Genomic DNA, 72089 nt, shown 5'->3' on the forward strand with positions numbered 1-72089 from the left:
ATTTGAATGCTTGTCTGTCATTAACCAACGTGAGACGACAGTTATGGGCCTCGGTTTCCTTTTCTGTAAATGAAAGAGTGGGTAAAACCAAACACTCTCTAAGGACTGTTTCATGATTCTGTAAAAGTAGATTATGTATTTCCCATGTGACCATTTCAGAAATTGAACATGGCAGGAGAGGGAGAATAATGCCTTGGACAGGGTTCTTAGGAAAGCCTGGGGTGGAGGGGGGCCATGTAGGGTCAGGCTTTCCCAGGGGATCTTTGTTTCATCTTTTTCTTCCCGTTTTTTTCTCCTCACCCCTTTGCCTTTCTGTTGGGAGACAGTGTGCCATAGTGGTTATTTGCCTGGACTTGGGAGTCATAGAGAAGAAGTACATTTGAATCCCAGCTCTGCCACTTACTGCGTGTGACCTGGGACAAATTTCGTACCCGCCCACTGCCTCAGTTTCCTCATCTACAAACAGAGTTTATCTTCCTAAGGTTATCATTAGGGTTGAATGACTTGATGTAAAGAAAGAATACAGAATGCTTGCTTCTGTATTCACAAACATATTAATACTGATGCTATTTATGTTCCTATCCTAGAACTCAGATTTTGACATGGAATTCTATGATCTTTGACCTGTTTGCAGTTGTCCTACCTATTTGCCATTGATTTTACATGGAAAAAACTAGGTATCATGTCACGTACTTTTACTTCTTCAGATATTTAATTGTCTCAGCCCCCAGTTCTGCTTGTGCCATAAACCTATTGAACTAGTTGGTACAAGGTAGAAGAACTAGTGGACAGACAGAATTTTCCACTGAGTTAAAATTATAAATATTGTGATAGACAATAACATTTTTTAAATGGTGCATACAAAGCATTCAGGAGTAAAGGTAACTACCTCACTGAGGGTATATATTTTCTTCTATATTCTTAAGGGTTAGAGGAATAAAGATGGGGCAAGGAAAGCCTTAGATTCCTTGTAATTCTTAAGCACTTTTAGTTTTAACAGCATTGTAGCAGGTATCTGTCATGCCTATGCACTAACAGCTCTTAACAGTAAATTTATTGAAGTTCAGGATGACAACGTTTCATAAAGTATCCATAAATTGTACCTTGATTCTGGAATCAATATGAAATAGCTTCTGTAGGTGAAAAGGTAAATGGTGAGATTATTCAGGTTTCTTCTAAATGCAATTTTGCATGACATTTACACGTTACTTCTGTATACCTTTCATCTCAGTTGTTGGAGTGGTGATGTTTAGGATCTGCACTAGGGCTGTCCATGTGATGGCTTTGGGGAGCTACCTTGCCTGGTACCCTCAGTTCTGAGATCCTTTGGCTGAGTCCCTACCAGCCTTCGACAAGGAAATGGGCAAACACAGCAGCAGGTGGTAACCTCCTTGAGGGCAGGATCTGTCTTATTCATTGTCATATGAGTATATCCAGACCTTGGGAGGTGACGGCACTTTGCAGACACTAAATACTCAATAAGTTTCAAGGTCTGAAAGTATTGGGTCTCTGTTAAGCAGGAGATGGAGATGCCTGGGTAGGAAAACCTTACAGTGTTATGAAAAGCTCATTGAAGGCGTGTTCTGAACCACACGGGTCAACACTGATGCTACAGTGGGAATTGTTCCGTTTTCAGTTAACATCCGCATCTTGAATTACTCTGGAGTTGCGACTCTGAGAGTTAGGGGATGGAATCAAGGGCTTTCTCAGCTAGAGCTAAAATACAGGGGTAGCAAAGTTTGAAATGAAGCCCAGGTCCCAATGTGGGACAATTATCTCCTTCAGGGTGAGGCATCATGGAATGTAGCCAATCAGATTCTATGGAGAGGCAGAAGCACCGGCCTTGCCATTATATTTCAGGACACAGTGAATGAAAGGAATGACCAAAAGGGAGTGGGTCCACAAAAGTGCAAGGTTAGCTTGACAGTTGATTAGAGGTTTGAAGGAAGAGAGATGGGCCGTTCTGTAAGATGGTTTACTGGCTGAGATTTCAAGGACCCCTGGCAAGTTGAGAATTATGAGATCTGTTCGTTTTTCCTTCACTGTAATGAATCATGCCTCCGATGACAATTTTGTGTGTGTGTAGAGTCATGTTTTATCGGCATCTTTCTGAATTATTGCTTATCATTCAGGGTACCCCCAACCACTTGAAGATTGCCAGGATAAAGTCAGAGTTTAGCTGGGGAGGTAGAACATTCTGTTTTGGAGGAAGCAGTTGGTTACCCCAGCCACTCAGGGACATCTTGGTTCCAGGAATCTTCTTCCTACCACATGCCAGAGGACCCGGCAGTCTTTCTAAGCAAGTCCTGGACAGTGGCCCAGTGGCCTGGCAGATAAAGGTGGGCACAGGGAGTGTTCTCTTCTCTCCTTCAGCAAGACAGTATCTTGAGGAAGGCTTTGCGGAACTCAACATTGAAGGTGGTATAGATCACGGGGTTGAGGGCACTGTTCACATAGCCCAGCCACGTGGTCGCTCTGTAGAGCTCTGGGGACACGTGGCATGCTGGGCAGTGGGTATTGAGAACGTGGGTCAAAAAGAAGGGCAGCCAGCAGACAATGAAGGTCCCTACGTTGCAAAGGAAGAGAAAAACTGGGTGAGGGCTTTGCTCACTCGTTTTGTTATAACATGAAAATGACTCACGCTTGTTTCCTTTATGCCAGCTACTATGCTGGACATTTTACATACCCATTTAATTTTTAAACCAACCCTATGAAGTAGGTGTGATTAGCCACTTTTTTTTTGATGAGAAAACATCAAAATGCTAACGTCTTTAATTCATCGTAGGTCTTTGTTCCTAAATGAATTTTCTAGTTTGATCTTTAGAGAGTTCTTTACTAGTCTTTTCTACTTCTCAATTTAAATAAAATATTTACTTAACGTCTAGCTATCAAGACATGATCCTCGGTGCTAACAGGGAAGAAGACCCTAAGACACAATTGGCATAGTTCCTGCTGCCTTCACTAACTCTATATGGTACCTGCGACTTAATATTTTTCTTTATTTAAATACATGTTATATTTTTCTACTAAAAATCTAGCTCTGAGTTTTATACATTATGAAAACTTGGTAAATACAAAAAAGTAGAAAGAAGAAAAATAACCACCCACCACTCAAAGATAATCACTTTTGACAGCTTGGTGAATTAATTTTCAGGGTTTTTTTCTCTGTATTTAAAATAATCTAGATGTTACCATATCACATGACAATAGTTTTTTTGCATTGCTGTTTTTTCACTTAATATTTTAGACTAGTAAGCATTTATTAAATATCCAAGATGTGCCAGACACTTTTATTTAATCATTGTCTTATTTATTATTTGATTTATTCATTATAACTCCACATTTTAGACAACAAACATGACAGATAAACATGGCTCATTTAGGTAACTTTTTAACTTTCTTATTTCATACTTTTTTCAGTCTAGGTCTTGTGATTTCCACCAGTTTATTCACAAACCCTTTTCAATTGTATTATAAACATTTATAAATGTTGCAGTCATTGGATTTCCAATTTCTGTCAAATGTGGTTACCTTAACCCTCTGCCAGCTGCATCAAACTCAACCTAACCCAATTTAATCCAACCCATCCCAACCCAACCCAACCCAACCCAACCCAACCCAACCCAACCCAAACTCACCGAGCACGATGGCCAGCATCTGGGTTGCCTTCTTCTCCCGAAGTAGCACTCCCCGAGGTTGGAAGGGCCCCAGCTTCAGGGATGTCGACAATCTGCCATTACTGAGTTTTCGAACCTCTAAGCTGAGCCTCGGTGCCATGGTGGGGCTGAGGGAGTTCTGAGTCCTCCCCTCCTTTTTCAACTCTCCTTCCCCTTCTTGGAAGCCTGGTGGCCCAAAGGCAGTATCTTGGCAGATGCTATAGTAACGCCTCAGCTCCAGGTGTGCCTGGCCAGGAGAGAGGGGCTGCAGGTGTGACAAGAGCGGGTCCTGACATTTCTGGGGATATTGTTTATCGTCTGAATGTTCCTGAAAGGGAAAGAGAATGCAAAGAAGGAAGAGGAAAACATCATTGTGTGAAACCCGCAGAGGGTGCATCGGACAGTGGGGGAACCATGGAAAGTTAAGGTAAATGACATCTACTTCCGACTTTACACTAAAAAGCACCTTTCACATATCCAACATTTGAGAATCACATAATCCCTTGAGGAGGGTAGCATAGGATTATAGCCTGGCCTTTCTGAGTTAGAATGGCTTGGATATACAGAGGACTATGTTAAATGACACCACTGGGATACAAGTGGCAAAATCTGGAATGTGGAAAACTCTTTAAGACAATTTAACAAACAAATTTATTTGTTAACAAATAAATTGCTATGACAACAACAACAACAACAACACTTACCAGTTGCAAAATATGGGCCTTGATTTGAATTTTGATTCAAATAAACTAACTGTAAAAAACTTATAACATAATTGAGAAAATTTGCACATTGGATATTTAATGATATTAGGAAATATAGGGAAATTAATAATTTATTTAGTTTGATGTGGTACTGTGCTTATATGCTTTATAAAAGAGTTCATATCCTTTAGAGAGTCTTACAGAAATAATTTTGGTTGAAATACTACGATGTTTGGGATTTGCTTCATAACAATCCATTGGGATCTTGTATGATCTTGAATGTAGGTGGGAATGTAGATGAAACAAAATTGGCCATGCGTGGATAATTAGTGAAGGTGACTGATGGCTACTGAAGGGTTTGTTATATTTGTCTTTCTACTTTTTTATTTTTGAAATTTTCCACAATAAAAAGTTAAAAAAAAAAAAAGGAAAACCCAGGATTTTCATCTCAGCTTTTCTGCTTAGTAGACGTATCCTTGGGCAAGTTAAGTAAATGTCCTACGCCTCATTTATAAAACAGAAAAGAAATTGGGAAAAATGAGTTTGGGATGAGTAGACTCAGAGTAGAAAACTGAAGATATGTGGATATTTCTGGTATTTGGGGGGATATGTGTGTGTGCTCAACATCTTAACTTCTTTCCATGTTTGAAGAATCAGACACTGTGTGAATCTGGAGTAGCAGGCAGATGGTCACTCTCCCCCATGTCCCCACTGGGCTTCTAGAACTCTGGCACATGGCCCAGCCCAGGCAAGGGGAGATTCTCACCTAAGACCTTGAATTGGAGTTCATGAAGTAGGGAGACCAGAATTCATCTAGCAATGAAGGCGGTCACTGTCCAGTGTTTGGTCTTCTAAACAGATTCTTCCTCAGGCTGAACCGCATCTCCTAAAGCTGTTCTTCAGCATTCTCACTGAATCTGAGCTACTCAATATCCTTCCAGTAAATTCCTTTTTCTATATAAGTTAGTCAGTGTCAGCAACCAAGAACCCTCACTACTCTCTCCTTGGTTCAAGGAATCACAATTTTTCAGATATATGATACGAGTACATTGTACACACTCAAAAGTATTGTTGAATGAATTAGTGCAAGGGGCCTTCAAGATGATATAGCATTTTTAAACTGCTCCACAGAGGTATCCATATGGATTCTAACATAATATATTAAAAAAATTTTTGACTTTTACTCTGATGGGCTTTTCTACTTATTAATGTAAACAATTGTATTTTATCTGAATGAGCATGATTATGTTTATGATTATGCTGGCATCTAGTGATCTTCTAGAAGTGTCAATACTTAACTTCTAATGCATTATTTCTGAAACTAGAGGACTGGGGACAAATTCTTGAGAGTACTTATGAAATCTCAGACATGAGAACTGATCTAGTGCACCTTGTCTCCATTTTACAGGTGTGAAAATTCAGTCCTATAGAAAGAAAGTGATTCTTCCAAGGTTACACATTGGTGTGTATAATTTTCAGATCTGCACATCCTCATCCTACCTCCATGACTAACATGAAAAAACACTGGATTCTTTTGCGTCTGTCCGGCAGAACTCTGTACTCCCACATGGCAGGACAGAACCTATTTCTCCACCCTCCTGGCAATGCCAGGCTCTTGGTTCTCTAGTAACTCCTTAGTAGTCACCACTTTTTCTCCTTTTGGTGTTGGAGCTTCCTCAGACCTTGGATCTGCTATAGGCAACTTTAAACCACACACACACACACACACACACACACACACACAATCACACACACGTATTTTTTTTTTATCACTTACAAGCATCTCTAACTGCTACACCAGACTTGTATAAAAAATGGTAAATTAACTGTACAGAGATTGGACAAGGCTCAGAACTTTATCAGTATGGGGTTCTGAAGCTTTGTTCCTAATATTTACTTGGCTAGGGGGTTCAGAGAGAGGAATACTGGTCTTATATTTAACACCTGCAGGCTCCAGTATATACTCGGCTTGCTTGGGGAGGCAGGGCTGGCTTGAATTGGAAGGAGAGGATCAGGGTGACCATGAAATTGTCTTGCTTTTCCTCATATTCAATGGCAGATAGGGCACTTGAAAGTTTCACATTAGCCTCCCTTCTCTGCTTTTCTTGGCTCTGCCATGTATGTTTCATTAATGCCCTTTTTCCTCTAATGCAGGTGGCCCTGGATGGCATCCTCACACCACATCCAAGAGTCTTTGGCTGCAGTCATTGCGATCTCGCCCAATAGTCATATGCTTTCTGAATACCATTTGATGACTCCTATTTTGAAACGTCAATCAGGCAGGATCTCAGATCTGTTCTATATTATAGATACAAGTGTGGGGTTGAGGTTAGATTCCATTTTGGGGTGGAGGGGAATCAAGTCAAGCCAGCATCTTGAGGAAAGTTCTCTTATTCTTTTCTACATGAGAGACACGGCTTACTTACCATTTTCCCTGTGGCATCTGATGGAAATCTGGCCCTTATTGAAAACTGACGAATGGGGTGCAGCCGAAGGCAGGAAGACTAGAGTGGGTTGAAGGAGAAATAATTGTGGGTTAAGCTCTACGGAGGTGAGCCATAGATGACGATGCTTTAAATACAATATGTTCATATCCTCAGCCTCTGATCCTACTTTTTATTTCATGAGAACCAATATTCTTGTTTTACCCAAGCCTCGGGACTTCCACTTTGACTCTGACCCTCACTCAGGCTGATTTACACATGGGACCTGCTTTTAAGATCAGTTCAGTTCTTACTTTGTCTATGAAGCCCTATCTTGAGCATATTGATCTCTTTCTTCTCATAACCTCAAAGGCCTTTAATATTTGGATGTTCAAGTGTCTTCACCTCACATTTGGCAAACACCCCATTCAGTTTGGGGCTGTTCATTAGCTTTGGGTGGAGGTGTGCTTTATTTGCTTGTCCAGATTCTAAACTCCATGAAGGCGGAGGCTGTATAATATTTCTGCTGTCCCCTCCCTAGAAGATTGCAAGTAGTTGGTAGTCATCCGTTCACGCTTCAAGTACATTATGGGGAAACTCCTATGATCCTGAGCAATGGAATAAGCAGAATTTAAAGCCCAAGAAATTGGAAGATCAGTCCTGAGGCAACAACCTTCCTCTACAGAGCCTAAATAGACACAAAACTAATATAATATTGAACGTAAACTGTAATTTAAAAAAAAAAAGACCCAATAAAATGTATCATCAGCATCCCATTCCACCAACTCCTAAATGCCTTGATATAAGCACAGATCTAGTAAGGAAAAGAGATTTTGATGAACCCCAGGGATTCTTGGAATAAGTGATCTGGCCAAAAATTCAGTCTTGGGAACCTCCTGGCAGTACATGGTACAACTGCCACACTAAAACTTTACAACCTGTGTGGCATCTGAACTGCCGGCCACTGGGGGGCAATGAAAGACTTTGAAGGGTGTGATCTAAGGAAGACTATCCAATGCAAAAGACTACTGCTTTTTGGCTAGGATTTCCTACCTCTAAAGCAGAGCCAATACCAGCAGATTAGAAGGTGGGTGTCACATGGGTGTCTCCAATGTGGCAGTACAGGCGAAAGCATGCACTGCTGGACACCAGGCTGGGGGGCCGTGGGGTCGGGTGTTGTCTCCCCTTTGCCCCCCCAGAGTGCTTACTTGTTGTGGGAAGCCGGGCCGCACACTGATGCACTGACTATTCTGTCGAGTGAGGATTCGTTTCCGCCTCCTCTGTCTCAGCACCACGTAGATCCTGGCATAGACGAGGACAGTCACTCCAAAGGGCAGATAGAAGGACACCACTGAAGAGTAGATGACAAAATCAGGGTTGGAGATGGAGCAGACGCTGGGGTCTCCTTGTGAGGGAAAAGGAGAAAGCACAGCCGTTTGCCAAGTATGAGACCTCAGTGGGGAGCACAAAATAGGGCCCCAAATCATGGGTGGCGTCTCCACTGTCTCCTACACACGGAGCTTTGGGAAGCGAGGGTGCCCAGTCCCGCCGACCCCTTCATCACGTCCCAGTTCACATGTTCCTCATCCATGGAGGCTTGCTTGAGTTTCTCAGTCAGAAACAACGCATTTCCTTTGTGCCTCACAGCCCTTTACTTTTGCCTGTTTTGTGTGCTTAGCACACGCGTCCTAATTGTGAAGGTGTGAGGGTGGGGAGGGATGCAGGCTCAGACAACTGCGCGGTCAGCTCGCTGAGGGTGGGAGGCGTAACTCATTTTTTGTGTTGCTCACAGTTCACTTAAAAAGAAAATTTACCAATGATTACCCGGCAGACACTGGGGCTGCAAAGAGGCACGACAGCATATGCACCCTTGCCGGCGCTCACCATCCAGACACACGGATGATCCTTTCCATATGCTGTGCTAAGAGTCACAGAGGAATGCAGCCTGCGAGGCTGGGGCGTGTCACCGAGCAACAGGGCAGGCGCTCTCAGGAGGGATGCAGCCCCCAGGATAGGGCCTGCTGCAGTGGAGGCCTATAGGGATGGTTGAGTGCTGTGAACAGAGGAAGCCTCTCTGCCGAGAATGCCATGTCTCCAATTCTGAATCTGTGGTATGGGGCAGGTGGTGACTGAATATGAGACAGGTGTTTGATTTGTCAGGGAATTCCAGCCTGGTCAGGGTTGAGATGGGAAGAGGGCCAGTAAGGATATTGTCAGCCTGGACACTGTGAATTGCTTTATGTCCTGAAATGCTCCTGCCATTCCTCCTTGGGAGGGCCTTGTCGTTTTGTCATCTTCCCTAGCAGATGTTGAGATTCCTCCAATGGCCAGGAGAGGGCCTAGAAATTATTTGTCCCTCTTGGAAGAGAAAAGGGAAGCAAACTGGTATCTTCCGGGTGATAAGCCAAGGGCTTTATACCCTTTATCTTACGTATTCATGGCAACATTATGTGACACAGGTGCCATTACTGACTCTATTCTCAGATGAGCAGATGAAGGGAGGCTTTGAGAGGTTCAGTACATGGCCCAGTATCACACAGCTTGAAAGGGGCAGGGCCTGGATACATCTCCTCCAGCCACTCTGACACCCGCAAACCAATGTGCTTTCTGTGATTTTGACTCTCTACCTCCCTCTACCATTGGGACATGGCACATTCGCACTTTCTCCAGCACTGTCAACAATCGCTGTTGAGTAGATGACACCCAGTAGAACTGGGCACCAAGTTGGCCAATCTTCATACCGGTTAGGGATTCTCCAATCCAAAATCTGGCCTCAGAACATATAGCCTCAGGTGTGAGCTGGTGGGGAGAGGGCAGTGACCACATGGGTGCCTGATTCTGCTTCCTGTTTCTTCTGAGGTAGCAGAGGCCAGGCAGCCCACACTGTGAGACCCAGGCCTGCCATTTATTAACTGTGTGACCTTGGGCACATGAATTGCTTAACTATGCCAAGCCTCAGTTTCATTATCTATAAAAGAAAGGTAAAACTATTGTTTCAGGTAGTGGTTATTAGAATTCATGAGACTAAATGGCAGCTATTATTATTTATTCTTTACTGTTGTTATTTGATTTTTACCTCCTCTGAGCTTTTTGAACTTAAAAGGAAGGTATCCTTCGGAATGGAAATTTGGAGAGAGACTTATAGGGAACAATATTTGTGGGGGAGGGAAGGGAGAAACAGCCAAGGACTAAAACAAAACAAAACAAAAACAGAAGAGTGTGCTCAGTGAGGTGTTTTAATGATGACACTGCCATCAGAATATTCATGAGCTACTCCCAAATTCTCGGATTCTCTTGAGGAGGAAGTAAAATTCAGGTGAAATTAATGTCATCTCACCAAAGCCTGTCAGTAGTATTCTTTAGGAAATGGCTCATAAAACTTAGAGAACTGGGCACCAAATTGGCATCTTCTGCTGAGGGTGATGCAGTTGGAGGTGAGGACAGGGTGGCAGCGGTGGCCTCGGAGTCTTTAAGAAGCCATGTGGGCAGTGATCAACCCCTCGCCTGCAATCAGCTTCCCCGTCATCAGTGTCTGACCCTGATTGAAATGCCTCCTATAAACAGAGGCGCCGCAGCATGTCTTGCTAGTGAGAAGTGGGCCAGGGCTACCTCCCCACTACTCATCTTGTTGCCATCCTTGGTGTGCCACATATTCCCCATGTGTCCCTCCAGATATGCCTTCTACCCTTCTCGACCCGCCTCTGGGCTCTGGAAGGCTGACCTCTAAATTTTATGTATTAACTAGTACTTTTAAAAAGCCAGGTGCAAAAGTGGGTTGTGTAAAAATGGATACACACACACACACACACACACACACAAACACCCACGCATGTGCATATGTATATGCATGTGTGTGTGTATATACTTGTTTCAAGCATTAGCTTTGAAGAATATTAGTGCTTGCTTCTAGGGAGGGGATGTAGGAATTAGCAATATAGGGTAAAAGGGAAACCTACGTATAAGTATGTATATGTATCCCGTGGAGCCTTATGTTTTATTATGTGCAAATATTTATTTTTCCGGTAAAAATATTGAAAGCATATGTATGAGAAACAGAGAGTAAAGAGAGAGCCCAGAGCTATTTTAGGATTGCTGTCAATGAAGGCCCTCATATATAATCAATAAACCTGTATTGTCATCCTGCTCCTCCCTAGCTGAGAAACTGCTGCCTGTGCTCAGGTGGAGTTTGGTAGCCTCTCCCAGAAGTTGCAGGCAGAGTGATATAGGAGGCAAGTGGCCGGTGAGTGGGGCCTGCTCCAGCCCCCGGCAGTTCTGACCTTGTGTGCAGGACAGAGCGAAGCACCACACACCAGCAATTCTGGAAGCTTCTCTCTGCTGTGTCTCGAGGAGGTGAGGGCCGTGAGGCCCCCTAGGGACTGAGGTTTCCCACTTTATCTCGATTATTTAACTGAAACAGTGCTGTGCTGTCAGCACAATAGTTATTGAATGGATACATGAATGATGAATGACTGAGCAAAGTGGACAAATGAGCGTTTTCCATAAACATATTAACAGTCACTGGCTGGAGGATACTGGGGAGGGCCAAGGCGTCACTCCTCGTTGTCTGAGAGTAAGATGTTTATCCCAACTAATCTCTACATTTAAGGAGGAAAGGGGGATGAGGAGAATTCATCCATTGATTCAACACCATTTTATGGAGCACCTACTATAGCCGAGGCTCTGTGCTGGGTGATAAAAACACTCAGTAGCTCCACTAAGGCACCTAAGAGACTTCTGTGGGCCAGCCTCGGAGCTCGAGTCCCACAGTGACAGAAACAGCAAGGCCAGAAGTAGGTTGGCTTCAGAGATTCATGGACTTCAAGCTCATGGAAGGATTTGTCTTCAAATTGTTTGCAAAGACAGGAGATCCTGATGAATCTGATTTGTTTTTAAATTTGTGCCTCTCAACCAAGCTTCCCTGGCCTCCTCTCCCCTCCAGTGTTCTGAAAGCCAGGTGAGGTGTTCTATTGCTAACATCAAGTAAATAGCACTCCTCCATTTCCTTGTTTCAAAGGAAAATTAAGCCAGCTGACAGGATTTTCTTAGCTTTGAGTTTTTTCTCCCTTGAAGATTTCCTAAACCCTTGTTACCAGCTATGGCTAATTCACTCTAGAATTTTTTATAGCCCAATAGCTGTCTGATCCAGCAGAAATTTAACTACTAGTTATTTTTATTATCCGTGAAATGAAAAGACTGCTCATCCAGGGATCTTTAGGGTTTCCTCTAGCACCAACGCGCTGGGCTCCACCGCTGGTAGGGGCTGGTGACGGTGTGATATTTGGCTAGATTGCTGGGCCTCTGCTGAGAGCCAGGACAGCCCGGGTCAGCCAGGCCCCACGGCCTTGGAACTCGCTGTGACCCAAGATCCCGCCTTATGTGTGCATCCAGAAATGCATGTTGACCTTTCCTCAGACAATAAGAGCAACTCCCAAGTTGAAAGAAAGTGAAGTCCAATTTTTCACACCTTGTGTTCTCTTGACAGTTCACAATCCTGTGTGGCAGCCCATTTCATTAAAAGAAGAACCCTGCCAGAAAGTTCTTCTGTGTTGTACTTCTTAGTGAAAGTTCATTTCCTTCCAATATCACGTGCTATTGGCAGTATCTTGCCCTTCTCTCCTCTGCTTTTTCACAGCGGGAGTAGAAAAAAAATGGCTGAGAGAAGTCATTTATACTGGGCTTTTGAATGAACTTGGGAACTTCCTTATAGATGGAAGAGGTGCTGGAGGAACCTGTATCTATCAAGATAATGACGCTGTACTGTGAAGGTCAGACTGAGGCAGAGAGGGACGCTGGGTTTCCCTGCCTGGAGTTCCGCTCACTAATGCCCAGAACTGAGTTCTCGGATGAGACAACTGATGTCCTCTATGACCACTAGCAGAACTACCACTGTTTAGATTTTCCTTGGAGCAGGTGCATAGTTATATTTTGAGACATACCAACCTTTCCTAATACATAATAATAATAATAATAACAATAGCAACAATTAGCTACTTATCTATTGGGATCTTACGATGGACCTGACACTTTGACATAATATATGAATAAGTGGAGGGCTTATGATAGTCTTGTTAGTAAACTTAAAGATAAGAGAGAGAAGAGAGATTGAGAGAGGAGACTAGGCACGCGTTAAATCGTGGGCCTGCTTTGCCTTCCTAATTCTATATTTCAAACTCCTTTTGGAAAGATTTTTCTGAGTTTTGTTTCTGGTACAGCAATGATCTCACTGCTGGTAAAAACACTGCAATGAGCTCATCATTCTTCATTTTAGATGTTGTCATTAAAATGGGAACTCTGTCTAATGTCAGATTTTGAGACTGTTTTAACGCTTACGAGGGCGTGTGTCTCTGTGAGAGAATGACTGCCTTCGCCAGCCTCCAAGAATGAGTAAGAAGAACCACTCAGTCCAGCAGACACTGGTGGGGATTTGCTGCTGGCCCAGGGGTTAAGCAATACTTTTGTCTAGCAGTGGTAGTGAGTGTCCCAGACGATAATTTCCGACTTAGAATGCACTTTCACATAGAAACAAGGCTATAGGAGGTGACGTCATTGTCAGACTAACCCAAAAAGCATACTTAACGTATCAAAACTGGTATTTTAGTGTCAAAATCAGTTTTTATAGTTGTGTTGGGAGATGTTGCTTTGGTGTGTGTGTGTGTGTGTGTGTGTGTGTGTGTGTGTGTGTGCACGCGCGTGCAGCTGCATATTTGTGTGTATAAAGTGTCATTCAGTGAAAATAACAAAGTAATTCACGGTAAAGAGTAATGCAGAGATGATAATAACATCATATAATATTTTAGGAATTCCCTGAGTTAACCAGGCAAATACTTGGCTACTTAAACTTTAATGTGACAGAGAAACAAGCTGGACCTTGAGCAGGTGGCATGTACTTGGCACATCTATATATGTTATCCCAATTTAATCTTCACTTAATTATAAAAAAGTCTATGAAGGAGGTAGAGTGGAATTATATCAGATGTAGGGTTAGATTCTAAAGTCAATGAGTAAAGTGAAAATTTATATAGAGTTGAAAAATCCCCTGAATTACATGTAAGGATATATGTGATTTGATTACAGCCTGGAACAGTAATAAGTAAAGATGTATGATACAGTAATATGTCATATATTATAAAGAGTTCAAACGCAACATGTAATTTTAGTTGCTGGGCTTATTTGTAGGCAGTCATATATAAAAATAAATACTGAAAACTTCTTAACTAAATATATAGACTGAGTCTATATATTTGCATTTGCTCAAGTTTATGCTCCACTGTATTATTAGCTCAAATTTATCAATAAGGAAACTTAACTCATAAAAGTTAAATATCTTGTTCAAGGAGACAGAGCTGGTAAGTCATAAAATTAGAATTTGAATCTAGGTTGCTCTTACCTCAGAGCCTCTGTCTCTCTTCCTAAATGTGTTTTGATTTCTAAATCGTTGTCCAGTAAATGACTCTTTAAAGATTATTTATAAGTCAGAATTTGCCTGTATTTATATGTAATGTGTTACATGTAATATCTGCATACACATAAACACTCAGCACTGTGTCTTGTACATATATGCTAGAAATTCATAAACCTGGAACATAGCAGGAATTGAATGAGCCAATCATAATGGACAAAATAAGAAATCCAAATGAACACCAGAATGAGAGTTAGTCAGTTCTCTCTTAGCAAACACTCAGTATTTATTGTCAATACCCATAAGCCTACTATATGTAACAATACTTTTCATTCAACACATGAAATTCCTGAGACTAAAAGATGGTCATGAACAGACACAGAAGACACTGATCCATATGAGGTGTAAAGTTGGTTTGGTGTCTTATGTTTAAAACCCCAAACATCTCAGATATATACATTGTTCATCCATCCGTCCGTCCATCCATCCATCCATCCATCCATCCATCCATCCATCCAATAGAAGATGTACCTTGTGTCAACCATCATGGCCAGAATTTTTGTATATTAAAATATAAGAAATACATTCATCAATAATTTAGGAATCTATACTAGTTCCCAAATGCTAGAAATGATTCTTTTTTTTTTAATTTATTGGGGTGACAATTGTTAGTAAAATTACATAGATTTCAGGTGTACAATTTTATATTACATCATCTATAAATCCCATTGTGTGTTCACCACCGAGAGTCAGTTCTCCTTCCATCACCATATACTGGATCCCCCTTACCCTCATCTCCCACCCCCCATCCCCCTTACCCTCTGGTAACCACTAAACTATTGTCTGTGTCTATGAGTTCTTGTTAGAAATGATTCTTATTGAGCAAAAGTTAGAACTTTATATCCTACTTGAGGGCTTTTATGATATATTATTTTGCATTGTAAGTCCATTAGGAACTGTCATGTTTTCATTAGCAAATCTCACCTGAATTATTAGTATGGTTTAGTTTTTTTAACTGGTATATTTCTTCATATGAATACAATGATATTTCTTTCAAAATAGGTGTCAGGCAGACTTTTCATTAACTGGGACAGAACTTTATCTCTGTGCCAATAATTGATGAAAGTTGCTTTATATTTTATTATCATCAACAAAGGTCAAAGCTTTGCAGTCTAGAGCATCTTCATTTGATTACAAAGTGCACTGGCCAGGGGTCCGAGATTTCAGGGCTGAGCACCACTTGCAACCACTCACGTGTGCTGTGAATCCCATGGGTGTTGGCAGTGGGGCCATCACTTACCTGTAGTGTTGAAGCCGAAGAGGAGAGGGCAAGACACGGCAAAGGCCAGCACCCAGACGGTTGTAATCATGAGGGCCACACGCCGGCAGGAGCTCTGTCCCGTGCCATGTTGGTAGTGAACTGGCATGACCACTGCGGTGTACCTGTAAAAGGATAGGAGAAGAGATAGGCATGATGAGGATGGATGGGTGAACTGTCCCAAAGACAAGTGGAAGGAGATTGCTGGAGAAATAATCAGGTTGATAAATGTGGCAAGAGAAAAATAATTTTGTTGGAGAAAGAGAAAAGGTGAAGATAGTAGAAAGGTTGAGATAAGATAGATGAAGAACTCACTGAGGGGGCTGAGCAGAGAAATGGAGAAAGAATAAAAACGTTAGCATAGCAGCACTGGGTTGCCAGGCAGCTTCTTCGCCGGGGCTGACTGATGGCCCAGCATATCTGAGCTCTGGATTCACCACTCTGAACCGAGAAGACTTTGGATGCTGGTGCGTGTCTTTACTTTCTCTCACAGTACTTCAGATAATGATAGAACTGTGCCCAAAGTGGATGCTTGCCCCTGCTTGTATCCTAATATAAATTCTAACCCTCATAGTGACAATTATTCCAAGTAGCAGAGATTTTGAAAATAGAGATGAGTAATATCCAATGAAAGCCTATTTTAAAATCCGGTTTTCATGCCAACTTAGTCTGTTTGGGCTGCTATATGAAAAATACCACAGACTGGGTGGTTTAAACAGCAACCATTTATTTTTTACAGTTCAGAAGGCTGAGAAGTCCAAGATCAAGGCGCTGGCAGATTCAGTGTTTGGTGAGGACCCATTTCCTGGTTCATGGGTAGCTGTCTTCTCACTGTGTCCTTGGTGAAAGGGGCAAGGAAGCTCGGTGGGGCCTCTTTTCTAAGGGCACTAATCCCATTCACGAGGGCTCTGCCCCCAGGACCTAATCGCCATTCAAAGGTCCCACCTCCTTATGCCATTATTTTGGGGGTTAGGATTTCAACATATGCATTTTGGGGAACACAAACCTTCAGTCTACATCACATGCTTTTACATAGTCAAAGCACAGTTCCTTATTTTTGTTGGATGCTGTTGTCTTTTCTACGGCAACCCCTCACACACATTTCCAGCAGCTTGTTGGACTTATCACCTGAACCACTGTTCCACAGCCATCTCAAACACATGTTATCTGAAATAGATTTCCCTGTCTCCCCACATCCCTCAATCTGGTTCCACTTCCTGCCTTTCCTCAAGATATCCACACTTAATACTCTGGCCTTTTGACTCCACTTTGGCCCTTCTATATAATTTTCTCATTCCTTCATTTAACCTTTCATTCATCCAATATTTATCGAGTCCCTGCTATATGCCAGACCCTAGATGGGAAAAATAGAGATGTGCATATTGAACATTGTGCCTGTCTTATGGGGCTTGGAGTTGAGTGGAATAGATGTATCAAAAAAATTTTTTCTAATATAAAATGAAGAGTATCATGATAGAAATAAGTTAGGTGACATGTTTGAGGATAATGGAGGCTGTAAAAAAGGGGCAAACCAGCATAGACTGGACAGGAAAATGAGAGGGGTAAGAGGGACCCAGGTAAGAGGTATAGTAGGGGAAGAACATTTTAGCATAAAACAGCAGGTCCTGTAAATTTACCCATTATGATGTCCCTGTAGAATGCCCTCCCACTGAATGTAGACTGAACTTGTGAATATGATACAATATTTTTCCTATGATTAGATTACTAATCAAGAGATTGAGTTAATCAAAAGGGAGATTATCCTCAGTGGGCTTGATCTAATCAGGAAGCCCTTAGAAAGGACCGGGCCCTTCCTTAATTCAGAGAGATTCAAAGCATAAGAACTTAATCCTATCCGTCATGAAGGCACAAACTGTCATGTTTTGGAAAAGGTCATTTGGCAGAGAATGGCAAAAGACCTATAGTAGCTGAGAATAACCCCTGGTTGACAGCCACCCAAAAAGTGGGGACCTCAGACCAACAATGGCAAAGAACTGAATTCTACTGACAACCTGAATGACCTTGAAAGAGGATCCCAAGCTCCAGATGAGAACACGTCCCAGCCTACACCTTGGTTTCAGCCTTGTGAGACCTTGAACAGAGAACCTACCTACACTATGCATGGACTTCTGACCTACAGAAGCTGTGAGATAAAAACTGGGTATAATTGAAGCCACTAAACTTGTGATAATTTGTTCCACAGCAACGGAAGAGACTCTTGTCTTTGTTCAATCTGTTATCCCTTCTTCCCAGTCTTCTTCATCTTATAGAGAGAGAGCCCTCTAGCTTTGAACATACAACATTCTTACGCCAATCAATCACGTGCTCTTCTGCATGCAGTTGTCTTGCCTCCTTATAGAACTTGCCTCATGGCTGGAGAGAGAGAGCTCCAATATGAGTTAAGTTACTTGATGGCTCACCTCGTCTTGTAGCCTTGGTATTCCCCATCGATCCTTGTGCAAAGCCAGCAGTAAGAAGCGATTGCTTCATTGCCTCATTGATCCCGAAGACCTCCTTCCCCATAAGAGGATAATTCTTATCTTGGCCAAGCTCAAGAGATCTAACATGCACGGCTGAGTCTACATATGCTTCCATTTTTCTTTGTTTTCTTAGTGCCCAGGGAACCTGGAGGTCAGATTCAGAGCAGGAGCCTCCTTAGCCCCTCTGTGTACCTCAAGGCTTGGGGCTGAGGAAGGGAAGGCCAGCCCCCGGGCTGGAGGGGGGTTGGGACAGTGTTCCCTGAGGCTCCTTCGATATGTGCCAGCCTTGCCTGAATCATCTGCCTTTTGTGCATCTGGCCTTAGAGTTCATGCATTAACATTTGTATTCCCCAAAAAGCAGCTTGAGAGTTAGCTCTGAGGGCTGAGATGGAGACAGACTCTGCAGGACTTGACCTTGGCACCATGGTGTGACAGAGGTGGCTTCTTTCTCAAGGAGGAGCGATAGAGGCCCTTATTTAACAAGGTCAAATTAAGATTCCACCACCAACCCTATGGCAGGCCCATGACAACCTGGTTCCCTTCTCCTGATGCACACACATTGTAAGTCTTCCCTTAAACCCCTAACTGGGCGATGAAGGAGCAGGGCAAGTAGCACCTGGCGTTCCTCCAGGCCTCTCACTGTCCTCAGGACTTTAGACTCTCCTGGGGCAGTGAGCTGTGGCTTCAAGTCAAATACGCCTACCAGGGGCAGGCCCTCAGCAGCGATCCCTGAGGCACCTTGGAGAAAAGACTGAGCCTTGAGTCTTGCAGCTATCATGGCCAAACAGCTGCAGAGCGTTGGGAAGGAAAGGTATGACTCACTTCCTTCTGTCCATACCTGCAGTTGGGCCCACGTTTTCCATTTACATAATGTCCTTTGATGTGAAAGAGCCTGACCATCCCATACATTCAGTGGTGTGCTGCTAAATGGCTAAGAACTGGCTCTCCAGGTGAAAAAAGCCCTCGTTTGTACCATTTGTCAGTTCCCTTGGTATAACTACTCCCACTATTGCCCATTTCAAGCTACAACAGAGCTTTCAGAACTGGCTCAAAAACTTCTTAAAATGTTGCCCATCAGCATTCAGTAGCCATCACCGGCTGTCTCCAAGCACACCACGGAGAGTCGCATACTTTCCTAAATATGCTTTAATGTTCGGCACCTCCTTGGAGGTTCCTGTTAATTTAATAAGCCAGCAAGTGTAGGTAACACTGGCTCCATGTTATGAAGGAGGAGTCAGAGACATCGAGAGGTTACATGATGAACCTGAGGTCACACAGCTGGTCGTGGCAGAACCAGGTCTCCCACCTCTGAGACCAGGGTCTCTCCTGGGTGGCCCACTCCCTCTCAAAGGTCTGTGGGGACAAGGGCTTCCTCAGGAACGGTGGTATGAAGGGTGGTTTGTACTTACGTAGAGAGAGCTGTGGATGCCCAGAGCTGAGTTTCCCAGAGCTGAGTTTCCCGGGTTAACTTGATTCTATTACTTGCCTGGGGGCCCTGTTAAAATACATATTCTCAGGCCGCACCGCTGGATGTTTTGATTAAATGCTTCCGGAGTGAAACCCGGAAATGTGTGTTTTTGACAAGCAAGTGCATCTAATGATTAGACAAGTTTGAGCAAATCTACATGAGGGAAAATTTCTGTGTCAAAACTTCTTGCTACTTGGGTTAAAAGTGAGAGATGAGACTGCATGAGACTAATGTTGCCACTGTTACATTACATTTTTTTCTAATTATTTTTTAAACATGATTAAACATTTAGAATAAATGAGGCCCCCAAACTTGCCTCGAGGGTTTTTCCGCTAGGAAGTCTGCCACAGGGCTGAGACATAGAGGCTGTTCCGGAATTAGCCATAGGAGGGCACCATAATGCAGCCCAAACTCTGCCAGCTCCGCCGGGTGAGAAGTTCATTGCTCACCTGGGGGCTCTCCAGGCCCTGTAGGAGGCGGGGGGGGGCAAAGCCGGGCGGGAGAGCGGGGAGCACTGCAGGGACTCTGAATTCCCAAACAGGCTGCTCAAACTCTGATCTCCTTCGAAATCCATCGCAGACAACCGAGCGACCGCAGGCAAAGGCAGAGCAAGGCTTGGAGGCAAACAGGAGGCTAGCCTGGGGCCGCCCCTGACGTGTGCCTGCTGCGTGTGTGCTGCTGTGTGGGCCTCACCAGGCCCTCCCCCCTGGGGTTTGAGCTCCGAGCTCGCTGGGCCCTTTCTGGTGTGGCTGGAACACGGGCAGGGGGCAAAGAGGTGAAGTCCGTGGGCCTTGGAAAGAGACTGACTCGTGTCTGAATCTGTGGTTCCACTTAACTGCGTGGCCTGGGCCAAAGATTTGGCGTCGCATCTTCCTTATCTGTAACGATAACGTTTCAGCTCCATAGGGCTGTTATGAATAGTGAATGAGAGTAACTCTGTGAAGTTTTTTTTAGCACAATGCCTGGTACCTATTAAACATTAAAAAACAATATCGTTATAATTATCATTATTACTGTGCTAGCCCAAGGGATCTGGGATTGTTCGCTATCAGTGAATTTATGAGCGGCTCCCTTTATTCCTGATTATCAGGGAACATTAAATTTATTTATCAAGCGAGTATGGCTTTCTATGTGCCACACAACTATATGAAGATAGTAATTCATTTAATCCTCATAACAATCCTTTGGCTATCGTTACCACTAAACAGGTAAGGAAACTGAGGTCCAGGGAGGCTAATTGTCTTGCCCAAGGTCACACTGTTATTAAGTGGTCAAGCTAAGAGTTTCAGCCCAGCTGTGTGGCTCCAGAGCTAGGGGCCCCGGAATATGGCTAAATCCCTCAGTGGAAAGCAGTGTCGGGAGGAGAAAGAGGCTGACTGAATCCCTACTCCTGCACCACCCAGCTGTGTGACCTGGGCAAGCTTCCCTACACGGTCTAGCCTGAGCATCTTTATTTGGAAAATAGGGATAACACACCTACCTTGCTGGGGTGTTGTGTGGGTTAGCAATAAGAAAAAACGCTTCGTGCGTGGCACATAGTACATGCTCAATAAATGGCAGCTATTTCGATTGTTGCTGCTTTTAGAACCAGGCAAGTTAGGATGAGCACAGAGATAGCCAGGGCATGAAAGGCAAAGGAACTGTGCCTTGTCCACTCCAGGGAAATAGCACCTATGGAGCTGGGCTGCCGGCCGGGCCAGAGGTCTCTCCCTGGGTGCTCCATCCCCACCTCCACCTGTGAAGGGTCTATACATTGGAACAGACAGTTCTGCCAGGGGAGCTGGGGCACTCAGGTTCTAGTCCCAGACCTGCATAGGATCCCAGGCAAGCATGTAACATTTCTGCACAAATGAGTTAATCTATGTGCTCCTCCTGACTCCCAGTTCTGTGACTGGGGTTTTGTGGGCTTGTCACTCTACGGGAGGTCTCAGGATCCTCTTAGAATTTGACCTCCACGGAAAACTCTGTCCCAGGGTGGGAGGTGTGTGCGTGTGTGTGTGTGTGTGTGTGTGTGTGTGTGTGTGTGTGTGAGCTGATGAGGGTGCCTCTTGAGGAAGCTGGCTGTGGGGGGCTTGAGAGACTGAGCTGGGTGGGAGGGCCTGAGTCTAACTCCCGCCTGAGTTTAATGAGCCTCAGAGCTCTGTGAGGGCTGCTTTTCACCACCTTTTATTTCATCAGACAGGGGGCTCAGTAAATCTTTAGTTCTGTGTCCCCTCAAGGAATTATTGAAGGAGAAAGCTTCTTGCAAATGACTGGAAAGCCCTTTGCAGCTTTAAAGTGCTTATTTAGATGCAAACTAAAACTCCAAGGTGCCTGTGACTCATCTGGTACCTATTGTGCTCCTGTGAAGACTCCCAGATGCGGAGGCCTGCCTGTGTGATGGGTGCCATTTGAGAGCCACTTAAAGAACTCCCCAGTGAATGAATTTGGTGGCATTATTCCGGGGCTCCTTGCAGAGGACTCGAATTCTCACTGTTCGCATCCTGTTCTCCTCTGACACTTTCTCACCCTGTCCCTAAGTTAGTTCTGACCCAGGGTCTGGTGGGAGGGGGCTGGCCCACTGTGGAGGCAAGGAGCCAAGGGGGTGGGGGCTCGTACTTACCCACTCTGCTTTTTAGCAAAGAAAAGGCGGCCTTAATCCAATTCTTAGGCATCCAGAGCTATGCTGAAGAATCTAATGACAACGGGGTTACTTGCTTTCAAAAACCCTTTCATCACTTCCTTTTCTTTCCTATGTCTTAGTACCCTGTTATTACAGACCAGGGCTTCATGACCAAAAAATGCTGAATCCATTTGGTTAAGTTTGTCAGACTGGTGACTAGCATTGTGTGAAGACCAAAGGTCTGCATGAATGACTACATTTTTAATGAATTGACCAGTCATTTGGCATGACATGAACAGAATTTCATGCTGTGTACTGCAAACTGCTGGGAAGGATAATGGAGACAGCTTTTCCAAGGCCAATTTTCATTCCTAGACTAGGGAGGAGGCTCCAATTTGAGGTGTGGTTAAGATTTGTTCATATAGAAATGCAAGCCAAGAAGTGTCCTTCTCCCTTGGGATCTAAGGCGTAAGTGGCTTGGCCCTTCAGCTTTCAGGTAGGTGAGTGCTATGCTTTCTGGGAGTTTTCCTGTATGGGACCGATGCCAATTCAGGGTTTATTCTTGGTGGTTGTGTCTTAAGTGGTGAAAGTAGAAGTGAGTGTCAAGTGTGGCTGCCGCCCACAAAATGGTGCTCTTGTGCAAATGAGAAAAAGGCACCCTCTCCTGGCCGACTCAAAGCTTGGCAGGTGAAGCACTGGCTGAATTTGGTTCCCACGCCCTAGTGTAGGGCACGACAAGCACGGCCTCACCTACCAGCCCACGCGTGAATGTGTGTGTAGAGTGTAGAAGCACACGCTCAGGGGGGTAGAGAGAAGGGTCAGGAGCCAGGAGGCTGGGAGGGGCCTGTCCCAGAGCCTCTCCTAGAAGCTCTCTTTGTTCACTTCTTCCCTCCCTCCTCCAAGACTGGGCTCCCATTCTCTCCCATTCTCTTGAGTCCCTTCTGAAGGTGCGCTTTTGTGGTATAAACATTGGCTACCCTCAGGCAGGGACCATTCAATTCGGTTTAATGTTCTTTGTTCAAGGTTCTGTAATAGTCACAGCAGGGAGACTCACAGGTGACAAGGAACTAGGATGAGTAGAAGAGTTTGGGGGGTGGAGGTGAAGACGTAACATCAGATGCTGTCTGTTACTTCTGGAACATATTTATGTAATAAATGTCCAGAAATCACACAAAGCACTCCTTCCTCCCTCCTTTTACCAAAACACAAACAGAGTGTAACAGGAAATTTTCTTCCTGACCCAAGTCAGCTCACCTTTCATCCTTGTCCCCCGTCTCCCAATTAGGAATCACAAAAGCCTCCAAAGATGGTAGGAAAGCAAACCCCAAATCCTCTTTAGTGACCTGGGGGAAAGGACAGGCTAAGAAAGCTTTTGGAGAATTATTTCTGTCCTGTCACACGGGTTTCTTTTCACCCACAAAACATCATTTAAAAGAAAGAGAGAAAAGAAAATGTTCCAGTAACAAGCTCTACGCGTCAGTGACCCCAGTGCTCTGAGATGCAAAGCCTGTGTCTCAGGTACAGCAAGAGCAGCTTCCCCACCTGGTCGAGGCTGCCTCTCTCCTAAGCCAGGGAGGGGAATCACAGCCCTACCTGTCGATGCTGATGGCACAGAGGTTCAGGATGCTGGCTGTACACATCATGACATCCATGGTGACGAAAACGTCACAGCATACGCGGCTGAAATTCCAGACTCCACCTGTTACCTGGGCATCAGAGATAAGGACGTTAGTGTTCTCCCCAGAAAAGGGAAGACAACCTAAGCGACTCTACTGCCTTCCCTAGGCTGCCACCCTGTTGGTACATCATCGTGACCAAGGGCAGACAGACATCAAGGGAATGCCGGGCTGCCCAAGGCTGGTCACCCAAGAAAGGACAAATTCACAGAATGTTAGCGCATTAGTGCTGGAAGGTATCTTCCAAATCAACAGGTCAGTGTTTTTCAAAGTGGGGTACTCATTAAAGATGAGTTTTTCACAGTGGGGTACTCATTAAAGATGAAGATTTCTGAACCCTTTCCTGAGTCAGAATCTCTAGACCTGGGGCCCATGAATCTTCATTTTAAAACAAGCACTCCCCTCCCCACCCCCAAACACAACAAGGTTTGAGAATCACTGATCTAGTTCAAACTCAGGAGGCAACTCAGGAACATAGTGGTTCAGTGATATGCCCACAGATGCACAGCTGGTAGTAAATGACCTTGGGTGACCGCCAGATGTGTGCACTGTGCCCAAACTGCCTCTCTGAAGTCCTCCATGCAGTGGGGAGTTCACCATGCACCCAGAAAATAAGCTGAGAACACATGTTTCTTAAAACTTACCTCCAAAATGAAAATCTATCCAGCTTCTGGTTTTAAAGCTTGGAAGCATCCTGGAACAACATCTCTAAGAACCTAAGTCTGTGCCAGGGTGCCTGCTTTTGACACCTGGGTCCCAGTCTCCAAGAGGTGGGGAGAAAGGCTGGTTCCAGGAAATTGGAAAGGGGTCCAGGTTCTCTCTGCCACTCACAGAATCATTGAGGATGGTTCTGACCTCATGCATTTCCACATGTGTTCCAAGCTCCACAGCTTCCTCCCGGTAACACTTATAAAAAGTCAGGAATTTAGGTAATTTAATTTATATTCTAGCATGTTTTAACTTAATTTAATTTTCTTTTTTACATAACTTGATTGTACCAGAGAAATGTGTCGGGGATTGCCACTGTCAGAATGTCCACAGATGCTGTTCTCGGGCCCCAAAGCTTTTGTTCATTTGCCAGCTTCCTGCCCACGGTGCTGCTGTTCTTGGGGACCATGTTCTCTAGGCGAAACCTGTGACACTTTGTGTCCCTGGCAGTAGCTGAGTGTCCCTGCTGGGTAGACCCAATGACGAATTAAGAAGAAGGGAGAGTGAAAAATAGGCACAGTTGCCTCTGAAGTAGTTTCTCAAGGAAAAAAGAGATCTCGTTGAAATGAGAGTGGGTAAACATGATGCTGTTCGTCCCTCTAGTTTTTCTCATCCAAGAATCTTGTTATACAACCAGGTCGCTTTACTGTTCATTCCTGTTTTATCCCATGAAAGCAAAGTCTCTCAACCTATCCCCTTACCTATTTACTTATTTCCCCTTGGATTTATTTCCTTTTCAGCATTTGCTTTTATCACTATATTTGGTCATCTCCAGACTCTATTTTATTTTGGGAAACTCTGACCAAAGATACGTTGTGTAAAAGCGACAATGACAAGTTCAAACTAGCTATGAAGTCCTAACTTTTGCTCATTTGTTTGTGGGTTTACTTTCTCTAAGTTCAACCATTTGACAATGTATAAAGGCCTAACTAATATGACCTATAGGATTTCTGAGAATGAAATACTTTTCAAAAAGGAGATGTGTAGTCGTATTGACACTGATTTAAGGAAGCCAGGAGAATAAACGATAGTTTTGCTCAGGACACAGGATGCTGCTTGCTTTAAAAGCTTCTTGCAAAAAGTTGAATTTTGTATACTAAATCTCATTTTACCATACACGTACTATGCAATTTATGTCTTAAATTGGGGAAAAACACTACTCCCCCTCCAAATTGTGAGTGCCTGTTTGTATCTCTGTCTTGAGGGTGCAAAGTAGGTGAGAGGATAGGTAGAACAATAGCGAAGTCCAGTGCTTTCTGGGTGTTCGTTCGTTCATTCATTCATTCATTCATTCATTCATATAGCAAGTTGTTGTAAAGCTCCTAATACTTAGTTCACAGAAGGAGGATATGTTATATGTTTTAAGAGGCTTTTAAAAATGTACTTCAGGCTCTGTCCTTGAGGAACTTATAAGATTACTGGAAAAGCAAAGGATTCTTAAATAAAAATAACTAGAGATCATCATGAGATCCTAACAATGTTAATACAGTCTCACATTTCTTGACAACTTGCTCTGTGTGGGTCACTGACCCACAAGACCCCATTCCAGGAACATCTGTAGCTTTGAAACTTCAGATTCTGAAAACTGAATTTATTTTTGACTGTATGTGCTCTTACAGTTTTTTGAGGACAAATCATGCACTTACTTGATAGGAAATGAAACGCCTGTTACTTAACTCTGTAAGAGCAGAGACTTGCACTGGTTTGCTGCTGCATCCTTGGCTCCTAGAACAGTGCCTGGAGTCCATATCTATTCTGAAAGAATAAATGGTCTCTGACACAATCTGCATTAATACTAAGAGCTAGCATTTTTTGAATGCTCACTAAGTCTTGATGTTCTGCAAAGCACTTTATATACAAAGCACTTTATATATGGCTTCCGTTGCCGATTATAACCCGATGAGAGGGGACTACTGCCATCTTCATTACAGAGAAAGAGACGAAAGCTCTGAGAGGTTCAGCACCTTGCCTGAGGTGGCACAGCTAGTAGAGGCAAACAGGGCTTTGGAGGGTAGGTTGTTCTATGCCCTGCTATAAGGAAATGCCAAGTGGGGAGGGGGCAGTTATTGGAAAGGGGTGGAAATGGGTGAGCACGAGGGGAAAGGAGACAACCATGTCCTCATCAAGGATTTTTGTGTGACAGACTGCTTCATTTCCCTTCTATGGAAAGAGACACCCTTCTTCTGATTGCCTCCATCTCAGGGTTGCAAAAAACAGTACAAAACAACAGCGGTGGCTGCTGACTTTGGGGCCTAATGAAGGTACACACCTGGCATATTCTTTGGTACCGTTTCTTTAGTCCACAAGGGCCAAAGCCCTCAAGCTGTCCTCTGGCTTCCGGGCCCCCACTGTGCCACCCCATTCTGGCTATCTTCTCTTCCTTTCTCCAATTCTGCCATCAAAATTTCTCTCCTTGATCTCAGCTAAGTGACGAGAAGAAAACAATCTGATTAGCTGATTAAAGTAATTCCCACTGAGGGGCCATCACTTAGCCTCTCCCAGAACTTACTCATTACAACGAATTTCTGATTGGTGGGATGTGTAATGGAAATACTTGTTTTCACTGGAGTTCTCCACACCAAGCAAGTAATGGTTAAGTTATGAAGAAAGAGATGCAAAGGACCAAGACCATGTAACTCTCACCCATTATCTTACAGCTACCCAACGAGGTAAATATTATTTCTAGTTTATAGATAACAAAACGGAGATTGAGAGGGGTTGAGGAATTTGCCTAAGGACACATAGCAAGTAAAAGGGCTGGACTTTCAAACCCTTCATATTAATCATTACTCTATTTGCCTCTCAAAGGCCAGCGCCTTAACATTCACTTCTGGGAAATGGGCAATTTAACTCCATTCTAATAGCGTAGGAGGGGGAAGAGTTGGTGTTTGTCCATCCATCCACCCATATATCCAGTGTTTACTGAGTGCCCGTGAGAGGCCGGATACTTTGCTTGGGTGGCCATGCTGAAATGAATTAAACCTGTTTTTGTCTCCAAGGCCTGGGAATATAGTGTGTGCATGTTGGCGGGGGCGGGGGGTGGGGGGGTGATGTGTGAATGTGTGGGGCTGAATTGAGAGCCCAGGAGATAGACACTAAGAAAATAACTATAATACAATGTGGTAAGTGTGACCGTGCGGTAAGTAGAAAGTGTTGGGAAAACACAAGAGGTAAAGTGACTTTTGAAATTAAAGCAGGAAAAAAAAGCAGAAAAAAAATATGATTGATTTAAAACTCTTTGAAGACATGATTCTACCTTTCTCCTGAATCCTAATGAATAACTCACTTCAAAATATATAACAGCCAGGTGGTGTTACTCTCACTTGCTAATGAATATAACTAACTCCCTTTGGCAATACAGAAGGTGGGAGTGAGTAAGCAAGAAAGTGTCTTCAGGTACAGAAGTTGGCTATTGATTTTCAACAGACACAGCCTATGGCAGCATTCCCCAAATTTACTGATTATAAGGCAGCATTTCCCAAGTCACCTGAGGCTCTTGTTAAACAAAATGTTTCTCAGGCCCCACTCAGTATAATACGTTCCTCCAGTGATTCCAACTGCCTGGGAGGTTTGGGAAATGCTGGTCTGGAGGGTATGGGGGACATGACATTATTTTTAGAGATGGTTGTCTTAAAGCAGAGCTCTTTTAAGCAATTTTTTGTTCTATGGATCTCTTTAGCCTCATGGTTGGTCCCCTTCTCAGAAGAATGTATTTGAATGCATACAATAAAATATAATGGATCACAAAGGATACCAATTATATTGACGTATAGTTGCCAAAGTATTTTAAATATACGTGCTTCTTTAACAATGCATTAAATGACAAGACTTATCAGCAGGTTCAAAAGTCCCATAATTTCAAAGTACTGATGAGTATAAATGGTATTTCAAGGTGTCTACAACAGCCGTCATGTGATTTGAAAATATAAATATCTATGATTTGTGACATTAAGGATTTCTTCTGTTGTGGGTTGATGCCTACTTTCATAATTGATGGAAATGCTAAATATGAGCTTAGTGAAAATAAAGAAGTAATTTTATTTATATCCAAGTTGAAGGATTCCCCAGATTAAGAACTCTTGCTGTAAGGGATGGATTTTTAGTTGTTTTGGGGAGATAGCCAAGGGGCAAAGATGGAATTACTTCTCTAATTAGCCTCTTCATTTCATTTTTTTGTTTGCTGCACTTGGAATTTATTTTAAGGAGGGGATTTCTGGGGGTTCACGTCTCTGAATTCCAATTTGCTCATCTGTGAAATGGGGTTTTTATAGATTAGTGGTTCTTAAATGTCAGTTTGCTGCAGGATGGCTAGCTGGCTGCACAAATCACTTGCTGTGGGAGTGGGGCTAGGGCTGGGAGGTTGGTTACAATTGTTGTTCTACTTGGTAGCATCTGGGTAGACTCCACAGTCTGTGTTTTGAACAAGAAGCTTCCTGTAATGAAAGTTTATCTTAGAACTGGTCCAAGTGTAGGTGCATAAGAATCATGGAGGAGCCCATTTAAAATGCAGACTCTCCTTTATTTCTAATAATCAGTATTATTACAAGGCCCAAAGGCTCCTGTCTCCCAAAACAGTGCTGCTCTTTCCTGTCATTACTCTCTGACCTTGGTGACTCTCTCTGTGGTGAATTTTCCTGCCTGAACCGACCCTGCTCTTTGTTTTCGCTTGTTTGTATTATTTAACCCTCGAGTCTTTTTTTCCTCTCCATACTGAGACCCAAGGACTCTGAGTTTAGGATTCCAAGTGTTCCCCTGGCTTCTTATATTGCCTTTCTGCCCTGATATAAGTGCATTAAACATCACAAAAAGTGCTTACCCAAGTGGAACAAAATGTGATGGCTGTGCTTGGAGAGGAAGCCCCAAACAGAATGTAGCTTCTAAAGCAGGAAATTAAAAACTTGAGAGGGAATCGGAGATGAAACTATTTGGTATGACACAGAAAAGGGTTTTTGAGAAAATGCTGCAAACAGAATAAAAGAGGCAGCCAGGCCAGTGCGCTTGGGAATATAACTAATCTGAGGTCACCTGCATGGTTTTTATCATGAACTTCTCTGGTAGGCCTGGGGACAGAGAAAACCGATGAGGGTTAGTGGCCCCTGCTCCTTCTCCTTCATATACTGCCTGAGCTCAGGCTCCTGTTGCCTTCATGATGAGAATGCTATCCGTGAAAGCCACTGTGGTGCAGACTTGCTCGCTGTCCTCTTCCCTCTTTCCAATAGCCCTTGGATTCTACTGGGAATCCATGAGATGCCCGAGCAGTTGATGTGTTCCATGGAAAGAACACAGAACCTGTGCTAAACCAGCTCTTCCATTCAGTGATCAGTTCAGAGAAAATTATGTGCCGTAAGCCAGGCCAATGAAAGTACACCTTCACACTTCTACTAGAAATTCTCAGGCAGATTTTCTCTCTTGCTGGGAGGGGTGTGGTATGCACATGGGAGGCCTAGTGCTTTCTCGTTGCTTACAGGTAAGGCCGACATATGGAAGAAGACAGAGCTGAGAGAATTATAGAGAAATGGAGCTGGATCCCTGTTCCAACTGTGCCTGCAATCCACCTTACCGCATGTAAAGTTCCTGGTGTGAGAGCCAGTGCATTCTGTTTAGTAGTCAAGTCAATTGGAATTAAGTTTTCTTTTTCTTACAGCTAAAGGTGTCTCAACTGAGACATTTATAGATTACACTTCTCAGTTCTTACAGCACTTCCTCAGTTGATGACCATTGAGCCTAACAGCCATCCTATGAAATAGGGAAAGTGTAGTTGTCACCTCCATTTTATTCACTTAATTCCCACATCTTCTGACTCCCAGTTCTGAGTCTTTTTTATAGCACAACTCTGTGTTGGAATGACATTGATCCCTGTGAATTTCAGCAAAAGCATGATGTTACGTGACATTTTATTGCCTACCTCACAGCAATTCCTCACACCCACATATTCTTTTTAACTAAAAGCCACATTTTCCCATTTTCTTTTCTATCCTCCCTTGCAGCTAAAAGTGGCTATATGATCCACTTCTGGCAAATCAGACTTACGTGAAGTCCGTTAGGGAGCTGCTTCAAGCCACTGCAGAGAAAGGGCCTTTTCCTCCCTTTCTCTGCTGTTCCCACCCATCCTGTATTCGAATACAGACGTGATACTGGGGTGATAGCAGCCATCGTATGAGTAGCGCAAGGAAGTCAGCCAGCTCGGGAAGGCTGGAACGTCTGATTCTTGACGACACCATGGGGCAGCTGAACGAACACCAACAATTGCCTTCCTCCAGAATTCTGGGTATGTGAGAGATGTAACTCCTATTCATCTAAGCCACAGTTGGTCAAATTTTCCAATATTTACAACCCAAACATTCCTAACTCATACATACTGGTGTCTTGGGAAAGGAGCCAGTTTTCCTTTGAAGGAAGGTATCTGGCCAATATGAGCCAATACTTCCTTCGGAGAAAATGAATGTATTCAAATAAAAGCACAGGAAGCTGTGAATTTGGCTGCTCATTTGGCCCCCCACATGGTGTTCTTCTCATTTCTGCCCTATGCCCTTGGAGGCCGTTAGCCTACAGAAATCTCTGTGGTCAATGCTGCATCCTTCCCTCTTTCCAAAGGAGCTCTTAGGTATAATTATACAATTACTAGGTTAGCTACTCAAACTGTGCCATCCTTAGGCTAAGTTAGTGAGAGTCTGCTTTGCTCTTCTTTGAGACACATGGATGTATACGTTCACAGTCCCTGTAAGGGCTCAAAGTGCTGTTTCTTTGGTTAAGGTACCCCATCTGCTGCTGCTGTCCAGCGAAAGCAGGCAGGTATTTAAGACTAAGAAATGTATATACTGGGGTGGGGTAGGGAGACCTGGTCCTTTGGACTAGAAACTTCTACTATCTTAACTGGTCATCTGTTAATAATGGCTACTTTAAGTCATATTTTATCTTTTACTAAGATAGACCTTGTGTGGACTGTTGGAGAAAGTGATATAAGATATTAAATTGCATTGACTAGAACCTTGAGGCAAGTTAGAAAGGACCAAAACGAGGTCCCAAAACCCATTTCTCAGTGGAGAGCTGTCTTTGCTTCCCTGGATCTTCTTTATATGATTGCAGACTAATTTGACCATGCTCTTGATTGCTGAACACCTACATCAAGTAACCTGCTGGACAGAGGGCATGAGGGGAAACCAAGAGCTCCACCAGAATTCTTCTCATGGGGAGAACCATAGATCCAACCTGCAGAGGGTCCACTAAGCCTTCGGCAAGATTTCATGCAGGCCTTTTGCAGGCTCAGTTGCTTTTCTACGCTCAGCAGTAGAATGGAGGCATCATGTATATTGGTGGGTGTAGCGAGAAGGGGCTGCCATGGTGTCTAGTGTGGAAAAGTTACAATGTCCATCTCCTATATCAGTATCTATAGAGATTTTCCACTACGGTCCACCCAGACTCCTGGTAGCCATCACAAATAGACAGCCAGAGTTTGCCTGAGTGGCTTTTTTATAGACACCAAAAGCCCTGGTTTTATTTCAGAGGCAATTAAAATGCTTATTAGACTAAAAGTCCTCTTCCTGCATTTGTTTCTGACATTCATCTTTCCGGAAGACTTAAGAATCCTTGTAATGTATAGAGATGGACAGAAACACCGTGGGTGGTGGTGTTACAATGAATCATTGACTGATCCCTACTAGGTTACAGCACCTAAAGTCTGCCTCACTCTTGAACAGAAATATCACACGCTTTTAACTCCTTTTAGTCTCGTTATTATTGGATGTTTTTTAAAAAAAAATCATTGTGACAATAGATACAGCAGCAAATAACATAAGCAGGAATTTCCCGTCTAATGCATACATTGCAGAACACATTCATTTACTCATTCATGTATCAATTATTTATTTAGCACATATTATTTGCCAGGTAGTATGCTTGGACTACAGGAAAAAACTCTGTACTTTGTACTTCAAGGATGTCTCAGCCTAACTGGGTTGGCAGAAATGTCAGTAATTACAAGACCCTGTGCCATCAGGATTGTCCTAACTGGGAAGAGTAAATATGCATTTTTTCTCTGAGTATTTCCTTAGCCTTTAAATCTATCCCAATCAGCTTAGTTCTTCTTTTTTTTTCTTTTTATTTTCTTGATTTCTTTCTTTTCTGTCTCCCCACTGAGATCGTAAGTCTAATTTTAGTTCCCAGTCGTTCTTTAATATGGGAACTAGCCTAAGCAGTCTACGTTCAAGGATTTTGCTCTCCTGTGATATGTCATACTTAATTAACTGCCATCTGCACTATTAATATTAACTGTGATATTAATTTGATGAATTTTAATTTCTATTAATCATAGCATAATTTTGATCCTTCATTGGATACCTCTTTAGAATGATACACAGGGCAGAGGAGAAATATTAATAGTATATTAAGATGTCCTTAAAAAACTCTTTAGTAAGTTGCATGTGTTTCAGTAAGAGTATATGTTTCTTGAAGAGATACAGGCACCCCTATTTCCTTGTCAGCAAATGGGTGTTTTGTCTTGATCACCTCCTGCCTCTGCTTAGTACTTTCAAATGAAAATACTGTCAAATTTAAGAAATTTTTCTCTCCAAAAAAACTCTCCAAGGTTTGCTGCATTATCTGATTTGTGAGTGTTGTGTACTATTAATGTAGGCATCAAAAATATACATTTGAAGGTTTGGTCTGTTCCTCTACAGTCTGTGGAGAGCTGGTTCCGAGGAGGAAAGAGCCGAGTCTGAGGGCAACTGAACCATCAAAAGAATTCTGATCTATTTGTGGACTATTCTTTCTTTCTTTTCCTCTCATTCATTAACATTTTTTTTCTAAAATTCCTTTAGCCTTCCCTATATCCCACCTTTGTTCTGTATCTCTCCTGCACATCCTCACCCCCATATACATTGAAACACCGATGAAGGTGCCCACTGGACTGCCTCCCCCAATCCCTCACATCTCTGAGACATGCCTGGCACAGAAAGTAAAGTTAGCACATTTTTAGGACAAGTCCCATCACTCAATTCTGGTCACCTGGATACTGGAAGCTTGGGAACAGAATCATTCCCAGATCCCAGGTTCTGATGTGAGCAAGAGACGCTGGATAATGGCTGCTCTCAAGACCGTCAGTTTTCTCATGAAAAGCAGAATGACCGGAGCTCTCCTTCCTTCCCAAGTCCCCAGATCACAACAGGGAGCATTTTGAGCCCAGAAGGCCAAGCGATCAGGGAAGAGAAGGACAAGCATGATCACATGGGCCGCCCGCACCTGGCCTCACTCACCTCCAGGTACACGACCCAGGGCATGACCAAGGTGGCCACCAGCAGGTCCGCCACGGCCAGGCTCACCACTAGGTAGTTGGTGGTGGTCTGCAGGACCCGTTCCCTCAGCACAGCCACGCACACGAGACCATTGCCAAAGATGATGGCCAGGATGAGTGCACAGTAGGAGAGGGCATAGTAGGCATGCGGGCGGGCCCAGCTGGGGCCCGTGGAGTTGTCTGCCCCACAGGTGGAGTTGATGTGGCCACTCAGTTGAGTCAGAGGTGCCATCGCCCGGAGGGAGAAGAGTGACCCCAATGGGTTTCCTAGGAGGAGACAAAAAACAACGATGGTAAAGTCAGATGCTTTGGAGCTGGGCTGCTTGCGTGTATATTTTGATTTATTGCTTCAACAAATATTTATTGAGCACTTCTTATATGGCAGGCACTGTTCTAAGCATTGGAAATACAGCAGTGAACAAAAGGGATAATAACACTCCCTGCCTTCTTGAAGACTTCATTCTGGAGGAGAAGACTGATAAACAAGACAAATGAAGGATGTAGTATGTTCGATGATGCTAAGTATTTTGGAGAACAGTAAATAAGGGAAGGGGACAGGAGAGGGTGAGAATCATGTTTGTGTGAGCAGGGTATCTGAGTGTAAGTTTTAATTAGGGCCATCAGGAAGCCCTCATGAAGGAGGTGACAATTGAGTTAAGACCTGGACCTGCAGACGCTGACTGTGCAGATATCTGGAGCAAGAGTTCTCTAAGCAGAAGGAACAGCAGGTACAAAGACAGGACAGCTGGCCTGTGGAAGAAACAGCAGGCAGGCCAGTGTGGCTGGAGCCAAGTGAGGCAGGGGCAGAGTGGAAGGGCATGAGGTTGAGAGGATGTGCAGGGCTGTGGAAAGAACCACGCTTGGACTCGGAGTAAGACGGGGCGCCATTGCAGAATTAGAATCCCAGCTTCACCACTTCCTAATGCTGGGGCCTGGGGCTTGTTACTTCACCTCTCTGAGCTTCATTTTCCTCCTCTATAAAATGGGGAAATGATGGAACTTATTTCCTTAGGGTTTTTGTGAGACTTAAATGAGTTGTTATACTCGTATATGTGAGACATTGAAAACCATGTCTGAGACCTAGAAAGCTATATAAGTGTTAGCTCTTTTTCTTTTATTGGTCTGTTTCTCTTAGCTTCCCACCCATCTGTCTTTGTTTACTCCCTCCCACCCTCTATTGCCCCCATTTGTCTTTTCCCCTGCCTCCCTCCGTCTCTCTTCATTTCCTCAATCTCAGTCTCTCTCTTGTATCTCATGTACAGCGTGGTAGCGTTGGGAGACTGGGTTGTGGGAGAGAAAATCAAGAGGAATGAAGTCTGGAGGCAAACAGTGGTTTTTATATTTAGGGGAAAATCCATGTGTGGGATTTAATTTGAAACCTCCTAAATCTTAAAGATTGGTTACCAATTAGAAAAGTGTTTAAGCCCTATGAAGTCCTCTCCCCACCCCCAAAGCCCACATCCATAGGCCATGACTCATGCACCACTTATTTTCAAGCTATGATCTAGTCCAATGCCCTCAATTTTCAAACAGGGAAATAGAGACCCAGAGAGATGAGTGGTATGTCTTAAGTCACACAGCTTATTATAATAGTAGCAGAACTAATGCTCCCAATGTTGTCCTTGACATCTGAAAGCCACAACAACGATTTTGTCAGTATCCCACTGGGAAGAGCCAATCCTCAAACTGTGGGGACTTTGGACTTAGAGTGGGAAAGGCATTAGAGCCCATCAGCTGCCCCCATGACACCAGCCTGTTAGGGCCAGCATTGAAGAAGGGACTCTGGGCAATTAGAACCAGGTTTGTTTGCGTCTGTGGGGGACAAAACTCACCATATCCTGAAGTAAAACATGGAAATTCCTGTGTGCGAAGGGTAGCAGTGCATTAAAGCCACGTGCTGGGAGAAGACACTATAGCCTACAGTCTGGCCCTGAGACCTGGGCAAGAGTGACTCCAGTGCTGAATCCTGTGCTGTAGAGGGCCCTACGCTGGCCCCCATTGGGTCATATCCTCCCTATAGGATGAGGTGGTGCCATCTCATAGCACCAAAGAGCAGGGCCACCAAGAATCCACATTCCCATTTAGAGCACACTCTGGGTGCTGAGATCACAGAAGTCTCGGCCAAACTGCTTGGAGCCTGCTTCTAGGGAAGCAGCAGCATCCTTCTGGATCTGCCACCCTGGGGGTAGACTGTGCCAGGTATATGTGGGGCCCCTGGGCTCAAGGGGTAGCTCTTTTGGGAGCTCAGATGAATAGCTTGAGTGTAGCCTGAGGTGGGGAGAGAAGAGGACAGAATCCCTGGGACAGGCTCGGGGGTGAGACTCGACTTCTCCTGCCCTCTTACAATTTGTATGGAACTCTTAAGCACCCAAGAATGCTAAATTGAGACCTGCCCTTTGAGATTGTTAGAAAGTTGTATTTGTCAAGGCAGGAGCATTAAACATTTTATTCAATGATTTGTTGGTTATGACTAAAATATTTAGACATGGAGTATATGGACCTCCCTGGGAACTCTTGTTCCAGGACTTGGCAGAGGTCGAGGCTGGCTTGGTGGACAGGATTTGCTCTCACTCCTGATATCTGCAGCTCTCCTTTGATTAGGAGATTAGCCTAGTCATGGCTGTCATTTTGTACCTAGTTCTGAAATTTTTCAGCCTGGAATGTGTAAGTGTTAAAATGAACAAATGATTGTTCAGGGGTGACCGACTTGGATTAAACGCAGAGAACTGTTTAAGAAAAATATTCTTTATCTTGGCACACTGTTTGCACTCAATATATTTTAAAGCATAATAATAATTTTTGATAATAATTGTAATTTCCTCATTACTCGGAGAAGGGCAGCCAGTACCCTGGAGATAGCACTGCTGTTGCCAAGAGCTTTTGGAAAAATACAATGCTTTCTGATTGTTCAAGGATAGTTTCACCTTTGAGGCAGGCTCAGGCCCAGAAAGCCTTTTCTTCTGCATTTGGGCCACTTGGAAAGCAGAGGCCAGAAATCACTCTTTCCTGAGGTCTGCAGTTGGCTAATGTCTTAGTCTCATTTCACCTGTCACGTAAGAGGGAAGCAGAAAACCTTGGGATATTTGTTATCATCTTGCTGGACTTTTTACTCTGCCGAGGTTTGACAGCTAATTAAAAATAGTCGAGCTGAATGTCAATGACTGATTACGGGAGGGGAAACCTTCGACTCTGAAAATTGGTTCTGAGCCTGATGTTGGGATCACAATTGCATGGATTTCTGATTTGTTTACTTATTTTTGTGCATTGCACTGTCTCTGGTCTTAGACTCTTTATAGCAGCAGGTGGGGGTAAGTCTTGGTTGTCCAGCAGTTCTTGATGAGTTGTGGGTGTGGGAGATGAAAGCAGAAAATGACTGAGATGCTAGATTACTTCCCACCTCTCGGCTAATTGTTTCAACCTCCTCCCTTGTTAGATTTTTCTTTTTTTTTTTTTTTTAAACCAGCATCACTTATATAACACAGAGCTGGGCTGGGCTGTCTCCTTTCTTTCTCTCTCTGACAGATATGCTAACAGATAGTACACTGGTCTCAGGTAGGAGAAGCAAAGAGCCTGGAGAATTCATTAACTTAATAATCACTCTCTAATAATTCATAATGATAGCCTGGTTTTCTCACCAGCAAAATGAGAATAATCATATCCACTCTATAGGGTTATTGTGATAATTAAACACAATTATATATGTAAAGGCTTGGAACTGTTGACAATCAGGGCTTGATAATTCTTCATTGTGGAGGGGTTGTCTTGTGCATCGTAGTAGGAGGATTAGCAGGATCCCTGACGTGTACCCATTAGATGCCAGTAGAACTCTCCTGCTCCCAAGTTATGACAACGAAAAGTGTCTCTAGACATTGTCAAATGTCCTTTGTGGGGCAAAATTTCTCTCCCCATTAAGAATCACAGCTCTAACATAATGTCTAGCACATAGCACTTGAAACATTGCAGCATTTATTGTTAAAGGGAAAGTGGGAACAGGTAAAGGGGTCAAATAAAGTACAACTGCAGAGTGTTTAATGGACTTGGAAACGAGGAGACTACTGATGACCTCAACGAAGCGTATTGGTAGTTAAGCACGGGTGGGAGGTGAAAAAGTGAAGAAGGCACGGACTAGACTATTGCTGGTCTTTCTCTTTTAAGATTCATCATATGAAACACCACTTACCAATCTTAATGAGCCTTTGAATTTCTTACAAAATATTGACTTTCTTTGGTCTTTAGCGTTTGTTTAGCATCTCTTAGAATGACAGCATAATCTATTTTAAAAAGCAGGAACAAAGAGTGGTCAGGCTCTCATCACCTATGACATACGTCCTGCTTTACTGATATTCAGTTCCTCAGTTCTGAGCTGTAGTCTGTTCAGAACACTTGTGGGGTGCCTCTTTGGCACCTAGTTCCATACCAGCCTCTCACTGAATTTGTTAGGAAGACATTTATTAAGATTTACAGGGTTATAATTATTTTTTCTCTTTCCTTAAGGATACTGAGTTAGGCAAAAGGTCACACACACACACACACACACACACACACACACACACACACACACACAATTCCAAAACACCTTTAGTTCTTTACCTCCTTCTGAAGACAAAAGTCACTAGCAGTTCTGACTGCTACCGTGTGCCAAACATTGATACTCTACACGTATTGTCTCATTTTAATATTTATAGCAGTCCAGAAGGTAGATATGGATATCGTCCTTTTTAGATTAAAAAATGGAGACAGAAGTTCAGTGACTTTTCCAAGATTATGCAATGTGTTGGGGCCTACGTTGAGCCCATTTTGATCTCGGGTCCCCCTAAATTAAAATCTCACGACTTCTTGAATGTGTCTGTGCTGGCAGTGAAGTTGATGTGGCAATCATTTCCAGGTAGAAATGGTTTTTCCTACACCCAGAACGAAACACCTTGATAGCCAGGTTCCATGACCAAATCGGTTGTATCATAGATTCCTGTCTTTTGGCGTCTCTAATCTTTTACTTAGTTACATCCTGACCTCTAGTCTTCAGAGCTTTTCTGGTTCTGGGCTTCAGGGCAGACTTGCTATATTGTTGGAAAAAATTAATCATGATAGCTAAACTTTGTAAACATTATCATATTTAAACCATATGACAACCTGAAAAAAGGAAGCTGGTGCTATTATCTCCATTGCTGCAGATGAAGAAAGTAAGTAACAGAAAGGTTAAGTATCTTGCTGTGGTCAGATACCAGTAAATGATGGAGCTGATTCAATTCTAGATCTGTCTGTTTCCAGAGTTCATGTTCCTAACTATTCCACTATTGGGGTGAGGGAGACAAACCTGAAATCGGGACTAATTTTAAAACCTCTCCTTTCCAGAGTATCTGTGCACATCACGTGACCAAGCTCAGTGAAGTTAATGCAGGTGCACACTGCATATAGAAACAGTGGGAGTTACATTGTCATTCTTACTAAAGGTAGTCTTTAGCATTTCTATGGTACTTTATTATTTAAAATTGCTTTCTGGTTTATTTTCCTAATGAAGATACACAAGTACATTGGAATACATAACATATTTATATATTTGGGCACATTTACATTGTTGGCAAGTGAACGGAGAAAAACCACAGCTGGTTACTGAGCTCTCATAGCCAAGGTAATATAGTTTTCTGAAAAATTAAACCTGCTCAGCAAAGCAGAGCATCCCCACTTTTTGTTACAACCTGTAAGCACTGGGTATCCTATCCTATCATTCTAATCAGGGATAAATGGGGAACTCAAGGGATCAGTCAATTAATCAGCAAATATTGATGACAAATTTCAATGTATTAGAAATTGAATTTAGTATTGGGTAAAATCTATTTGGTATGTGCTTTAATTCAGATTTCATAATGAGAAGGCTTCTGTATAGATGCTTTAGTATCAGGCATTCCTTTGGATACTGCAATTATTTTCCTCGTTTAACACCATGTTCACTGCTAACCAGGCAGGTCCTTGAAAATGTTCAGCTATAAATATCGAATGTCTGAGTAAGACTCTTTCTCATATTGTATCTGTTTCTCTTTGGCTATGAGAGATTTAACCGATGCTGTGTCAAGCAGTGATTCTTCACTGTTACCCAGCGATGGACATCTTACAGACCTTTTAGTATCAATAAGCAAAGGGCTTCACTTATAAAGTGCAAACAGGTATGCAGAATGAGTTTAGAATCTAAGTTCCACTTTGCTATTGCTGCATTATTATTTGTGCATGCATTTTAATAGTATTTGATTAAACTAAATGCATGAACTGAAACAAATACCCAATTGCAACAACTTCCGTTGACCCAATAAGCTACAGTAAGTAATGGAAGTCCCACAATTAAACAATAACACCTTCAAAATCATATGCCATCATTAAAGAAAACATACACAATCATCATCTCAAGTACTGCATATCTCGGTTGGAAATAATTGAATTCTGACTTGGAAACAGCCTGGCTTTAAATAGACCATTGAAAACAGCGACTCTCCTAACCCTGGATTACCAGCGTGCTGAACTGGGCGAGTTTAAAATAACAGATCCTTATAATTAAGTAAAACCCTTAAGAGGACTACAATCAATTTCCATACAAACCCCAGGAATAGTAACAGCATTTTATTTTCCATCTTTTAAATTCTGCCTTGATGTAATTTCTAGAGCCTATGAGGATCTAATTTTTTTCAGGAAAAACAAAAACAAAAACAGGTTTCTACTGCCCCAAACATGAGGAAAAAAAGAAAAAAGAAATCAGTTTCCTCAGGGTTTCAGGTTTTTAAATAAGAGAAGGTACAGAGTTGTAATGAATATTCTTAGAAAACCACAGAACCCCAACTGATTAAATAATCTTCCAGGGAAACACTGTGTATTGAAGTAGAAAAGAAAAGAAAAATTACTTACCCTGAAAATTTCTTCTGATTTCTGGAGACTGAAGTTTAGCACCTCAGTTCCTGTAGCCATTTACTGACAGCGGATATGCCCAAGCAGAGCAAACTTTGCCTTTCCTAAGACACAGAAACTGTGGAAATGAACAGAAAGAAAATTACCCATTTTTGCCTCGAAGGTGAAATCACTTGTATGCTGCTCTTCCAGCTTCCCTATTAGACCTTACTGCATGTTTCATAGCTGTTTTCGAATGCATCCGTTATCTCTAGAGGATTTGGGAGGGACCCTGAATGTTGCTTGGGGCTGCCCTTCAGAGGCTCTGTCCTTGGTGCTGAAAGTGAGGTGCAGTAGGCAGATGTAGGATCCGTTTTCTACCCTGCTTTACTCTTCCCTCTGTGCCTCTGTCTGCTCCGTGCTATGCTTTTAAGCACATCTGTACTTTCCCCTCAACGCTCTTTCTAATCCCACTTTCCCACTGCCTTTACTTCTATGCTTTAATTTCTTCATCTTCCTCGGCTGAATTGCCGTCGCAGCTTTTGGTGGGTGTAAAGATGATTGGTTCCGCAGAAGGAACAGATCAACAAATTGAGACCACAAGTGGTTAATAGAAATCAGTACAATTTAAAACAAAATTGACAGAATAATTGAACTTGGAGGTATAAGCAAGCCTGTGTGGGAAAGAAGGTTAAAGGAACTATGTTAGAGTGGAAGCAAAACTGAAGCGTAGAGTATAACTGGTGATAAAGATGAGATAAGCCTAATACTGTGAGAAAGGTTAACTGTTCGTTTAGCAGCACTCTTTGTTTTCAGAGAACTTTACGAAATATTTGCAATTCATTCTTACTGCGCCTCTGAGGTATATGTGAATAATTTTTATTAACTCAACTTTAGAATTGACTAAAGTGAGATGCAGCTTAGGGCAATGTCAGATGAAAGTCAGATTCTGAAGCAGCGCTAGAATTTAGACAATCTCAATTCATGGTCAGTCATCTGTTCAGATAACATTGTACCATGGAATCCTAACTATTCTCTGTTCTCTTGTTTTGATTTCTTCTCCTTCCATCAGACAGCATGGCAATTTTTTCACTGCTTTCTCTGACAGCAGGGGATGTGCTTGGCAGCTGCAATGCAGACTGTCATAGGAAAGCCAGTCTAAGTTAGACTATGATGGAGACCTCTGCTGGCTGAAGAAAGAGGCAGCAGCAGCAGCAGCTGCGAAGTCTAAATACTGCTGTTAATAACAGCTATCATTTATTGAGCATGTACTATTAGCCAGTCATTTTAATGCATTTCCTCTTTTAGTCATTTCAACAACCCTAAAAGGTAGGTAATATTTTACATCCCTAATTTATAGATAGAAAAATTGAGGCTTAGAGAGGTTAAAATAATTTTTGAAGGTCACACAGCTAACAAGTAGTGGCGCCAAGATTTGGATCCAGACATCTTAATTCTGGTGCATGTTCTCTTACCCCCTATGCCATAATTCTTCAAAAGGTGCAAAATCTATATTTCCTAAGAAGCTGACAATATGTCATAGAGAATAATAATTATAATGACAAAATGATATCAATGATACAATATTTATATGGTGATATAACTTATGAAGCATTTTCTAATTCTTGTTCTTGTCTGCCTCTTACATAAATCCTCACGATGCCCATTTTTACAGAGGCTGTTATGGATTTAATTATACTCCCCTCCTCATCCATATAGTGAAGCGTTAGCCTCAGAATGTGACTACATTTGGAGATAAGGTCTTTAAAGAGGCGATTAAGTTAAAATGAGGCCATTATGGTGTGCCCTCAGCCGATATGACTGGTGTCCTTATCAAAAAAGAAAGATATCAGGAAGACACACGCAGAGAAAAGACCATGTAGGGACACAGCAAGATGGGAGACATCTGCAAGCTAAGGAGAGAGGCCTCAGGAAAACCCAAATCTGCTGACATGTTGATCTTGACCTTGTAGCCTCTAGAACTGTGAGAAAGTCAATTTATGTTGGTTACGCCACCCAATTTATGGTATTTTGTTATGTCAGCCCAAGAAAACTAATACAGAGGCGTAGAGAGGTTAGGTACCATATTGAAGGTTTCTCATGCTTTGTAGGGCATAAATATATTGTTATGTGGCATAACTGTATCGAACATCCCCTAAGACTGAAACTCCCAGCCTGAATGTGAACCCCACTCTCTTCTTCCCTTGGGTTAGGGCACCAAGAGATTATGCACTGTCTAGGGTTGGCAGGTCTAGTAAAAAAACAGAGAGTGTGCAAGTAGAACAAGGCAGAGGTGTGTTAAAGAGTTCAGGATCTTAATTTCTCACTTTCAGCCTCATGGTTCCACTTTTGAGTATCTTACGTTTATTTTCTTTAGCACTTTTAGATTTGGGGGATACTGAGTCTAATGATAAAGCTGCCCGGATAGTGCAGGAAGGTAGCAGCAAAGGCCATTATTACTAAATGTTCTGTGTTGCGATCACCCGGTGTATCCTCACAGGGCAGCTGTAAATGTTGCTGACAGAATTTTCCTTAGCATTCTTATAATGCCTTTCTTTGACAAAGTTCAAAGGAAGATAAGGAAGGATAAAGACTCTCGTTCTAATTCTATGTAGAAGCAACAGATAGAGAAATTAACTGGCGTACCCAAAGTCGCACAGCTAGGCAATTGTCTCAGTCTCGACTCAGAGGTCTCTCTGGTAGGCTCCCTGACTGCCGTGGTGAATGGAAAGGGATGGGTGTGAGGAAAGGAAGGCAGGTGGTGAGTGAGGTGGGCCTTTCTCTCAGGACATCAGTTTGGGTGAATATCATCAATTGCTCCTTTTAATCTGGCACATTTTTCCTCCATATTCACAATACTGAATACATTTCATTCTTTTAAGTAAATGTCATGGTTGACATTGAAGATTTTGAGATCTTTATTGAAGATTTTGAGATCTTCCTTCTGGAAAGAACTCTGGGACACCTACAGAACAGGCATGCTTGGGCAGAAATCAAGAAAAATACAGATCCTTTTCCTCATCTTCCTTCCAGGAACCCGTGTTTCAATAGCATGACAGGAACATTCTCATGGACCAGCCAACAGTGCTCCATCAGGGAACTCTTTATCTTTTGAACCTGAGGTGGAAGGTTTAGAGGTAGAGTTAAGACGTGTGGCTGTTGATAGTTATGCACAGTGGCTTTATTTGAAAGGGAATTGGTATGCAGTTTGTGGTGAAAATAGTCCTTTCTATCCGGGTGCTCCAGGGTAGCACTTCTTTGGTTTCATCACAGCAATCTTAACTTCAACATCAAACATTGACTGCAATGGGGCTTTCTCACACCATTTTAAACTTCCCCAGAGCTCACATCAGCAGGATAGTGTGGAGAACAAATGAGGCAGTGTGAGGAGCCAATTTGCAGGGCCCTGTATAACAGAGGGACATTTTGTTTTCATGTCTTACCAAAACTAGCATTTTTTTCACTGTAAATTGGTAGATGAAGATTGATGATCTTAAATTGCGTGGATACCTATCTAGTCTAAAGAACAGCATGTTGGTGTATTTTTCACTGGAATCAGATCTCATATTGTAGGGTGTAAATGTAAGTTGGCAAATGCGGTAAGTGGACCAGGCAATATGGTTGCTTCTTCCCAACCCCAGCTCCCATTCCTCTCCAATGACACTATGGTTTTGGTTTTGCCCTAGAAGAGAACTGTCTGAGAGAGCTCTGTGTTTTATGTTTGAATTCGCTCTGCTGTTGTAAAGAAAAGAATTGCCAAATTCATTTATTATTGTCCAGTACTGGGCTCCAATCTTGTGTCCTTTTACCAGAGAATGGCAGCAAATAACAGAGGTGGCTTGCCAACCAGACTGGCACCCGCTTCACTCTTTTATAGGTAGTAGAGTAAGAGTAGGGAAGGGAATAAATAAGTGATATTTGTCTTCAGATTTACCTCTACTTTTCTGTGTGCTTGCATCTTACTTCCTTTTTATACTTCCCTCTTCACTTTTCCACCTATTTTCTTCCTACTCTCCATTAGATATTATATTTTTCTACCTTTTTCTCAGTTTCTTCCAATCTATTCTATATTTCTTTTCTTCTTTTCCAAAATACATATAATAGCAATGGGGATGGGCTAAAATTAGAAAAGTTTGTATCTGTAACTTATCATTTGTTCAAAAAAGATTTGGGGTTTATGAGTATGGCAGATTGTATTTTCCTAAGATGACCACAATTATATCTCCTATCCCTCATGCTCTTCTTGAACCTTGCCACTCCATCATCAAGAGGTAGAGTCTTATGTCTCTCTTCTTGAACCTGGTAGGCTTTTGTAACTACCTCAGCTAACAGAGTATGACAGAAGTAACGTTATGTGATTTCTGAGGCCAGGACATAAAAATGCTGCGTACTTATTCGTATTTTTTTTTTCTTGAGAAACTTGCTTTTAAACTCAGAAAGCTTAAACAGCCCCTGCAGGGGCCCACATGGAGAAGAACCAAGATGGTTGTATCACAGGCCTGGCTGAACTTCCAGCTGAAAGTTAGCCTCAGCTTGGCAGCCATAGAGTGAATCATGTTGAAAGGGGCTCCTCCAACGTTCCTGGCTGAGCTGTCCCACTTGATCCATGCAGAACAGAGACAAGCTATCTCTATAGACCTGTGTCCAAATTTCAGATGCATAAGCAAAATAAATGTTTGTATTGTTTTAAGCCAATAATTTCATTGTGTAGTGATAGATAGTGGATACACTGAGACTCAATTTTCCTAGAACTTGTGATATTTAGTGGTCAGAAGAGCACATCTCAAATTCTATCAAACCCCATCACATTTTGAAGCGATTGCCATTTTATTATTTGGTGTGTTTTGTTTGAATCTCAGATGCTGTTTATCTTACAAATTTTATAAAATCTTGTTACTTAGGGTGGGGGCCATGGACCAGGACCGGCAGCATCAGCTCCACTTCGGAAGTTGTTAGAAATGGAGAATCTTAGACCCCACCCCAGACTTATTGAACTCAGAATCTGCATTTTAACAAGATGCCCAGGTTATTTGTTAGAGTTTGAGAAGCACTGGTATAAAGAACAAGCTTGTGAAATAGATGCAGTTATAGACACTAGAGAAAGAATGTATTATTTATTTTCCACTTGCTTTTATCTCCCCCCTGGAAATCAGGAAACTGTATGCATGGGGGGTGGAAGATGAGGGAGATAGGGAAGTGTATGACAGAAGTAGAAATGGCTGTGAAAGGAAGGATCTGGGAGTGCAAAAGGGGCTTAGAGATTCTAGACTGGGTGAGCGATATTTCATCTGCTTTACTCTAGTGTGAGGGGGACAATATAGGGGGTTAGGTGGAGGGATAGTAGAGGTACTTTAACTTTTTCATAGTTGACAACATTTTATCATAGCATAAGGCTGTGTTTTTTTTGCAAAGGCCTAAATATATATGAAAATATATATGTTAATTTTGTGAAAAAATAGTTTCAAAACGCTTTAGGATTTCCCAGGAGGAAATTTTCTCAAAGAGTAAAAATAAGACTATTATTACTGTTGCCATAGTTGGGGTTCGAGTGTTCACATACCATGCCTTTCTGGGGTAAGTGCCTTTATCATTGTTTGACTCTTGCCCTAGAGCACAAAGGAGCTCCTTTATCTTCACAGGTGATTTTGAAGACACTCAGCATGTATAAAGTATATTTGCAGTCCATTCTCTACTGGTTACATTTTCTAATCCTCAAAAGTTCAGTTCTCCCCAGCAGACAGGAATTTCAGCATTTCGTATGTTAATGACAATCCTCCCACATTCATGGTAGCTTTTGTTTCCTCCTCAGCCTCATTGTAAACTTGTCATTGTTGTCCAGATGTCCTAGGACACTGCCATGATTGAAATACTGTCACTTACAGAGTAAAGAAAAATGACAGACTGTTTATTACAAAGTAGCTGGTTTGGAAAAAGACAAATAACAAGCACCCAACAAGGGCATTTGATGTCACTAGAACTCTTGGGGGAGTTAGAAGACTCAGAGTTATTGGGATGACATCCTTATTCCTAGAAATGCCTGTTTCCTCCTCTTTCTTATTTTCTCTTGAGAAAGTATTTCTCTCTCAAACTAGTTATGTTTTAAAGATGCCATATGAAAGTGCTGGTGGTCATCAGGTTGTGGTCACGTTAGGGTATGGAGTAGAACCAGCGCTGGTAGGTCAGGCAAAAGGATTATGCTGATATCCAACCTGACCACACCCTTGAAATGAGACACTAGAGAATTTCAATGTAGTCATTCTGTGAATGCGATAGGAAAAGGAAAGAATAAGAAAATATGAAGTATACTCCCCTCTCCATAAAGATATCCAAATGTGCTTTCCTTAATATGAGGGGGAGAATCAAGTTGGTTATTTTGGCTGGGGCTTTGGCAAACGACAGAAAATGCCTTTCTCAATAGAGTTAAATGATAAGGAGCTGGTTATTTCACATAAGAAGTCCAGAGGTAGGTGACTTCACACTCCTCATTAGGGATCATTTCTATCTTTCTGCTCTGTCAACTTCAGCATATAAGTCTGGTCCTCAGGCTGGCTTGCCTCATGATCAGAAGATGGCTGCAGCAATTCCAGGTCTTCATATTCTCATAGTAATATACAGGTGGAGAAAGAGACCTGCTTTTGAGATTGAGGAAACCCTTTCCAAGTGGTCCCTTAGCAAATTCTCTTTATATTTCATTGGCCAAATTTACATCCTATGTCCATGCTTGAACCAATCACTAGCAAAGGAAATGAGAACACCGCTATCGACAGATTTATCAGGACATTCCAGACTCACAAGGGAAAAGCCTGGATAATTGAACAAAATACAGGATTTTGCTAGCAAGGAAGAGGGTAGGAAGTGGCAAATGGCTAGTCCTGAGATTAAAATGAACCCCCATATTACAGAAAATCGTCTAAAATGCTATAAGGAATACTATAGCAGCATTAATGTGATTTTAAAAATAACAACAATCTTGCCTCTTGAATTAATTTCATTTTACAAATTTCACTCGTCTTTGTCCACATGCACATTCGCTTCTAGAGTTGAAATCTTAATTTCATAGTCTATGTTTACCATGTAAAATTATTCTATTTGTACACATTTTACATTGTTGTTATCATCATTAATAATTAAATTCTCTTTTATTGAGTTGACATTTTAATCCATTCCCTATCATTTGAAACTTTTACTATTGTTATCACTGCAATGAACCTTTAATGGGGATATTTATATTAAGGAAACATGAAGCATAAGCTTGTTACTATGACATAGAATAAAAGATGGCAAGTAGCTGGAAAGATCATTAGACTTGGAGTTGGAAACGAGAGTTTTATTGACTCTGCTACATGTGTGCTGTGTGCCCTTGACTGGTTTATCAATTGTTTGGGCCTCAATTTCCTTATTTAGAAAAGGTGAAGTTGGAATAAATAAATTCTAAGCTCCCCCCACCCCTTCAATTGTCTATGATTTTATGAATTTCGAGATCCTTCGAACAGTGTCAGTGCTTAAGCCTCAGGCAAAGATATCAACTCGACAAACGCATAGAGATTGAAAACTGGTGGTAGAAAACTTGGGTTTAGCCAGCACATTTTTATGTAAAATGAATGCAAACACTTTTTCTGACAGAGCACTGCACTATCTGTTTCGGTCACAGTTTTCCCCACTCTCTGTTGTTTCCCACTAGGGTGCTTCCTCCTTTCTCAGTTCCTATTTTGCACCTGAAGGGCTTTGAGTTTGCATCCCCTGGAAGGAGGTGCGACTGTGGCCCTCATGCACCTGAACCCAGCACCCAGGTTTTCATGGAAGTCTTCCTTCGGAGTACTGTGAAAGGCAGCCTTATTTGTTCGCGAGATCTAGTGATGGATTTCATGTTATGCACATAAACACCTTGTCAGGCACCAGAGACAGGTTGGAGAGGATGATTGATGGGAGTGGGCTTGTGAAATCACACCTGCTGTCACAGCAGATGGGGAAAAAAGTCGGAGTAACCTGTGGAATTGCTGATCCTTTTTGAAAATTCACTCACTCCTGAAAAGATTATTTTAGTTTTATGTTTTTGTTTTTTTCCATTCTGAAAGAGCCAGTATCACAAACCAGACTGTAGGGGAGAGACTACTACCTGAGTTTTCAGGAGTATAATTTCAATAAAATAGCAAGACGCTTTCACCAACCAGGTGAACTAGTGTTTAAGCTCTGGGGTGGTGAAACAACTCTTTGTTTGCCAAGCAAAAAGAAAAAAAAAAGTCATTCAAGCTGCAATTCCTGGCTGGCTGCCCACTGGGCATATAAGCCTGTCCTCAGTGAATGCTAGCCCAGGCTATGCACAGCATTGCGTTTGCAGCACACAATGCATCCTAGAGAGGAAAAAGAGAGATGAAATGGACTTTGTACGGGGCAAACCAATGAAGGGGTGATGAGAAACATGGGCCACTTACACCAACAGGGAGTAAATCCACGTGGAAGTGCTCTGAGGTCTCATTCCGTTGTGGGCTCTATCCTGCACAACTTTTATGTGTTTCTAATATTACCTGACATACATTTAAAAATGTATTCAACAACTAGTTATTGAGTTTCCACTAGGCTTACTGCACCTCTTTATGGAGGTACAAAGATGTATGTTTGGGTGGGTAGAACGTGCACGCGTGCTCAGCTAAGAAGCAAGGCAGAGTTTAATAGGACGAGGGAGCAGACTTCAAGAGAATGGCCTCCAGGTCAGATAGGATCAAGCCCAAATGAACGCTTCCAACAGAGCTGTGTGTGAGGAAGAGGGAAAGGCACATCAACTGAGTGGAACAGGAAGACTTTCCAGAGAAGCTGGAAATTGATTTGGGCCTTACGCTGTGCAGGAATTAGGTCTGAGCTGGAGGACGGTAAGGGAGAACAGTTTTATGTACCAGACACCAAAGTCTCAGACAGTTCAATTATTCATTCATTCATTTATTCAACAAATACTTCTTGAGCATTGATTCCACACCAGGCCTGTTTTAGGCCTGGGATACAGCAGATAATCATGGCAGACAGATCCCTGCTGTGATACAAAGAGACAGAGAATAAAACCAAGTAACAAAGGCAAGTCTCAGGTAGTAGGGAGTATTATACAGAGAAGTAGAATTGGGTGATGTGACAGTGATTGGGTGACTAGGTGCTTTCTTTGCTACTCTAAAGAGGGGATGGCTAAGCCCATGTCTGAATGACGAAAGCAGCCAGCCATGAAAAGGTCAGGGGAAGAGCATCACAGCAGAGGGAACAGCTGGTGCAGAGTCCCTGAGATGGGAACATGTTTGGCACATTTGAGAAGGCCAGTGTCACTGGAATGTAGTAGATGACAGGGGTGGGGGTGGGGGGTGGGGAGGAATAAGGTGAGGCTGGAGAGGCAATATGCCAGATGGTATAGGGGTTGGGATTTTGTTCTAAGTGGGATGGAAGCCATTTGAAGGTTTAAGAAGAGAAATGATACACTTGATATGCAGATTCCTTTGGCTGCTGTAGGAGAATGGATTACAGCGAGAGAAAGAGAGGAAGCAGAGACCAGGGAAGAGGTCACTGTGGCAATCCAGGAGTACATTGGTGGTTCCTTAGACTCTAGTGGTGGTACTGTAGGTGGGGGAGAAGTGGATACATTTGGGTTACATTTTGGAAGTGGAGTTACCGATAGATTGGATATGGGCATGGAGTTGCCAAAATAGTGACAGAATTGGACTCAGTTATTGAGAAGGTAGGTGCTGGTGTCTCTGAAATGGCTTATGGAAGCTCTATCACAGCATTGAGAAAAGTAAGCATATTGTGGAAATAAATGAAGACCAATCAAGTGAAAAAAACCAAAGGCTATTTATTCACAGCTTGCTATAGCAAAGGAGTCAGCCACTGTCACTTGTGTTTTGGCAGAGACTCAAAGTTAGACAGGGACTCAAATGCAGGCAGCCTTATGGTGGCAAAAAAAAAAAAAAAAAAGGGACGGCTTCAGATATGCCCTGATTGGAGGCTGTTGGCATGGGAAGCTGTAGGTGGGCCAGCTGGAAGTGGGGCATCTTATGTGACAGGTTAAGTGTGCGTATCTGGCTTTCTTTGATTGGTCCTAAGTTGGAAGTGGGGACAAAAATTAGGGAGGCTGTCAGTTATTAATCAAGTCCTGGCCATTTGGGACTGACTGTTACGTAAGTTATTTTTTAGCTTCCTGATTGCCACTAGAGATAGCAATCTGTGTTCCTGCAAGTCTGACTTAGAGCAAGTTGGCTTCCTGGGTTGTTTATTGTATTTAAGGGGTTGGTTTCCTGTGCAGGTTGCTGCAGGTTGTGGGGCAAAACTTTATTTTTATATATTGTATGGCCTGGCCATTGTCTAAGTGTATATTCAATCTCTCAGTGTCTTGATAATACTTGTTTTTAGTTTCGAAGCAGGTCATAAATAACTATATATTTCTTTAAGCTCCTGTGAGTCTATTTCTCTGCACCTCTTCCTTGTTCCCAGTGTCTATCTCTGTTCCAACCTCAGTTTTCCTTTGGAGCTTTGACTTTCTTTCAATGGCTCACACAGCCGTCACCTCTCTTAGGTGACTATTTTATGACAGATACTAGTTGAGTTCCCAATCCTGAGACCCAGGGTTGCCTAATGACACATTACATCCCACTATTCCAATGGTCAAAATAACATTCTCTGGAATTCAAAGTGTGGTTTCCCAAAAGGTGCTGGTCGGCAAAATTTCTTACTCGTCTGAGACAACATAAATCCGTAAATTGAAAGTAAGCATTCAGAAACACTTATAGCAATTTGACAAAATAATTTTATATCTGTTGAACTTAGTCATTAAATTTTAGGCTTATATGCTCTTCCCTCCTTTTTCATCAATCCAATGTGTGGGTTGTAGGTTAAAAAAAAAAGAGCCTGGACATTCATAACAGATGGTTTGAGAAGTACTGTGCTAGATTCCTTAAGTGGCCAGTCCTAGAATAACTGAACCGAGAAGAGGAATAAAGAAGGTAGCAAACAGTTAATGCTTACGGGTGGGGACAGAGACTGTGTCTGATCTGACTGACAGGCTTTCCCAGCGTGGAAGTCTCCCTCTACCTCTCAGAAGGTTTCCTGAATCAACAGGGGCTACACTAGGCTTCTATTTCACAAACTCTGCCAACATACAGCATCCCTACTGCCTACTGAGAGCCTCTTATGGCTTGGTAGGCAGTAGTGTGGTGGAGAAGGGAGAGCTGAGGAACACACCTTCCTTGTATCCTAACTGGATACCTCAGTGACCGAGATAGCAGGCCCTAAACATATCCCAAAATGGCACAGCCAACGGGATTTTTGTTCTGCTCCAAGTCAGTGTTTTACACTCAGTTTCCTTGTTCTGTTTCCATCTAACTGGTGGTTTTCCTGTCGAGTTGTGTTTCAGAAGGCACATTCTGGCAGGTCCCGTCTGACTCCTGAATCCATTGTACTTTCTGTCCTCCACATCTGTATAGATGTGTCAGGAATGCTAGTGTTTCTGATCTTACAAAAACCATGGTGCATCCTGTCCTAAGTTTTCCATGTGATGAACTTGGACTTACTACCTGCTTCTCTCTGTTGCTTTGAGAGCAAACGTGCTGTCTTGTCTCACACAAGTCACTTCCCACCTTGCCTTCTTCTATAGGAAAGTCTGACATAGTCTTGGATCATACTGCAAAGACATTTTCTTTTGAAATCACTCAAGTAAAACAAAGTCTCCTCTTGCTTTCAAGTATTTGTCACTGACATTCAGAGCAAAATATGTGAAGGAGAAACAATATTCCTAAGACATGGAGTCAGCCTGTCTGCTCTCAATTCTTAGGAAATTCCCCCAGGCAAGTATCTCCAATCAGCTCTAATCTACTCATCAGTGATTTTCTTTCAAAAGGAACCACTTGAGGCTGAGCCAGAGGCTTGTCAAGTGCTTTCAGCCTTGTGGGGAACTGGGAGGAAGGGCAGAAGGGTGGGTGAAGAAGGGGTGCGTGGGGGAAGGTTATGAATCTGCTTCTAAACAACAATAAAACCTTTTCTGGAGGAAGACTCCCTGAATTCTAAGGGGAGAATGTTATTTCTTGTAAGTTACCTTTGTTTTATTTTTTATTTGTAGTAACTAGAAGATACTTTCAGAAATATATGTAAGATGAAGACCAAGTATGTGTAGCCCTATCTAGTTAAGGGATGCCAAGGAGACATTTGTATTCTTTCATGTTGTGTGTGTGTCAATAATTCATTTCTTTTTAATGCTGACTAGTAGTCATTGTTTATCCATTTCCAGTTCTTGATTATAAATAAAGGATTTATGAACATACACATACAAATTTTTGTATGGATATACGCTCCTTTTCTCTTGGATAATACCTAGGAGGAGTGGAATGACTAACTCGATCATGTGATATATCTAAAACAGTACCACACTGTTGTCCAAAGTAATTATAATATTTCACATCCCCACCAACATTGTATAAATGTTGTAGTTCCCCCTGTCATGCAGGGTGTCATGTGGGGTCTCAGCGGCCACTCCCCACATAAGAACGTAGGATATGGTGAGGCCAAAAAGGAACACCTACGGAGCCATAGGTAGGGGAGTCATACCACTATACTCTCGCTGGCAGCTGGGTTGGAGACACAGGCAGCAGGATCCACACGATCTGCCACCTGTCATCCGCTTCTCTGCCAACCAACCAACCACACTTGCTAGATGCAATCCGCTGTGCTAACTGCAATCCCTGCTTGCCAGCCACTATCTTCTTGCTAGCCCCCATTTTCTGCTAGCATAGTCACGGCAGTTATATTAGTGGCCAATGGCTCACTGGTTACAGCTGACAGGCAACTAGCCACAGCTGATGGCCATCCGATCACAGCTGATGGCCATTTACTACCTGAGCCAGCACCTTTCCACGTGAGGCCGAGAGCCTGGAAACTGCACTCCTGGCTCTGTCCCCACACCCCCACATTCTTACCGGCACTTGTATGGCCAGTCTTTTTAATTTTCGTCATACTAATAGATATGTGGTGAAATTGCATTGTAATTTTAACTTGTGTTTCCCTAATGAATAATGATGTTGAGTATATTTTCATGTGCTTATTTACCATCTTTATATCTTTGTGTTGGTGAAGTGTCTATTCAAATTCTATCCCCATTTTATGTTGGGCATTTGTTTTTATTGAGTTTTGAGAGTTCATTATACATTCTGGATACAAGTCCTTTATCTGATAGATGCTTTGCGAATATGTTCTTTCCAGTCTCTATCTGTCTTTTCATTCTCTTAATAGTGTCTTTTGAAGAGCAAAAGTTTTAAATTTTGATGAAGTCCAATTTATAAAATTTATCAATTCTTTCTTTTTATTGGATTGTGTTTTGGTGTCTTACATAAGATACTTTTGTCTAACCCAAAGTTATGAAGATTTTCTTCTGTTTTTTTTTTTTTTCCTAGAAATTTCATAGTATTAGGTTTTACATTTAGGTCTATGATACTGTGGGAACAGAGCCAGGAGTGCAGTTTCCAGGCTCTCGGCCTCACATAGAAAGGTGCTGGCTCAGGTAGTAAATGGCCATCAACTGTGATTGGATGGCCATCAGCTGTGGCTAGCTGGCCGTCAGCTGTAACCAGTGAGCCATTGGCCACTAATATTACTGCTGTGGCTACACTAACAGCAGATGGGGGCTAGCAAGAAGATGGTGGCTGAGATAGCAAGTGTGGATTGCAGTTAGCACAGCGGATTGCAGCTAGCAAGTTGGTTGGTTGGCAGAGAAGTGGACGGCGGGTTGCTGGTAGTGTGGCTCCTGCTTCCTGTGTCTCCTACCCAGCCTCCAGTGAGACTATAGTGGTATGACTCTGCTATATGGCTCCGTGGGTGTTCCTTTTTGCCCTCACCATGTCCTGCATTCTTATGTGGGGTGCAGGACCAGAGACCCCACATGACACCCTGCATGACAGATACATTTTTATTAATTTGTTTATGGTACAAGACAGGGATTAAAGTTCATATTTTTACATAAGGTTTCCTATTTTTGTTTTTACCACAATTTGTTGAAAAGGCTGCTCTTTCTCCATTGAGTGTCCATATATGTAAGGTGTGTTTCTGGACTCTCTCTTTCATTCCACTGATCTATTTGTTTATATTGACACCGATACCACAGTCTTGATGACTGTTGTTATGTAAATTTTGAAGTCAGACCTCTCTGACTTGATCTTCGTTTTCAAAGTTATTTGACTATTGTAGGTGAGGCAGGATAAGTAGCCTAGGAAATTGATCACTCCCCCCAGGATACATGTGAGGGTCTTCACTGGTGGTTATGTAAACAGTATGTGACTATACCTGGCACCTGCAGCTGGAGAAAAACATGAACCAGTTTCATCCAGCAAAGCTAATCCCTATCACTGGCACCTGACTTTTAGCTAATTTTAATGTCATTTACACTGCGGTTACTACAGCTCCCACTATGCACCTGACACCATGACAGTTCTGGAGGAGCCAAATAGGGAAGAAAGAATGGGAAACTGAGGATCCCACTTACTGGAAAGAAACTGATGAGCCAGATCAATGGGACATCACTAATTCCCGCCCAGGGAGGATAAACACCCTTGATCGGGACTTCCTCCACCACTCAATCTGTGTGTTCAATTCCCTTTCAAATGTGTACTTTAGTTTTAATAAACTCCCTGTGCTTTCTTGCATCTGTCTCACTCTTGAGTTCTTTCTCCTGGAGAGACAAGAACCTACTCCGGGCTGAGTCTGAACGTCTCCATGAATCTTCGGAGACATAGATACTTTACATTTCCATATGGACTTTAAAATCAGCTTATTACTTTCTATCCAAAAAATCTGCCGGAATTTTGGTTGGGATGGCATTTATCCCATAGATCAATTTTGGGTCTTCCTTATAAATCAATATTGAATCTTTCAACACATGAACAAAGATGTATCTCTGCATTTATGTCTTCTTTAGTTTTTCTCAGGAATATTATGTAGTTTTTAGTATACAGGCCTTTCACTTCTTTTGCCAGATATATCTCTCTGAGAATTTCATAATCTTAATTCTATTGTAAATGATATATTCTATAATTTTAATTTCCCATTGTTTGTCACTAGTATATAGAAATTCAATTGCTTTTTATATATTGCTCTTGTATCTTGCAACTTTGTACTTATTAGTTCTAGTATTTATTTGCACTTATAAGTTCTAGTAGCTTTTACTTGACATTCTTTTGGATTTTATACATAGATGATCGTGTCATTTGAAAATAATGACAATTTTATTTCTTTCCAATCTGGCTGACTTTTGTTTCTCTCTCTCTGTCTCTTATATTTAAAAATTCTCACTGTATTTCATTTTTGATAATTTCTGTTTTTATACCAAGTTCACTAATCATTTCTTCTGCAATGTCTAACCTGCTATTAATCTCATCCAACAAATATTTCATCTCCCACACTGTATTCATGTCTAGAAATTCAATTTGTTTTTTTATTATTTGCATGCCTCTACTTAACTTTTGAATATTAAGAATGCAGTTGTAATAATGGTTTTAATGTCCTTACCTGCCAAATTTAATATCCATGTCAGTCTGGGTTATTTTTTATTGATTTCCCCCCCTCACTATGGGGAATTAATAACTACTGAAACTAACCCCTGAATGAGATTAAAAAATTTCCTAGTCTAACAACTGATTAGCAGGCCAAAAATTAAAGTCAAAATTATAATATAAAATCAGAAGATTCATGAAAAATGTCTACAAACAGAGGCATATATATTATGAATTGATCATTAAGAACCTGAGGTACAAAGTATGTTATTGATGAGAAGAAGGTGAAAGATACCTCTGTGAATAAAAAGTAAGAACAGCAGCAGCAACAACAAAGAAATACAATTAGAAATTCAGAGAAAACTAAGCACATATGAGAATAAAGTAAATACATGTTATAAAAATAAAGTAAATTACACTGTATGATTTGAGCAATTGATGGAAATGGAAAAACAACACTTTCTGAAAAAAATGAAGCAAAATTTTAGATATTTCAGAAAGATGAAGAGGGCCAACTGATGTTTTGTATTCAAGTGTAGTTTCTTTGGGCTTGTCATAATTACTAGATTTAATCATATTCCTGTGATATATTTAGTTTTCCCCTCTTGAAACTAATTTGTCTTTTTTATAAGCTGTTTTTCCTTTCAGAGCAGCTTGTTCCTATTAATTTCCTCCAAAGTTTCAAACTTTATTATTTTTTAAATTAAAAAACATTTTTGTTCTTGCTGTTTACCCTTGGTGGTATCTTCAGATGCTTAAGAGACAGTTGACGAAGTATTACTTCTTGGTAACTTAAACTGATGCCCATTAAGAAACACTGAAAAACTCTCACACAACCACTTAACCCTCTTACTGTTCTTTTCTTAAAATTTTCTTACCTCAAATAAAAATTTTTGGATGGAATAATTCTTGTTTTGAAAAAAATAATTTTCTAAAATTCAGTGATGCTGAAGTTTCCTTTTCGTTTGTTTTTATTGTCATATTCAAATAAAATGATATCTCAAAGCTTTTATTAAAAAAGAAAAGGAATGTACATTGATAGCCTCTGTGTTGGGTAAAAAAATTATTATTCATGTACTTATTTGCTGTCTCCTCTCCCAAGTCCTAAATTTTATTAATAAAATCAGAGATTTTACATCCAGATTATTTTTATTATTGTCTTTTAGATTATTCATCATCTTTCTGACTAAAGAACCTCATGCGACATTATTATTATTTTTAAAAATATTGAATAGAAATTCTTTTTTATTATAAGGTATAGTAGGTAGTTTTCCCTGGGAAGCAGACATGGAGACACTTCACAATTTAACTTGTCCCTCCATCTATTCTTTTTTAACCAGCAACCTTGGTGTTATCCACGCTCTAACCAACTGAGCTAACCGGCCACCCCCTTCCATCCATTCTTGCTTTCTGGAATCTTTATTGTTCCTAGGTAGGATTTCCTGAACCTGCCTGCTTATACTTCTCCCTCTAAAATGCCACACCATTCCTGTTTCCTCTAATTACAAAGTTTTGAATTTTTTCCTTTGGTTTTTGACTGTATTCAATCTGCTATTTATTTGTTTTATGACTGTTTTCAATTATCACAATAATGATTTACTTGTTTTATTTACTTATTCATTAAATTTTTAGAAGATTTTTATTAAAATGTAGCTGACACACAATATTATATTAGTTTCAGGTGTACACTATGGTTATTCAACATTTATGTACCTAAAGAAGTGATCACCATGATAAATCCAGCAACCATCTGACACTGTACCATGCTGTCACAATATTATTGACTGTATTTCCTATGCTGTATATTACATTCCCAAGACTTATTTGTTTTATAACTGGAAATTTGGACCTCTTATTTCCCTTTAAATTTTTCCCTCTTTTTAAAATTTTTCAGTTACATTTGACATTCAGTATTATTTTATATTAATTTCAAATGTAAAAATAGCAGTTAGACATTTATATAATTTAAGAATTAATTCCCCTGACTAGTCTGGTACCCACCTTGCACTATACATAGTTGTTACCATATTGTTGACTATATTCCCTATGCTTTACTTTATATCCCCATGACCATTTTGTAACTGTCAATTTGTATTCTTAATCTCTTCACCCTTTTCACCCTGCCCTGACATGCCTCCCATTTATCACCCCAATAAATCTAGTACCCATCTGACACCATACAGTTATTACAATATTATTGACTATATTCCTTATGCTATATTCTATATCCTCATGAATACTTTGTATCAACCAATTTGTACTTCTTAATCCTTTCCCCTTTTGACCCATCTCTAACCCCTCTCCCATCTAATGACCATCAAAATGTTCTCTGTATCTATGAGTTTGTTTCTGTTTCATTTGTTTGTTTACTTTGTTTTTTAGATTCCACTTATAAGTGAAACCATATGACATTTGTCTTTTTCTGTCTGACTTACTACACTCAGTACAATATCCTCCAGGTCCATCCATGTTGTTGCAGATGGCAAGATTTCATTCTTTTTTTATGTGTGAGTAATATTCCATTGTATATATCTACCACCTCTTCTTTATCCAATCATCCATTCAGGGACACTGAGGTTACCTCACGTTTTGTCCTTTGTAAACAATGCTGCAATAAACATATGGATGCACACATCCCTTTCATATAATGTTTTGGGTTTCTTCAGATAAATACCCAGAATGGAGATTATTAGGTCCTTCTTTGTCTCTTATTATAGCCTTTGTTTTAAAGTCTATTTTGTCTGGTATAAGTATTGCTACCCCAAGCTTTTTTTTTTTTTTCATTTCCATATTCATGAAATATCTTTTTCCCTTTACTTTCAGTCTATGTGGGTCTTTTGATCTGAAGTGTGTCTCTTGTAGGCAGCATTGATATGGGTCTTGTTTTCTTATCCATTTGGCTACCCTATGTCTTTCGATTGGAGCATTTAATCAATTTACATTTAAAGTGATTCTTGATAGATATGTAGTTATTACCATTTTATTATTCAGAATTTTGATTTTGATTTTTTTTTGGGGGGGTGGTTCTTAAAGAAGTCCCTCTAAGATTCCTTGTAATACTGTTTGGTGGTGATGAACTCCTTTAGCTTTTTCTTGTCTGGAAAGCTCTTTGTCCTTTAATTCTAAATGATAGCTTTGCTGGATAACATAATTTTGGTTGTAGATCCTTACTTTTCATCACTTTGAATATTTCGTGCCAATCCCTTCTGTCCTGCAAAGTTTCTGTTGAGAAATCAGTTGATAGTTTTATGGGGGCTCCCTGGTAGGCAACTGCTTTTCTCTTGCTGCTTTTAAGATTCTTTCTATGTCTTTAGCCTTTGGCAATTTAATTATGATGTGCCTTGGTGTGGGCCTCTTTTGGTTCATCTTGTTTGGGATTCTGTGCTTCCTGGGCTTGTATATCTACTTCCTTCATCAGGTTAGGGAAGCTTTCTATCATTATTTCTCCAAATAGGTTTTCAATTCTTTGCTCTCTCTCCTCTCCTTTTGGTACCCCTATGATACAAATGTTGGTATGCTTATTATCGTCCTAGAGGTCCCTTAAACTGTCCTCATTTTTTTGGAATCTTTTTTCTTTTTGGTTCTGATTTGGTGTTTTTTGCTACCTTAACTCCAAATTGCTGATTTGAACGTCTGCTTCATCTACTGTTGATTCCCTCTAATGTATTCTTCATTTCAGTTATTGTATTCTTCATTTCTGACTGGTTCCTTTTTAATATTTTTTATCACAATTTTTATGTTTCCTATCTCTTTGTTGAAGTTCTCCCTGAGATTGTTGAACATCCTTATAACCAATGTTTTGAACTCTGCATCTCGTAGATTGCTTGCCTCCATTTTGTTTAGTTCTTTTTCTGGAGCTTTGTTCTGTTCTTTTCATTTGGGACATGTTTCTTTGTCTCTTCATTTTTAATGGTTACACATGGGTGTGGGACCAGCCCATTCTATGTCCTGCCTCTCCTACCATTCTTGAGGTGGTTTCTTCTGTATGTCTTTAGTTGTAGGACATACAGCTAGACATCAGGTAATTCTCAATGATGGTTGTTCTGTAGTTTAGTTGTGAGAGTGGTTGTGAGAGGATGCAAGCACAGCGTTTATCTACTTTGCCATCTTGTTCATGTTTTTAAACAACATTTTCTTTGTTTGTCTGTTTGTTTGTTTTTGTTTCTCACTGTTCTGGAGGCTGGAAGTCTTCTAGGTGAAGATGCCATCAGGCCTCGTGTCTGATGAGGGTCCACTTTCTTGCTTGTGGACCAGCTGCCTTTTGGTTGTCTCCTCACATGGCTGTTGCTTGTTTTAATTCTCCATGAAATCTTTCCTTCTCTTTTATTGCTTTCTTTTTTTATTATTGGTTTTAGCTACATAGATAAAGTGCTTTTTTCTTGATAATTATAAAATGGCATTGTGGGGAAATTTCTCCTTCAAAGAAAACAATTTTTCTCTGTTAGAGCAATCCTTTTCTTTGAGATAATTTATATATTTTTAGAATTAAATTTTAGTTTATTTATTGGCTTTTTAGCTATACCTATTTGTATTACATTTTATTGGTTGCTATAGGGTTTATAATATACATCTAAATTTTTGTTGTCTGCTTAGAGTTAATATTATCTCACTTTACATGAAATATAGAAATTTTTCAACCATAGAGGTCCATTTAGTCCCATCTCTATCTTTCATGTTATAGTTCTTATATGTATTTTTATCTACATACATTATAAATTCCAACAAGGTAATGTTATTGTTTTTGCTTTAAACAATTCTATGTTTTTAAAGAAAATTAAAGGAATAAATAATCCTATATATTTACCAGATATTAACCATTTCTGATCCTCTTCATTCTTTGCTGAAGATTTTATTTCCATTTGGTTTCATTTTCCTTTAGCCTGAAGAACTTCCTTTATACTTTCTGATAGTGGCTTATCTGTTGGTAATTAATTCTTTTCATTTTCTTTTTCTTGAAGGGCATTTTTTGCTGGATATAAAATCCTGGATTGACTTTTTTTTCTTTCTGTACTTTAAAATAATTATCTTTTTATCTTTGTTACTCAGTGATTTTGACTATAATGCTGCTACACATGGTTTTCTCTGTGTTTATTCTGTCTAGAGTTTAATCTGCCAGAAATTGAGTGTAAATTTATATTTTTAACCAAAATTAGGAAAATTTTTGCCATTATTTTTTCAAATATTTTTATGCCCCCTTTTCACACTTTTTTTCTTCATAGACTGTAATTATAATATGTATGTTAGACATTTTGATATTGTCCCACTGGCCTCTGAAAACTCCGCGCACATTTTTTCACCTAATTCTTTTTTTCTTATTTCTTTAGATTCGGTAATTTCTATTGATGTATCTTCAGTTAACTGTTTCATTTCTTTGTAATCTCCATTTCATTATGTCCATACAGTGATTTTAAAAAATGTATATTTTTTCAGTTCTTTGGTTTACATTTGGTTTTTTAAATATAGCATCTACTTCTCTGCTGAGATGTCCTATAATTTTATTAATTGAAAGCATAATTTTTTAAAACTCATCAAGTATAGCTATAATAGCTGCTATTCCAACATTTAGGTCATCTTGGAGTTGTTCTCTATTAGTTTCTTTTTCTCTTGAGAATAAGTCATGGTTTCCTGGTTCTCTGTATGTTGATTGATTTTGCATTTTATCCTATACATTGTGAATGGTAGGTATGGATTCTGTCACAGCCTTCCAATGATTTATTTTGCTTTCGTTGTTTTATTAGATAATTAACCTGAGTGCACTCAAAATGCAAACTTTATCTTTTAGGTGGCAACTCAAATCTCAATTCATTTTTTTGTCTTTAGTTGGAGTTTGCCAGCCTAAATATGTGGTTCAGGAGTCAATCAGAGATTTGGGCAGAATTTATACACAGAAATTGTGTCTCACCCACTCTGGTTTCTTCTTTTCTGGGATTCATCCCTCAATTTCTAGCAGCTGTGGTTCATCCAACACTGTCCTCTGGTTCTTCTGACCAGATAAGTTCTCATTTTCTATTAGAGTTTTAGCTGCTCTGACTGCAGTCTGCCTTCAAGTTGAATACCATAACAATAGGGAAACTCACCTTTTACTCATTCATTTTTACAAGTTCCAATACTTCTCTAGAATCGACCTGCTTTTGTTTATTCTCCAGTACCTCCACATAGTTTACATTTGGTATTTATGCAAATTTTATAGCTGTTATCTGCAGGAGAATCATTCTGTTTGGACCTCACTTTGCCATACCACAACAGAAACCAAATTCCTTTCTTTAGAATCACAGAAACTGAAAACAAATTCCTTTCTTTTGAATCACAGAAACTTTATAAAGATTCAGTAATTTCCCTTTGCTTACTTATGTTTAGAAATCAACTTATGCTTGACAATTATTAGCTCACTGTAAAATAAGAGTTTGAATGGGTTCTTTAAGAGATTGAGGTGGTTAGTTTCTCAACCTCTAAGTTGAAAATGAAGGAAAAATTGTAAAGTAAAAGTTTACTTATTTTGTAAGTCTGTGTTACTTGTGTAGAGATGCTGAATGCTTAGAGGAGTAGAAAAATAGCTGGCACCAGGAGGAAACTCTGTAGGGAATTTTGTCTCTGTGCCAAAGGGTTTATTTTCTGTATTTGGTATGGAATAGCCTTGGCAGTGTCCCTAATTTTTGCCTGGCAGGGCAACGCATGCCAGATGTTATGTTGGAACTAAGCCTCACCTATACTCAGCTCAGATATGAAATAACTTTCTAACAATTAGATCTTGCCAATACTGAGTTTGATCCCTCGTGGTGAGATACCTATCACTAGAATCATTCAAGGGGAGGCTTGATGATCGTCCATACTTTATTATTATCACCTCTACACTTCCTATGATGGTTAGTGGGAGGCTAGGTTACTGTTTCCCTCTTGGTACATAGTAGGCACCCAATAACTAAAGGTTGCCTAAACAAATATTTATTGAATTTGTTGCATAAATAAATTAAAAGAGAGTTTTCTCTGTGATGTGCGAAGGTACATTTTGCATTTTGAAGAGTAGGAATTGAAGAACTAGGGTAAATAATATCTAATGTCTTTAATTTAGAATATTTTGATGTAAAGATGCATGGATAAGGTACTAGAATATTTTAAAAGAGGAGCAATTATTTGATTACAATCAGTTTTATGAAACAATCAGCATATGAAGTTGGATACTATTTTAAAATAATTTGAAATTATCCTGTAGTAGAAATTTGAATCAGGATGGGATGGTCTATGGCATGACTCCAGACCTACGAGGGTTCATGTGTTCAATGCTACATCTCTCCCCTTGTTATTTCTTTATGTTTTTAAAGGAAAAACTGTCAGTTGGACTGTTACACAATTTGAACACTCTGACAGGTGTTCCTTTGCCTTCATGTCCTGCTATCGAATAATCGTCATAAACAGTATCAAAATGAGTCTTATTTCCTTCTAAAGAGGGTTAGAACAGACTTGGTCTTCATAATTAGTCATATGTAGGAAGCAGGGTGCTCTATTTAAAGATGCTGGCACAGGCACATTGACTTTTCAAAAACATTTGTAACATAGGTCATCTGGACACTAGAAGCTACCTGGAAGATTTTAATTGCTCTAGGAATTTTATCTAACTCTTGCCAGTGACTTCTGTCATGGCTATTATCCAATTGACACATCCCTTCCCTGCCCCCACATCCTCACCTGCATGAATCAAGATTGCATAATATGATAAAATAGAATACCATTCACACAGTAAGTGTCCATTAAATGTTTGAAATGGAAAAATGAATGGCCTATTTTATTCATCAGATACTTGGAGAAACTAACGTTAAATAATTATTCACTCACGTAATGTTGCACAGACAGAGCTGCAGTGGAAAAGTAATAGTTCTCTAAGATAACAAATTAGCTGCCATTTGTTGCCACTTTGATATGTGCCAGGTTCCTTTCTAAATCAGTTATATGCATTATTTCATTTATACTTCACAATACCTTATGAGCTAGGCATTGTTATTATCATTTTATAGAGAAAGAAACTGAATCAGAGGGATTAGGTAAGTAAGTGATTGGGTAAACTCATGATCACTCTCTCACCAAGTTGCAAAACTGGGATTCAAACCACAGGGAGCTTGGCTTCAAGCCTGAGCCCTTAACCACGGGTCCAGATTACCATAGGAAAGTAACCATTATAGCAACACAGCTGGGGAACTTTGCAACACTTAGTGAAATCGCTTCAAATCCTGCAGGGAACTGAGGTGAAGAGAGGATGATCAAACAAAGGCAAATTTTGCTCTTGTGTAAGTTTAACCGCAGACAATGAGCATAGGTCTGTCCCCCAAACTATCATAGGGAATATAGTAATTTCTCCCCTCATTCCTTCTCAGATTATTAGAGCTAAGAATTTGTGGAAAATACAGTGCACCCCAGATGGCAAACAAGGAAGCAGCTGTGGGTGGAAGCATATTTGACCCCTACCCCCCTGCTTTACAATGTCTTTCACATCCCAGATCAGGCAGGGCCACGGTCCAAGACATTTAAAGCTATTGCCTTCATGATCTCTGCTGATGGTTATTTATTTCTGCAATTTGTTGAGCAGACTACTATACTATATTCATTATCTTTTTAAAAAACTGTGGTTGAAGATTATATAACATAAGATATGCCATTTTAACCATTTTTAAGTGTGCAATTCAATGGCATTAACTACTTTTGTAATGCTGTGCAACCATCCCTACTGTTTCCAAAACCCTTTCATCATCCCCAAAAGGAAACTGTGCCTCTTGAGCAATAACTCCCCATTCCTCCCTTCCTCCAATGCGTGGTATCCTTTTATATAGTTCCTGTCTCTATGAATTTACCTATCCTAGATATTTCATATAGTGGAATCATATAATATTTGTCCTTTTGTATCTGAATCACTTCACTTACGATGTTTTCAAGGTTCATCCATGTATATAAAGAATATTGTATATGTAGCACAATTTGTTTATTCATCCCTTGATGGAAGCTTGTGTTATTTCTACCCTTACCTATTGTGAATAATGCTGCTATAACACTGGCATACAAGTATTTGTTTGAATCCTTGTTTTCAATTTTTTGGGGCTGTATTCTGAGTAGTAGACTTGCTGGGTTACATGGCAATTCTATGTTTAACTTTTTGAGTAACAGTCAAATTCTTTTCCACAGTTGCTGTACCGTTTACATTCCCACCAGCAATGTACAAAGGTTCCAGTTTCTCCACATCCTTAACCAACTCTTATTTCCTTATTTTTTTCTTTTTCTTAAATAATAGCCATCTTAGTAAGTCGGAAATTGTGTCTCATTTTGGTTTTGATTTGCATTTCCCTAGTGACTCAAGATGTTGAGCATCTTTTTATGTGCTTATCAGGCATTTGTACATATTTGGAAAAATGCCTATTCAAGTGCTTTGCCCTTTATTTAACTGACTTGTTCTTTTTGTTTTGAGCTAAAGGAGATACATTCATTATCTTTCATCTTCCTCACAACCCTGCAAATTAGGCATTATTACCTTAACTTCACAGAGGTGTAAACCCAGGTTGAGAGAGGTTGGGTTACTGGCCTGAGGTCCTACAATAAGTGGCAGAGTCAGAGTTTGAACACATGTGTGTTAGGCAGTCTCTAAGATGACTCCCCGTCGTGTCCCACTTGTGGTAGTCACACCTTTGTATAATCTCCTTTCTTGAGTGTGGGCTGATGTTAATGACTCATTTATAATGAACAGAATACAGCTAAAGAGTTGAGATGCCACTTCTGAGATTAGGTTGCAAAACTTCCATCTTGCTTTCTTTCTTTCATTCTCTTGCTAGTTTGCTCTGTGGGAAGCTAGTTGTCATGTTGTAAATTATGTGGTGGAGAGACTTATGTGGCAAGGAACTGAAGGAGGCCTCTGCCCAGCAGCCAGGGAGGAGGTGAGGCTTTCAGTTCAGAAGGCTGTGAGGAACTGACCTCCAACAACTCTGTGAGGAGCTTAGAAGTGGGTCCTCCCTCAGTCAAGCCTTTGAAGGAGGCTGCAGTCCTAGCCAGCAACTTACCTCTGTCACTGTAGCCTTGTGACAGACCTTGAGATACAGGCTTCTGGCAAAGCTGTGCTCAAATTCTTGATTCACAAAAACTGTGAGATAATAAATGTTTACTCTTTTAAGCTGCTAAGTTTTGGGGTAATGTATTATAACAAATGTTTACTAACACGCCATATTTACTGAACTTTTGATAAGAACCTTTTGATCAGAACTTTTTGATAAGATCGGTTAGGTGCCATGCAAAGACATTTTAAAAGATGATAATGGAGCAGTTTGGGCACAGCAGCCCAGGCCAGCATAAAAGAACAGCTAAACTGGGGAGTGGCAATAGTCAAACTCTCCATGGTTATGAACAGTATACTTAACATATATTTGTGTATCAACTTTTGGATGATTTGGGTTTAACCTATACTCTAGTCTATCCTAGGAGCACAAAAGAGCTATCTCCTGAGATATCTTTATCTACTTCCCCAGCTTCTCTCTGTTCTCCCATGGGGTGGAAAGATACCAGGGAAAGGGATAAAAGACTTACGATTTCTTCCTACTTTAGAACTTGGACTGCAACCACAACGTTTATTTACCAGAGTTGTTCAGGCTTTGGGAAAACTGACTTATACGAGAAAGCCAATCCATCCTCCTCATCGTCACCATCATCAACAACATCAGCAAAAACTACGGATGGTGCCTAGTATTATACACCTCTCGTTCTTGAATGAAACACAGGGGATTCAAACAGAGCCCTTGAAAGTTTGTGCAAATGTACATTTTTCTGCAGAGAGGGGCTATAATTTTCATAAATGCTCAAAGGGATCCTGAAACAGTGGAGCACTGGTGCTCGGGTTTCTTATCAGCATCCCTACTCCCGGCTGTAACTTGATCCCCGTCTTGAATTTTAGATTAGGGATGGACGTTTTATGCTGTCTACAGCCTCCTGTTGTTGTTTTTCAGATCATCAGACTGGACCCTTTAGATAATGACAGCAGCTCACTTTGGGCCCAAGAAAGCCACCGGCTCTTAAGATACTGTGCCTAATGGGACCGCTGGTCCAGCCGGCAGAGTGTAAATCCCTCTCCGTGATGGCCCATTGCGAGTCTCCTCTGTGTTGTTGCTTCTCTCTCCCAGGGAAATGTAAACATACCTGGTAATTCCAAGAAGATACTGTGTCAAATTCTAATCTCTTCTCCAGTATCAGAATGATAAACAATTAGCACTGACTGTGGATCTCTAGTCCAACATCTATTTTCTTATCATTCGTTATCAGTTTCCTTGAAAGTCTCCATGTTAAGGAATTTCTGTCACCCTTAGAAAGAGCCTATTCCATTGTTGGACAGCTTGTGTTGGAAATATCTTCTTTACTTTTAGGTTCTTTGTGACTTCCACCCATTGGTCTTTGTTCTCCCTCTAGGGCAATCTTAGGGTGGTTCTCTTTCTTCTCCTACATTAGCAACCATTCCAATAACTGAAGACAGCTCTCAACTCAAGTAATTTTAAGAGTTGTTCATGTCAGATTTTTGACTCCCCTCATCATCTGACCCTAGCGCATCTGATTGTCTACAGTTAAGGGAGTGTTTTTCTCCTCACTTCACATGCTTCTCAAAATAAGTTGCATCCATTCGTTTATACTGTGATTTATGGGTGGGGGCTCTAGACGCTGGAGGAGATGTTACAATGTTGTGTGTGTGTGTGTGTGTGTGTGTGTGTGTGTGTACATACAAGTTCAGACAATTAAGTTCATGGGAACTCATCCTAGAAAAAAATGCTCCATACCTCATAGCTGAATATCACCACGGTCACCTTCGAAGTACTCCCCTTGGGAAGCTATGCATTGACGCCAGTGCCTAGTCCACCCTTCAAAGCAATTTTGGAACTCTTTTTCTGGAATGGCCATCAGAGCTGTCATTGTATTACCCTGATATCCTGAATGTCATCCAAATGTCTTCCTTTCAATATTTCCTTTCTCTTCGGATAAAGAAAGAAATGATTTGGCACCAGGTGACTAGGGGGGATGTACCAATACAGTTATTTGTTTACTGGCTAAAAACTCCCTCACAGATAGTGCCGTGTGAGCTGGTGCATTGTTGTGATGCAAGAGCCATGAATTGTTGGCGAAAAGTTCAGGTTGTTTTCCTTTAACTTTTTCACGCAGACTTTTCAGCACTTCCAAATAATAAACTTGGTTAACTGTTTGTCTAGTTGGTACAAATTCATAATGAATAATCCCTCTGATATCAAGAAAATGTTAGCAACATTATTGCAACACGTCTGCGAATTTAATTGTCATACCTCATATTTACATATGTGTATATATATATGTACACACATACATACATATATACAGCTATATACATATGTATGTATATGTCATTATTAACAAGTGTTAACATCTAATTTCCCCACCCTGTAAAGAGTGTAAAGAGAAGCCAGGGCTGTAGTAAAGTCTGACTCTACCATCCGTGTCTCAGGAATGGTGGCAGGGAGAGACAAGAACTTTATATTTTCCAGGCGCATATTACATGATTAGTCTGAATGTGTCAATAGCAATGTCTGTGCTTGGGGTTGATCAGGGTACCCACAAACTGATTGAAAATGAACTTTCTGCCTCTCAGGTCGGTGGAAAGTTGGAATAGGTTTTATGATTACAGAAACAAGGAGATATAACATTATTTCACATTTGGGTGCTGTGGAGTAAAATTTGTATCACTACTTATAATTATTTAGTTACATCTTGTTTATGAAGATTTTCAAAGAAGATTGTCCAGTTGGAGTTTTAACACTGTACTAAAGAGCTTGTCCGTTTCAGGTATGTATCTAAACGGTGTTGATCTTTGATCTTTTCGAGACAGTGTACAATCTGTATTCCTGTAGCTCTTCCCAGTTCATAAATGTTATTTTTCATTTCCTCCGATGATCTTCTAGGGAAGGCAGGGATCCTAACCTCCATTCTATAGATCAAGAATCAGAACCTCAAAGACATCAGGGGACTTTCCAAAGGTCACAGGCTTGATGAGTGACAAGCAAGGCTTCAGATTTAGGCTTTAGATTCCAAGTGTTGGATTTGATCTACTATTGCTCACAGTAGGGCATAGGGAGCAAGGAATGGAACTTCTGGGCTGCCCTTTCTCACCTGGTACCAGAACGGTACGTTGGAGGTAAGGACTACCAGAATTGTCCTTCTTGTGGCCTAGGAGAAATAGAATAGCCTTTTAATAACAAGTGTGTAATTTACATACAGTGAAATGCACAGATATGAAGTGTATGGTTTGATCAGTTTTGAAACGCAGACACTCATGTAACCCACATGTGATCAAGATGTAGAACATTTCCATCACTCCAGAAATATCGTTGTCACATCATGTCCCTTCTCAATCAATCCTACTCCTTTCATCACATCCTTTTGCCAAATAATCTTCTTAGTTCTGATTTCTGTCCCATAGATTTGGAAAACTGGTTTAAGATGGTTCTATTTTGGTCACCTGTGGAAAGGGCTGGATGGGCAACAGTAACCGTGTCATGTCTTCTGGTTGCCATGGTCAACCAGGCTGCATATGAGTCACTTGTATAGGTCTGCCAGCTTGTGTCACTAAACAGAAGCAGAGTCATTGTGACAACAGCTCCCCTCTGCATTCACTAGGCAGTGAGTGACCTTTAAGAAGCTTTGAGACCTTATCCGAGGCTCTTGTTGGCTTATATGTAACATACCACTGGAATCAAATTAATGTTGAGACACAATAAAATGCCAGCCCCATGCCATTACACCTCCGGGGAGAACAAGCTGTAAGTTCATAAACGTCTCCTCTGGGCTTTCCCCTCCAGGCACACAGGGCTTTCCCCTCTCTCCTGCACACAGGGCTGGGAAGACTGAGTCACGCCCTACAGCTCATTAGCCAACATCATGGTGTTCAATGGCAACGGTCACTAGTCCCATGTATTAGTGGTGACTCTGTGCTGATTCTGTCTTGGTGGCCTGCATGTGGGGGCCACTCCCTTTTAGGGAGGAGAATAGATTTGGGAAATCAGACTATAAGCAGAATGTGGCAGATAAGTGACTGGACTCAGACTCATGGGTGCTTCTAATGATACAGGCTTGGTTGCCTACAACTGTTTCCCATACCTGAACCCCATTTCTAGCCAGGGAAGCTTTTTCAGGGGTGGGGCCAGCCAAGGTGATCTTCCCCTCCCACCCCCCACAACGATCCTTGCCAGTTCCTTGAAAGGACGTTCCTTGTCTGTCTGCTTCCTTCCTTCACACACACAACTTGAGTGAGTCTATTTTGTACTTGGATCAAGATCAGCGGATGGTTTTCCCATCCTCAGCTGAGTTCACTCTCTGCTGTGGTAAGGAAAGGTGCTAGGAGGATGGAGTGTGGAGCACACCCCCAGCTGAGCTGGGGGCAGCAGGGGGTGGGGAGAAGCCATGTCTTTGGAAAGTGTCCACCACACACCCTGTTGGTCATGCAGCTGAAGTGCAGGAGTGGGGACCAGTTCACCTGCACATTCCTGGTCTCGGAGAGAATGGATCCAGACAATCACTTGTTTTCATTTGTGATTGTTTATCTTAGTCTCCAGCTGGCAAGCTAGCATGGAGTTGGCACTTGGCAAAAGCAGCAGAGAGAGCCTTTTCATAAAAAAATGTGTGGAGAAATGAGGTACCTGCAGGTCCAGGGTACAACGGCTCAGGTGGGACCCAGGGATTTTATGATTGAAAAAAGAAAAGATTTCAGATTCTTCTTATTTCCTTGCCAAGTGATAGTCAATTTTCTCAGTTGCTTCTCTATTGCCCCCATCTTATTGAAAACTGAACAAATTCAAATAACCCTACTTCATCCAGACAAAACACATAAAAAGAACAGTCAATCAAAGATTCTGCTTGATGAATGTTTTGGGAGAAAGCTAACATGAGTCTTCAGACATGAAAATAAATGGCTCGGCGTCTGGGCTGTGGTCATAAGACCTTGTCACTGCCTAAGCGAGAAAGGCAATGGAGGGACTTTGAGCTTTCGCCCCCGTGTGATTACAGTGGTACCCTTAACAGGACATGGCGGTGATTTGGGGGCATTCAATTATGTTTGCTACGCGTGCGTGCATACACTCACACACTCACACAGGCAGAGCTGGAATTGAAATCATCTCAAGTGAGAATTCTTGTGATGCATTTAAGGGGACTGCATTTGACAGGTTGCTACCTAGTTATGGACTAAAATCTCACCAGGCACCCGGGTAGCTTATCGCCTGTCATTTCAAAACGAAGACATCCTGCTTACCCTTTCTGTGTCACATCTCATCGGCTCATTCTCAGCAGAATCTTACTTTCATTACAAGCTCGGTGCCATCTCTCTGACTTTCATCAGATGAGAACTTGAAAAAAAGAAAAAAGAAAAACAGAAAATCCCGTTCCATGTTTTGACTTGGACTCTAGGTGTTATTCTCTCAGTCCAGCTTGAAAGAAAGCAAGCCCACCCCACGAGGGGGCAGGCCTGCCTTCCTGTCTTCTGCCACCACACAGTCTCTGAAGTGTGTGAAGAGAGGAAGAGACAATTAACACTCAGCACCAATCTGCATTTCCTTTGGAGCTGCCATTTACACGCTGCTCAGGTTTTGAAAACCCGCATTTCATGCTACTCCCTAGAGAGCCAGCCCCAGCTTCAGCAGGATCCATCTGCACAGCACTCACATCGCTGACGTCTTCAGCCAACCCAGAATTCACTTATTTATTTTTTTGAAAAATGAGAGTGAGGAAGAGAGAGAGTGTGAGTGAGTGAGTCAGCGAGCTGGGTAAAAAGAATAGATTAGAATCTAGTAATACTTAAAGCGCACGCTTGACCAATCCCCACGCTGGCCTAGGCAGGGGTGAGTCAGTGGAGTTGTTCTTTGATCATCTTCTACATTAGTGTGAGCGGTGAGTGAATGAGCAAGAGCTGTGTGACAACAGGGGATGACAGGCTGTGAGGTTCAAGGCAGGAAGGACACACTC

The 72089-nt window shown here is 41.4% G+C and overlaps 1 protein-coding gene across 2 annotated transcripts; it reads right to left on the bottom strand.

Moving 5' to 3' along the window:
- Positions 1 to 1903: 1903 nt before the first annotated feature.
- Positions 1904 to 40975, bottom strand: DRD3 (dopamine receptor D3). Of its 2 annotated transcripts, XM_033134202.1 has the most exons (8): positions 40615 to 40975; positions 33686 to 33990; positions 23644 to 23756; positions 15483 to 15625; positions 7992 to 8188; positions 3786 to 3921; positions 3639 to 3686; positions 1904 to 2566 (listed from the first exon to the last, which is right to left on the bottom strand). In XM_033134202.1, the coding sequence occupies exons 2-8, from the start codon at positions 33953 to 33955 to the stop codon at positions 2370 to 2372; spliced, it is 1104 nt and encodes a 367-aa protein (XP_032990093.1). In that variant the 5' UTR covers positions 33956 to 33990; positions 40615 to 40975; the 3' UTR covers positions 1904 to 2369. The 2 variants fall into 2 exon arrangements, with proteins under 2 accessions (XP_032990093.1, XP_032990083.1); XM_033134192.1 differs by having other exon boundaries at positions 3639 to 3921; positions 40615 to 40737.
- Positions 40976 to 72089: the final 31114 nt, after the last annotated feature.

Source organism: Rhinolophus ferrumequinum, chromosome 2 (genome assembly GCF_004115265.2).
Source record: "Rhinolophus ferrumequinum isolate MPI-CBG mRhiFer1 chromosome 2, mRhiFer1_v1.p, whole genome shotgun sequence".
Classification (NCBI taxonomy): Eukaryota; Metazoa; Chordata; class Mammalia; order Chiroptera; family Rhinolophidae; genus Rhinolophus; species Rhinolophus ferrumequinum.

Excerpts from the sequence above, each read along its gene's own strand:
- DRD3 (XM_033134192.1), bottom strand. The coding sequence starts at position 33,955 with ATGGCACCTCTGACTCAACTGAGTGGCCACATCAACTCCACCTGTGGG. Across the intron at positions 15,626-23,643 it reads TGTGCCATCAGCATCGACAG|GTACACCGCAGTGGTCATGC; the intron begins GTAGGGCTGTGA and ends ATCCTTTTACAG. Across the intron at positions 3,922-7,991 it reads GGCCCGGCTTCCCACAACAA|CCCCTCTCTCCTGGCCAGGC; the intron begins GTAAGCACTCTG and ends TCACACCTGCAG.